Source organism: Delphinapterus leucas, chromosome 6 (assembly GCF_059928025.1).
Source record: "Delphinapterus leucas isolate spDelLeu-1000000601 "Yukka" chromosome 6, BTC_Dleu_Yukka2, whole genome shotgun sequence".
NCBI lineage: Eukaryota > Metazoa > Chordata > Mammalia > Artiodactyla > Monodontidae > Delphinapterus > Delphinapterus leucas.
In genome coordinates this window covers 14,488,079-14,560,167 of record NC_143134.1, presented here as the reverse complement: position 1 = coordinate 14,560,167, position 72,089 = coordinate 14,488,079, and the positions used below count along the sequence as shown (strand labels likewise).

Genomic DNA, 72,089 nt, shown 5'->3' with positions numbered 1-72,089 from the left:
AGAGACTTGAAACCTCATGATGAACAAGCTATAAACATCTGTGATGAAAACAAGAATATCTGGGCAAAATATCATGGTTGCTTCCAAGTATTTGAAAGAACAACAGGAGGAAAGGGGGAGCTGAGTGGGTCTCTGTCATCCCGGGGGATAGAATGAGAATAGACCTTTCTCTAGCTAGGAAATATTTTGCTGTTCAACGTAACAAACAACTTCATAACTGCGCTCTTCAACAAAAACGCAGACGCCTGGGGTAGGGAGTGAGTTTTTCATCGTTGAAAGTGTGAGAGGAAGCCTGGGCGATAGTAATGAGGGTTGCAGCCCAAGGCATGCCAATATTGGATGAGGAATCTTACAAGATGATCGCATTAGGATGGTGATGGTTTATCACTGATTACTGCAGCACTGAGACTGATTAAATCCTGAAAGTAGAGAAATGAGCTGGTTTGATGCCACAGCTGGGTGACTAGCTGTGAGGTGCACCTCTCCTAATGAAGGCTTCTTACAATATTCAGGGCCGCTTCTGAGAACCAGCGGGGCCAGCTAATTCTTTTCTCTGCCTACCTGTTTAGTCAGTAGCTACACCCATGAAACCATTTCTGAGCATCTTGCAGAGCCTGTTTGAGTTATTGCTAAACAAGAAACAAAGACTTCATAATAAAACAGACAACACAAGAGGTTCGTCACAATTAGTCCTGATTCAGAAATAGGTTCTTACGTAGTAACCTACTTATACATTCCTCAGGAATCATCTTGGTAGATCGTAGAAGAAAAGACAGCATATTATTTTAGGAGTTTTTTATTTTAAAGTTTTGAGGCAGCTTAACTCTCAAGTTCTCTCAAGTCAATTTTCGGTGGTAAATAAATGTTTGTTGCAGAAAACTTAGAAAACATTAAAGCATAAAGAAAATAAAAGTCACTTCAAGCCAAAAAACATGTCATCCATCAACTGCTCTCACAGCACTTCGCCCAATTTGCTATTATAGGAATTTTCATTTTACCTACAACAGTTGTAAATGATCTGTTTCCTCAACTAGATTCTAACCTTTTTAAGGACAGGAAGTCTCTCTTCTTGGTATCTCTGGATGTTGCCTTCTCAGATTTGCTGAATGAGTAGCACAGTTGTAAATGTAACTCCACTTTTCAAAACAAGTCAGGCAAAAAACATATTAAGTGTTACATGTTGTATTCTGTTTCTGCCCACCCCCTGCCTCCAGAAAGATATGTTGAGGTTCTGATTCTCAGTACCTCCAAATGTGACCTTATTTAGAAATAGGGTCATTGCAGATGAAATTAGTTATGTTTGGATGAGGGCCTACTGAACTAGGGGTGAGCTCCTAACCCAACATGACTGATGTCCTTTTAAGAAGATGGCCACGTGAAGACAGAGACACACAGGAATAATGCCATGTGACCCCGAAGGCAGAGAGATTGGACTCATGCATCTGTCAACCAAGGAACACCAACAGTTGGCAGCAATTCACCAGAAGCTAGAAAGAGGCGAGGGAAGCTTCACCTCCGGGTTTCAGTGTGAGCATGGCCCTGCTGACCACCTGATTTCAGATTTCTAAACTGCAGAACTGTGAGACCATACATTTTGGCTGTTTTGTTTTTTAAAATTTATTTATTTTTGCTACTTCTTTTTTACAATTTTTTATCTTATATTGGAGTATAGTTGATTAACAATGTTGTGTTAGTTTCAGGTGTACAGCAAAGTGATTCAGTTGTACATATACATGTATCTATTCCTTTTTCAAATTCATTTCCCATTTAGGTTATTACATAATACTGAGCAGAGTTCTCTGTGCTATACAGTAGGTCCTTGTTGGTTATCTGTTTTAAATACAGCAGTGTGTACATGTCAATCCCAAACTCCCAATCTATCCCTCCCCTGGTGGTCCAGTGGTTAAGACTCCTTGCTTTCACTGCTGGGGCCTGGGTTCAGTCCCTGGTAGGGGAACTAAGATCCCACAAGCCTAGCAAAGAAATACAATAAGCTGTTTTTTATTAAACTCTCTTCCTTATAGCTTAGTTCCTTGGTCCAGCTGTTGCTGTATTTTATTGGTTTATTGGCATCAGAATAAGGGAAGAAATCAATTAGATGTGCGTTTTGTTTTTTTTGTTTTTTCCTTTATTTCTATGGTTGGTTGAGCTTGAGAAACATAGCTGTTACTAATTGGGAGCTGCACAATGTTAGAGGGAGCTCCCGTCTCTGAGTTAGACAATACTTTCATTCTTTTAATCTCTGTAAGATAGTACTTTCATGATGTTGAAAGAAAGTGGTCTATGGGTTTCACGTGCTCACTCGTTTCTTACTACACATTTATAAATGCAATGCTCTGTGAATATTTATGTTTTATCCACAATGCTTCCAGCCTTCTGTTTGAAGGTGAAAAATTCAAGTGTCTGAAGAGTCCTATACCCCAAACTGGCATTTCTTGCTCAGGTTAGAGAATAGATAATTTGGAGGGCTTTGGTGGAACATCCCACAGTGAAACTACTTTGAAGAACTTCCAGACTCTCCACTCCAGAAAAATAGATATTCTGAACTTTTACTACTTTCTTAGGAGGCAGAGGGGCAAATGTGTAATTGATAAAAAGAAAATTACAGTCTCCTTAGGGCTTAATCCAATCTGCTCTTGTATGGAGCAAAGTCCTAGGTGAAACCTTAAAAAGAGGGACAAATTTCTCCCTAAATATATGAGGAAGAGTTAGAATGACCTAGCATGGTCCCTGAACAAAAGAAATTTAATCGCAGGAATCTACAAATATACATATCCTTCTTTAATGTGTAAATGCAGATATCTTATAATAAAAGATGGTAAATGCTTTAGGGAAACATACTAAGAGCTGAGCACATAAATGCATCAATATTCCCATTAGAAGGAAAAATATCATGTGAATGGTGGACAGAAGACTGGAGCTTTCCCTTTCCATACACCCAATTCCAAAGAATGATTAATTTGTGACCTTATATTTAAGTGCCTAACCGATTAATGATTATTTTGTATCTCTACAGACACACTACAAAATAAGCAGGATTTAATTTGATTCATGCTACAAATGATGCCACAATGTTTCTAACTTAGAAAAACAAAAGACAAAACTGTTGGGCTGTTGCAGAAATTACTGATTTTTAATTTTTAAATATTTCCAAAGTCATGAGCTAATGTCTGCTTTATTTTATGTTGATATTGTAGATTTAAGTTATATTATTTCCAAGGCACTTGCAAACAACTGGCCTTGGAGCATATGGTAGTTTTTGAAGTTACAAAAAAAAACACAAAAAATGGGAAATTTTCCTCTTTGCTTTCCATTCACTCAAGATACTCTCTTAATGAGTATGATATTTTGTAAGATGTTTTCAATATTTCTAATGTTAGACTGCAGTAATTTACTTTCATATCTATCAAAAGGCTTGATAAAAAGTGAATAAATGTGGGCTTCCCTGGTGGCACAGTGGTTGAGAATCCGTCTGCCAATGCAGGGGACACACGTTCGAGCCCTGGTCTGGGAGGATCCCACATGCCGCGGAACAACTAGGCCCGTGAGCCACAACTACTGAGCCTGCGCGTCTGGAGCCTGTGCTCCGCAACAAGAGAGGCCGCGATAGTGAGAGGCCCGCACACCGCGATGACGAGTGGACCCCGCTTGCCACAACTAGAGAAAGCCCCCGCACAGAAACAAAGACCCAACACAGCCATAAATAAATAAATTAATTAATAAACTCCTACCCCCAACATCTTAAAAAAAAGAAAAAAGAGGGCCCCAACAAATGCGAGGATATTGTTTCATACAGCAGGAATTCTGGAATAATGTCTAGTCTTTTATACCAAAGAGGCTTCTTGCAAATGAGATCTGGCCATGGGGACATTCATCCCTTAACTTACACAAAGGGAAATTTACCCACTGGCCACGGCCAAAGTAATTTTTTAAGAGAGTGATTAATGAAAAAAAATATGCAAAAAAACCCTGACCAGTATTCCTCAAGACTCCCAAGGTCATCAAAAACAAGGAAAGTCTGAGAAACTTAACACCCAAGAGGAGGCTAAAGAGACATTGACAACCAAATGTAATGGAGTATCTTGGAAAGGATCCTGGAAACAAAACAAAAAAAAAGGACATCAGGCTAAAAACTAAGACAATCTACATAACATACAGGCTTTATTAATAATAATAGGTAATATTGGTACATTAACTGTAACAAATGTACCCTACTAATGTAAGACGTTAATAATAGGGGAAACTGGGTGCAAGGTATAGGGAAACTCTCTGTATTGTCACAATCTTTCTTTAAATCTAAAACTGTTTTCAAAAATGAAATTTGTTTTAAAAACAACTGTTTAATATATATATGCATATATGACACTCTAGCAAACGATGCACCTGAAATCTTTACTCATATGAAGTTTTACTCACATGAAGAATCTTACTCATATGAAATCTTACTCATAGGAAGAAATCCTACTCATATGAATTCATATAACACACACACATCAATGTGTATATGACAATAAAATTTCTTTTCTTTTCCATGCAAAGACCCTAATAAAATGAAGAAATACATTTCCTGAACTGCATTATTGAAGACAGTTTGTGATGACCTTGAAGGGTAGCAGAATACGCTACCCCAAAATATATCCCTTTGGCATAAGGATTGTTTTGATCTGAAGGCAACAGAAGAAGAAAAGCTCTCTCCTCTCCCATTATTTGCCCAAGAGCAGTACACAAATTTTTAAAGGTGCCTCCTCTCCCCTTTCTACCAGGAAGAACAGGAAATGATCATCGGAGACAACCCTAGACCCATATCAGCCCAGAGGCAGTACCAGAGGAATCTATATAACAAACTTTGCTAAAACTAGCTCTTATCTACCATCATCTTCCCATATATTTGCCTTCCCAGAATTTGCTGCCCTAAGAAGCTCAAAGTCTTTTTCTTCTGGTTTGCCATTTCTCTATAATATTATCGTTCTTTTGTTAAGATGCTACATAAACCCAAGTTCTAACCACCCCTTTGAGTTACTCATCACTGGGTGCGTCCGTGTATATGTGCAATAAAAATGTTCACAAACTTCTGCTGGCTTTTTTCTTGTCAATTAGTCTTTTGTCAGTCTAATTGACAGAGCCCTAGCCAGTGAACCTAAAATGGGTAGAGGGAAAAGATATTTTTTCTTCCCCTACAACCTTAACTCCCACTGATATACCTAGAGTACCAGTTCTTAAGAAATTTCTTCCCAGACCTGGACACTTCTTGCATCTCTAGCTAGGAAAGATAAGCCCGTGAGGCAGAGGAGCCCTTGTGCAGCTGTTTCTGTGATTATAAAACAAACAGCTATTCTACTGTCAATGAGCTATATGTTGAAGAGAAATTACAAGTGACTCACTTGCTAACAAAAAGTCTTGGGTTTTAAAAAGCAGCTTCCCTCATGGTCTAGGGAACAAGGAGACGTTCTTTAACCCAAGCGTCCTACAGCCCTGGTGTGTGCATATACGTAGGTGTTCAATTCATATGTTTAGAATTTAAATGAAGAGAAAAAAATGTGTTTTTTCCCAAACTTGGCTGCAAACAGATAATTCTACCGTATCATTCACCCTAAAAGGTTGATGTGAGTTTTATTTTTCCTATATAAAGATTGAAAAAAAGCCACAATAATAAGACAAGGCCTCTCGTGATTAGCATACGCACTGCAGAATAGCAGATGTTACAGCGTATCCTAAGGACAAAAGAAGCTGCACAAATTGAATACGCCAGCTATAACCACCCTGGAACTCAGTTTTGCCAAATGTTTGAAGCACAGGAAATGACTTGAGCCACTCTGTATTTCTTTTTTTTTAAAGCATGACTAAAGTTTGAGTCTTTCAGATTGGAGGCAAATAGCCCGTTAAAGCTATGCCCATTATCTGCAAATTTCTCCATGAGATTGCTGTGCACATTAACCCAAAGAGTTATCACTTCAATTACCTAAAGTAATAGGTTGATGATAAGACCCCTATCTTATCATCAACTTATGACTGAGTTATTTGCAGTCGTCCAGACTGTATGGTCTAAATCAGAGGGGCTGAATAAGGAATTAGAGGAAATATCAAAAATTTTAAAAAATCTCAGTGTGATATTGTTTCACATTTTTTATTCTCTGGATTATAAACCTTGTACTCCTGCTTTCATCCTACAAATATTTATGAGTGTTTTCATCCAATTCTCATTCGTAATTACAGACACCCCAAACATACTAAGGGGGCATGGAAAATTTTTTTTAAAAAATTCAAGTAATCTATAATCATTTAGTGGATTAATTTTGTCAGAAATTGTAGAATTTTGTAATTCTGTAGAAATTTGCCTAAAGGAAAAATCAGGAATATTTTTGGACAGATATTGTACCTATATGTGCATATATTTATTTCTGAACAAACAACCATTAAATCATTTGACAGTTTATTCTGGCATAGGACTGAAGGTCATATGTTTAGCCTCAGTGTGTGACAGATGACTTTCTTTTACAATCTCTGACAACACCATTAAAGGATTCCAGCTGTGTTGGTCACAAATTTATCATCAGTGACAGAAAAACAAGTCAAAGTACAAGCAGATTGGGCCAATAACATCATGATTTGCATATGCATGGCAAGTCTTTTAAATCCTGCTCCCTTGTTTCTATTTGTCATGTGCCCAGGTTACATTGCCACTATAATCCTAAATCATATCAAGGATATAACAGAAAGGGAGTGGCTTTCAAGTGGTTGTATATATGAAATACACTTCGTGTAAACGGCTCCTGGAATTATCAAAATAAAGAAACTAAAGATGGATGACTCTTTTGTTCTGGCCAAACTTCATCCTCTCAGAACCCAGCTTAGAAATCATTTCCTCTGGAAAACAAATAAACTATCCTCCACTTACCCACCTCCTCAGATAATCCGTTTCTATTGTGCTGCATAGGAACTCTGTACTTTCTGTTCAGTTTTTCTGTAAACCTGAAACTGCTCTAAAAATTAAATCTGCTTGGGACTTCCCTGGTGGTGCAGTGGTTGGGAATCTGCCTGCCAGTGCAGGGGACACGGGTTCGAGCCCTGGTCCGGGAGGATCTCACATGCCGTGGAGTAGCTAGGCCCATCCGCCACAACTACTGAGCCTGCGCTCTAGAGCCCGCGAGCCACAACTACTGAGGCCCGCGTGCCTAGAGCCCGTGCTCCGCAACAAGAGAAGCCACCGCAGTAAGACCCACACCACAATGAAGATTAGACCCTGCTCTTCAGAGCTGGAGAAAGCCCGCGCGCAGCAGCAAGGACCCAATGCAGCCAAAACAAGTAATTAATTAATTTAAAAAAATTAAATCTATTCACTTTAAAAATGTATTGCAAAATAAAATGTTTAGGGGGTCAAGATTTTGTTTCATGTGACCGAGCCATATCAAATTTTTTCTCAAACGTTACAACTGCCATTAGCGTTATTTAAAAACTCTAATGTCAGCATATTAAGATTAATTTGGCCAAGCTGTAGTTTGAATGTCTCAGATTCTTTACATTTCTGACACGCTGCCAGTAATCATTACTTGGCAAAGCAAGTCTCTCCTTAGGGAATCTTCCCTACTTCTTCTTCTTCTTTTTTTTTTTTATACAGCAGGTTCTTATTAGTCATCTATTTTATACATATTAATGTATATATGTCAACCCCAATCTCCCAATTCATCCCACCACCACTCCCTGCCACACTTTCCCCCCTTGGGGTCCATACGTTTGTTCTCTATATCTCTCTATTTCTGCCTTGCAAACTGGTCCGTCTGTACCATTTTTCTAGAAGGAATCGTCCCTACTTCTAAACATACTTTTCTATCTGTCAGCAGCCTGCTAATGTTTAAAGTATATTAGGTAGAGTTCCCTGTGCTATACAGTGCAGGCTAACACAATATTATAAAGCAACCACACTCCAATAAAAGTTAATAAAAAAATAAAAATACAAAGTATATGTGCACACAAGGGAAGAGTTTCATGTTTAGTTATAGTAGTATTTATTTGAGGGTTCTATGTGAAGTTTTTATAACTTGTATAATAAACTTATTACACTAATAGATTATATTCAAATAGTATATTTTTGACTCAAATCTATAGTGCCGAGATTATTTCCTCGATCAAGATAAATCTTTAAAAGACTGCCCCAATATATACTTTCAGCTATTGTGTACTCAATACTATTAAACTCAAAAATACTGAAATAATTAAATTAATTATAATTTATCTAGAATCGCTTATCCTTCCAAAAATATTTTAAATTACACAGGTTCCAGACCAGGTGTGAGAAGCTGAGAAGATAACAGAGAACATTCCTACCATTAAGGAATTTACACTTTCTTGAGTGAAAGGGACCAATGAACAGACAATTATAATACAGTACAATTATTTCTACAGTAATGGATAAGTTTAAGATTTTTAGTGAGTAAAAATTGTTCACATACCTATTGCTTTTATGCCAGTCTGAAAGATATTGCAGAGTTAAAATAGACAGGATAAGAAAAATGATTAGGAAAGGAAAGAAAAGGTGGAGAAATAGTAAGGATATGATGATGGTCTCTGACTTGGGGAAGTGGGGAGATGAAGACATGGTGCATGGGAGCAGGACCTGATTCTGGGGCCTGTTGGAGGTGAGAAGGGGAGAGTGATCAATGCAGATGGAATTGCAGATGCAAGAACTGGGCTTTAGATTTGAGAATGGTTTGCATTTAGATAAAACTGACGCCAGGAAACGAATGTGCATAACCAGCGAGTCTGTGTAACGTGTGAAAACAAGAGAAGGCGTTAGCATTTAGAAGTTGACATCAACAGGTTAACAGAAGAAGACCTTGCAAAGAATCCTGAAAAGACTCAAAAATTAGAGAGAAAAAAGCATAGAGTGCAAGGTCAGGAAACTCAAGGCAAGAAAATGTTTCAAGAGGTAAGTGATAAAGAGGGTTAAGTGGGGAAGAGAAGTAAATGTGATCAAGACTGAAATGTGCTCGGGCCTTGCGGTGTGGGTACTATTATCATCTTAACGGAAATTTAAGATGGTTCTGTTTCATCTGCCCACTCTCAGTGCCCAGCTCACTAAGCACCATCCATTCACTGATTCAGAAAATATTTATTAAGGGCCTATTATGTCCCAAGAAATGCAGTTCTTTCAAAAGAAAAGGTGAGCTTTTTCAGGTTTGGAATATATCAAAGACAAAACACACCCAACTCTTTGCCCTTGTGGTGTACCCATTCCAGAGGTAGGGAAGACAGACAATAAAACATATATATATTTTTTAATGGATTGAAAAATGAACAGAAAGTGATGGATTTAAGATAATGAATACATACCAATATGAAAATACGTTAACTAAATATGACAGCAAGAGATTTTTTTCTAATTCAACAGAAAAGAAACTGGAAAATTTTCACATAGCACTGATGCTAGCAGAGAAAGAAGAACTGAAAATAAGGGGGAAAGGAAGCAGATAAATGGTGAATTAGCATTGCCATGAAGAGGGAAAGGACTAGATTTCAAAGTACAGATGGAGAGATTAGACTTACACCAAAGTGACTTTGCTAGCATGATTTGGATACAAGGAGAAAGGAAGTAAAGTCACAGGTAGGTTGATAATAATAGAGGAAATTCCATTTTATACTTTCAGGGAAAGTAAAAGGCTTCCTCCTGACAGTGAAAGGAAAAGAATAGCGATAAAGGGGTTAGAAGAGAATTCGAATGCTTGAATTATATAATTACCATCGGGCATGAGAGAGAGGACAGCATTGTTAGAGTTTATGATTTGCCCTCATAGCACCCTAGCTGCCTGAATTTGAAAATAGAGAAGCTGGATAGTTGTGTCGTTATAGGTCCAGTAGACGGACAATGGCACAAAGGTTACTGGCAAGAAGGTAATGCACTAGTGGGTTGTGGGTTCTAGAAAAGACGAGGAACGGGGAAAAGCAAGACAGGCCGGATAGGCAAGAAGGAGAATGCCCAAAGATCTAGAGGTGCAAGTTTGAAAGCCTCGTGAAGTCCAGCTTATCGATTCTTTCTTTCATGGATCATGCCTTTGGTGTTGGATGTACAAAGTCACTGCCAAACCCAAGGTCAACCTAGATGTGCACCTATGTCATCTTCCAGGAATTTTATATGTTTGCATTTTATATTTAGGTCTGTGGTCCATTTTGAGTTCATTTTTGTGAAGGGGTACTGTGAAGGTCTGTGACCGTTCATTATTTTTGCATGTGGATGTTTGGCTGTTCCAGCACTATTTGGTGAAAAGACTATCTTTGCACCATTATATTGCCTTTGTTCCTTTGTCAAAGACTGGCTAAATATAAATATCTTCCTCGACCTATGATGTTGTTACATCCTGATAAACCCATCATAAGTGGAAAATATCATAAGTCAATAATGCATTTAATACACCTAACCTACACCTTAGCGGGACATTGTTCCCTCCTCTCTGACCCCATTTTGGCCAAGAAGACCCAGTCTGAACCTGCTGTATAAAAAAATAAATAAAATAAAATTTTAAAATTAAAAAAAAAAAAGACCCAGTCTGGATATTGCTGGCAACTTGCAAAGAATTTTTTCTTCTCCCAGTTTTGATCTACTTTGCATTGCTGACAAATGCCACCTAGGAAAGACTACAGCACTTTGTGGTTCTCTTCTGTGGCCTGGATGCCAGGGGTTTTTGAGGATCCAGAAGTCACCCTGAGGGGGGGGAAGTGGTCATGACAACCTCTAGTGGTTTGGGGAGGATGAATTGACTCCCTTTTTCCCAAGAGATGTCACATAACACCCAGCATATAGAGGGGGAGCTGTTCCCAGGTACTACAAAGGAACATGCACCCTGATGTCCAGAATTTGGTTTGCTGGAGTCACTTGTGGTAAGACTACAGGGGCCAAGCTGAAACCATAATTGGTACAGAGACAGTGTGTGGTATGAATCACACAGGGTCTGGAGGAGACTGTACCAAACTAGAGAGACAGTGCCTTTTCTGAAGGTGCATCCCCAGATGTCTTGATGACTATGGTTATAAGAGATGAGTGTGTACATATCACACTGGGGCATTTCCTGGAGTTGAGGTCATTGTCAGAGCAAATAAGGGTTTGTTTACTCCTGTAGCCTATGAACTGTTCACCTCAAGGCTATTACTGCACAGACAAGAAAAAGAAAATAGAAGAAAGGGAAATCCTATAGTCTTTTATCATCCAGCCAGAGTTTTGTCGACTCAGATAGAAATGATCTTTACTGCTTACCAATGTTGCCGGCCCCTAAGGAGGGCTACCCTTCCCAAGGCATGGAGAGACAGAAGGTCAAGTCAATATAAGCGTGAGAAATCTTCCAGTTTCTGGAAAAAAAAAAAGAAGTAGATCCAAACTTTTACTGAACCATTTTTTAAAAAGTTCTACTGACATCTGACAAACTATAGACTGCACATAATTAAAGTTTACAATTGGATCTGTATGATGTACATATAAACCCATGAAACCATTGTTAACCATTCTAATGAACACTTCCATCACCCCTATATTCACCCTGTGCCCTTTAGTAATCTCTCCCTGCCCTCACTGACCCTCAGGGAAACCACTGATTTACTTTCTTTGACAGTAAATTAGTTTGTATTTTCTAGAATTTCACATGACTAGAATCAGGTTTACTTTAAAATAAAAGTCCTGGTTTCCTTCATGCTTCATAATTATTTTAAGATTCATAAACACTATTTTTGTGAATAGTTCCTTATCTTCATTGCTGAGTAGTATTCCACTGTATGGATACACCAGTACTTGTTTATCTATTCAGCTGTTAATGGACACTGGGGCTGTTTCCATTTGGGGGTTATTACAAATAAAGCCGCATTTTTTTTTTTTTTCGGTACGCGGGCCTCTCACTGTTGTGGCCTCTCCCGTTGCGGAGCGCAGGCTCCGGACTCTCAGGCTCAGTGGCCATGGCTCACGCGCCCAGCAGCTCCGCGGCATGTGGGACCTTCCCGGACCGGGGCACGAACCCGTGTCCCCTGCATCGGCAGGCAGACTCTCAACCACTGCGCCACCAGGGAAGCCCTAAAGCTGCAAATTTTAAACGTACAATTTGATGTTCTGATACATGCTTAAACCCTTGACACAAAAGGTGTCCTCTGGCCTTTTTAATCCATCCTTAGTGACTAATAAAATTATTGGTACAAGGACATATCCTAGCTTTTGGAGGATATTCACATGGAGTGGATAGTCACACATCCATACAAATAGCCAGGAATGTGCTATGAAGGCTTAGTCCTCACTGTATCTCACGGCCATTCTTGCTTCACTGGTGTCCACCACGTTACGGGGTTATTTTACTTACAATTCCAAACACCCTGTCACTTAATGCATAACCTCTTCAGAGTGCATCTCTAAAATATAATTTCATAATCTTTGTAACTATCACACAAAATAAAAATATTTAAACTATGATCAGAAATGGATACGGTGAAGGAGCTGACAATTCATAGAATAAAAAAAAGTGACCAGTAAACATATGAAAAATATCCAACCACACTAGCAATAAAGATATACAAACTCAAATACAGCCACCGATTTAAATTTTTTGCCCACATTTGGCAAGCCAAGGAGAGAGGCCTCAGAAGAAACCAAACCTGCCAACGCCTTGATCTTAGACTTCCAGCTTCCAGAGCTGAGTGAAATAAATATCTGATGTTTAAGCCACAGAGTCTATGCTATTTTGTTATGGCAGCTGGAGCAGACTAGTACGCTATGAAAGGTTAGAAACATCTCACCTGTATTCTGGAGCCGAAAGTTTACCCTCATCAGCATTGTTTTTCCATTTTTACCTGTCTTTTATCTCTAAATCCAGAAATAAATATGAACATCAAGGAAGAACCTAATAACAAGGATTCATTGGCCAAAGTATGCATGGCAGGTCCTGTAATGGGTGCTTCACAGAATGCCAGTTTACTCTGCACCTAACAGTCCAGGGCACTTTGGGCCATAGACATTGAGTAACCAGCCCAAGATCATACCATCAGCACAAAGGTGGGGACGGCATTTGAACGCACATCTGTTGAAGAGCTGAGTTTGCTGGAAGGAGCAGAGGCTTGGGTTTGAACCCAGGTGTGTTGCTAAATCTCAAAGTCTGACCTTGGGAGAGATTACTTGTCTTCCATGAGCCTCAGTTTCTTCATCTGTAAAACGAGGGGAGTAATATTTACTTTGCAGGATTGGAAAAGGGATTCAGTGAGATAACATGCAGAAGAACGAGAACATAGTAGATATCCCAAAGTGGTCAGCTCCTCTGCTGTAGCTTGCAGAGGCAAAGCCGAGACAAGAATCCTTGACCCTGGTGTTAGCAGAAACTACCGTATTTCAACAGGGCTTTTTGGTTTCAATACGGAAAAAGTCTATTTCTGTGTTGCTTTATATGTGATTGTTTAAAAATTAAACAAGCTTTTATCTATCAGGTGACTGATCTGTCACAGGTAGATCAGTCACCTGATAGACTGGGGCCCTCACAAGCTGAGGCCTGTGACTAGGTACATTTTGGGATGTCTGTGCTCACCCCTGGGCACAGGACAAAGGAAAATCAAGTGGAGACTGGCCTGTCTTAACAAGTCAGGGCTGAGCTACAAGCACTAGTGTGTGTGTGTGAAAATATAATGTGATCAAGGAATTCTGATTTGAATTTTAACTTGAATTTAAGTCTGTTTTTAACTTGTGTTTCTTAAAGAAATCACTATTCAACCATGGTGAAAAGTACTGCTCCGCTACAATTATCTCAAAAAATAAAGAGTTTAAGAAAAAGAAGAAGAAGGAGTACCACTCAGGAGTCAGCCACACTTGGAGTCAAAGCCAGCTCCTTCTATTTTCTAGATAAGTGACCTTGGCCAAATCCCCTAACCTCCCCAAACCTGTTCTCCTCATCTGTAAAATGACCACAATAATAACCACCTCACAGTTTGGTAGTGAATAACAAATTCAATTACATATGTAGTATTTATTTAATTCGGTATAGTCTTTGCAACAACTTTATGAAATAGGTACTATCATCATCCTCATTTTCCTGATGAGGAAGCTGAGATTCAGAGAAGTTATGTCACTTGCCCAAGGTCACACAGCCAGTAGGCGGTAAAGCTGGATTCCAGAGGCTGTGCTTTTAGCCTTTATGGGATGACAGTCCCTGAGTAAATATCAAACACCTGCAATTGCATCAAAGGAAAAATAATCGCTTTTTTTTTTAGCATCTTTATTGGAGTATAATTGCTTTACAATGGTGTGTTAGTTTCTGCTGTATAACAAAGTGAATCAGTTATACATAAACATATATCCCCATATCTCCTCCCTCTTGCGTCTCCCTCTCACCCTCCCTATCCCGCCCCTCTAGGGGTGGGATAAAAATAATCCCTTTTAATTCGACTGTTAATTAATTTTTGTTTTTATTTTAAGAGAACTTTGTACAACAAACTAAATAAAACATAACCTATAAACAGGAATACTTTCACAAAATTATATGAATGATGGTTTGTTTCAGATTTAACCTAGTTTTAGCTAAGAATTATGTTTTTAATTACACAAATTACATTGACGATAGAATTATAGAGTTAATGTAAATGAAATTAAATAATGTTATGAGCACAGAAGATGAGAAATGTTTATCAAAAAACCACAGAGGAATGGGGAATTTGTTTACTGGGTAAAGAGTGCTTCTTTTGGTTTTCAAATATACTATACATAATATCCTTTAGATATTTTAAAATCAAAATATACATTTAATATAAAATATCAAAACATTCTTCTTCCAAACTGCCATACCCACGTATTTTTTCCAGTCTTACTTTTAAGTTATATAAAAAGGTAATCACAGTATATGGGAATTTTCACCATTTTCCATCTTCTCTCAAACACATATCTTATATTTATCTGTTCTTTTCTTTATTCAACATGTATTAAGCACAGACCCTGCCGTGGGTGCTCAGGACACAGCTTGAAGGCACTCAGGGACAGGAAGGTAATTACAATAATGTGAGTGAGAAGTGTTTCCACTGTAGAGTTCTCCAGCTCAGTGGGAAGACAGGTGAAGAAAGCAGGAGGGGACTATACTCAGGTGAGCAGATACTGTATGGCAGAGGCCTGAGCCTGGATAGTGGGATAGGTTTTAACTGATGTGGCTTCCCAGGCTGTAAAGAGGGGTTACAAGAAAGACATGGGGAGTGGCATGCCCCCTATGCCATGCCCTGGGGTTGAGATAGTTTAAGGGTTTTAAACATCAGAATGTCTAAACACGATCAGATCAGTGTTTTAGAACTTTTATTGGGAGGAGTGTGGAAACCGAATTGGATCTAAGAAATCTGGGGGCAAGGAAATCATTCAGGAGTCTAACTGCTGCTGCTGTCACAGGCAAAATTATAAGGGTCTGAACAAAGGCAGTGGCCATGGAAACCAACGGGAGGGAAAGGGGTTGGGGGTAGATCCCAGTCCTTCCTTTGTGCTAATAAACCTGTTTCTCACATTTTTCTCCATCTCATGTGTATTATTTGTTAAGGACCCAGCAGTAATTAGTTGAACTAATATTGTTATTATTTTGTGCCAGACGTAATTTCATTGTTGCAAGAAATCTGAGGCACAGAGCAGAAGCGACTTGCCCAAGATCCCACAGCTGGGCAGGAGCAGAGAGACAAGACCCGAACCAGCTTTGTGTGAATCCACAGCCAATGCTCTTCCAGTTCACCCACCCACCCCCGTACTGCTTCCTGTTTCCGGTTTTGCTCTCAGTGACTGGCAGCCTTTTAAGCTGAATCCATCCCCTTCCTTTCTTAAAAGAATAACTTATTGGCTTACTAATCTTTCCAACTACTGTCCAATCTACTGCTTTCCATATCATGTTGGTCTGGAGCCTCTGCAATATTCATTTTCTCATCAGACATTTTTTTCCTTAAATTTCAGCCATTTGGTTTCTGTGCCATCTAAATTTACTGACGTTGACTACTGTCTGGAAAAATTCAAAGTATTTCTTCATCCTTCCTTCCCTGCACTTATCAGAGTACTTTGTGTTAGTAACAACTCCTTTATTCTTGAAGCTCCTTTCCCCATATGTGCTGCAACACTTTGCTTTCCCAACATGTCCCTGGGTCACTCCAGAGGCTCCTTCTCTGGCTCTTAAGGTGTTCTTTCTTGATAAAGAAAAACAGTTCCTTTTCTCCTTCTATGTTCTGTGCGTGCCCCTAGAGGTGTTGGGTTTTCTTTGGTTTCCTATGTTTGTTTGAATCCTCTGCTGTTCTCTTTCAACGTGAAGACTTGTTTCAGTGATTTACTGACAACATACGTTTCACACAACCTCCCCAAACATTCCTGCCCTGTCAGTCACCTCGTCTGCCGGTGACGAAGAAGTACACAAAGGATTCATTCTGCTGTGTAAGCTTTCTGCCTGACCCCCACCTCCCCAGGTGCTTAAATTTCTTTGATCATGAAAATAAATGCCAAGCAGGTATTAAGCTTACAGAATTAGAATTGAAGCCTGCAGGTGAGAGAGAGAGAAAGACAGACAGACAGACTAGGTCAGCTGCATATTCCCGGCTGAATGCATCTCAGTTCACAGCTCAAGCTCAAGTTCCTGGAGGACCAGGAACCTCTGTCCCATACTTAACTCAGAGCCTCCAGAGCTAGTATGACTCAACCAGCAAGCATACCATTGAACCAGCACGCCACCAGGCTGACAGCGAGTCTGGGAGTCCCGTGCAGTCAGTGATGACAATTCTTGCTGGGCACTCTCAGGATGACCCAGGATTGATACTGATCTGAAACGTAAGTGCCAATAAGACTCCTATTTCCAAGATTCAAGAGTTCCAGCCTTGAAATGATAGGATCCAGGGGTTTCTGTTTCGAGCACAGTGCACCTTTCATCTCCAATATCTATACAGGTTTGTCCAAAACACAATTAAGAAAGAAAAACAAAAAACCCACAACGGTGTTCGTGACCTCTGCTCCCTCCATCCCCACCCCAATGTCCAGGAGATGGGAATTCAGACAAAAACTTAGACAAAAAAGCAACATCCCTAAAATTGTGCTTTACTGTTTGCTGGGTTTGTTTGTGGTTTTTTTTCCCGGTTTTATTTTTCTTTGGGGTGGGGGGGTGGGGGAGGAGAGGGGAGGACCTGGGCGCAGAGGAGGAATCCAGGCTCTCAAGCCTCTCCTCCACCCTTCTTTTGTGGGGTGGTCTTCAGCGCACTGAAGGGAACACTTCTTGGGGAGCACCCTTTCTGCTTGGTGCCTCCCACCGCCAGTCAGGCAGCCACAGGCAGAGGGGAGGCTCTGATCTGGGCTTGGCTGCGAGTCAGGAACACAAAGATCGCGGAGCCGGAGCGCTCAGGGCCAGGTGACACAATCGTGGGTGCCCGGCGCTGCTTGACAGCTTCATCCCCGCCCACTGGCAGGAGAACGCGGACGGGCAGCACGCGAGCGCGCAGGGTCCTTAAAAGCCGCAGCCGCGCGGAGACGCCGAGCTCGCCCACCGCGCGCAGGCGGCGACATGCACGTGAACGGCAAAGTGGCGCTGGTGACCGGCGCAGCCCAGGGCATCGGCCGAGCCTCCGCCGAGGCGCTGCTGCTCAAGGGCGCCAAGGTAAGCGAGGCAGGGCGCACGGCGCGAACCTCGTCGGCCCGGGGCCCCGGGGCATGGGGGCAGCGACCGAGGCTGAGCCCCCGGTGCCCGCCGTGCAGTCTCCAGAGCTGCCCAGGCTGGCGCGCTCGTGCGGACCTCGAACGCTCCGGGAGAGATCCCGAACTGTAAACTGCCCCATCTCAGATCCAAAAGAGGAGCGTCCAGGTCTCTTTATTGTTGGTCTATTTCAAGAGCCGCGCAGGATCTCGATTCCTCTCCTCTTGTCTGTAGGTAGCGCTTGTCGATTGGAATCGTGAAGCAGGTTTAAAGTGTAAAGCTGCCCTGGATGAGCAGTTTGAACCTCAGAAGACTCTCTTCATCCAGTGCGATGTGGCCGATCAGGAACAACTAAGAGGTAAGGGCGGGGAATCCATCCATCCACGCGGAGCGTACCTTGAGTAAGCAGCAACATGAAGGCAACCCCCGGCCAGAGATCCAGCCTGGGGCGGGCGGCCGGCTATCTCCTGGAGAGCAGCTACCTCTGAGCTGCAAGAGATAGCTGGGACTGTTACGTTTCCTCTGACGTCTCAGTAGCCCTAAAAGCTAAGGAGCAAGAAAAGCCAAGCATGCTTGAGAAATCCTTTTATTTTAGTCATCTGGCCGCACAGAATGTAATCAAGATTCCTTGGTGTATTCCAAGACGGTGCTGCTACAGTAATTATTAAATGATTGAACTTGCAGATGGAACTGGGAAAGACAAAGTAGGCTAGGCAAGTATGGCAAACAACTTCTCCCAGAAAGCTGGAAGACAGAGTCCAATGACAATCAAATGTGGCAGTGTTTCTCTTTGGAACGTACTAGAATGAAAGGTCAAGGGTTGTCATCACAGACGTACTGGATACTTTTAACCACATGCTCTCTCTGGTGTTTCCCCTATGAAATGATATTTTAAAAACAATAGTAGCTGTACTGTAGTCTTAGAATTGCAGAAGAAAAGTTTCTACCAGACTTTCCTCAATGCTTTCCTGTTTCCGTCTACTCACTTAAAATAGACCAATCTGGTTGTGAAATATCAGGGACCGAATTGGTGTAGACAATTAACAGATTTGGTCATATAGAAACCCAATAGATCTATATGAAAAACATACATATTTTTCTGGGGGAAAATGGGAAAATAAAATATTTGTATTTCACAAAGTGTTTTTGAAAGACTAAGTAAATTATTAGGCACGTCTTTAGTCAAGGGACCAAAAATATCTTCATAAAAGTCACTCTGGTACTTCTGTTCTTAACGTGGATGTGTGTTTTTTCGAAAATGTTGGGCTGTTCTGTGAGAGAGTGAAAGTGGAGCTATATGTTAGAAGGAAACCAACTGCTGTTCAGGGAAACTGTTTTAAAGGAAATTATATAATTAAAATCCGAAAATGTTATAAAGACCTATAACATGGATTACGAGCATGAGTAGAAGAGACCTGTAAACATAGTGCTAGTTGCTAGAGGATAAAGTTTTGCTGATTGCACAGGATAGTTTTCATCAGGGATAAAGTCATGTCCAACATGAATTAAAGTCCAACAGCCGTGCTGATGGAATAGGGAACAGATTCCCTATAGATCAGCTGAAAGCTATTTCTGTCTGAATTTATGTAGTTTCACACGTGACATTTAACCTTAATTGTTTTGCTTCCCAGTATTTAAAATTAGTACCTTGACTGTAAACACATTCCTTAAGGATAAGTGATTGTGAAGGAGGAAACCAGACACATAATGAGTGACCGGCAGAAGGCATGTTGGTCGTGAGAAATCCACATGTTGTCTGGACATCAGCGTTTATTTGCAGTTTAGGAAAACATGGCATTGGCTCTTCCAGTGTCAGGATTTAATGCTCCCTACAACTTTTAAAACTGCTTAGACATGTGGCCAAAGAGACTTCATTGAAATCATAAAAATACAGAGGTGAAAAAGTTCTTGGAGATGACTTACAGATGAAAAATGCAACCTGAAGAGTTTAGGCAAATTACAAAGAGTACCACAGCATATAAATGTCAGCAAGAGTTACTAATAGACTGTAAGTTGCTTGAGCCCAAAATTCAGTGGTGTGTTATAAAGAAGAATACACCGATGTATAATTTGGTGTGTTATACATCAGTAAGGGCAGACAGAGTATAAGGAATACAGCGGACACCGAAAGAGGAAAGAAAAGTAAAGAAGCAAGCAGACGTCCATATTTGACAACCTAATTTCCTGTAAGGTGGATGTGGAGTTCTGAAGAGTAGAATATATTTAAGATGAAATGCAAAATTTAACAATAATAATATTCCTTAGATCTTTTCTACTGGAGGACCCTTTCTGGAATCAATTTGAGATCTTAAGAAGCATTTTAAAGATTCTTTGAAAAAATGAACAGTTTTTATATATTTTGTTGTTTTCCATTCCAGTACAGTAAAAGGTACTGTAAAGGGTACATATTAGAAAGTCTTGGCAATATTTTTGGCAGCTAACTTGCATAGTAATTTATCCATTTGGCAAATTAGTCCATGCCGTCTTCAATATGTCTGGTGGTTGTTAATAATTCTTTAATTTTATTTCAATCAGTATAAAGTTTGTGCGGATCTATTTTTTTCAAGGAACTCATATGTTGGACCCAAGACCCGAGAACACATTTCTATCATTTGGAAGAATAACCACAATTGTTATCTATAGTTTTGAGTAATAGAACTAGAACCAGTGGTAAAAGGCCCAGGGAAACAATAGAACTATGTAAAAGGCTACTTTGAGAAATAATGTTTCTCAATACCAAGGGGTAAAGCCTAATTTTAACTGGTCAAGGAGGGTTGGCAAGGACTGGAAATGTGGTTGGACATTGTAATGAGGGACCTTCAAACCTCAGAATCTATGCAGACTTGACCTTAGTTGAACACAGTTGTTATACAAACTTGCAATACAAAGCTGTCAAAATAGAAAAAGAAAAGGCAAGCATCGAAGTTACAATAATCAAATAAAATCATCTGAATGAAAAATAGACTTACTAGGATATCCAGATGCACTGAAATGATCATAATGGATCTGGATACGTAACTGTTTAATATGACACTTTATGAAGAAAATATGGCTTATTTTTAAAGGGATGCTTGTCATAGTCTAAGCCACAGAGCTTCAGTAACTTCTTAGGGACAGAGATGCTGGCTGCCCAGACTGACTTCTAAGAGCTCTTAGCATAGGATGCTCAGTTCTCTAAAATTTACACCACTGATACTGCTTACAGAACTTTAATGTGCATACAAATCACCTGCGGATCTTACTACGGTTAAGATTCCGATTCCATAGGTCTGTGGTGGCCACAGATTCTGCACTTCTAGCAGGTTCCCAGGTAATACTGATTGATGCTGCTGGCTCACAAACCACACTTGAGAAGCAAGGCAGGAAGTCACCGTCTACGAGTATAACTTTCACGAGAAGCGTGGATGAATTAAAACCTCACTTCAGGGCACAGACTGTCATAAATGTGTCTGTGCAAAATAAGAACGTATCTATGATGTCTTTTTTCTTTTTTTCTTATTAGGTACTTTTAGGAAAGTTGTAGACCACTTTGGAAAACTGGACATTTTGGTGAATAATGCTGGAGTGAATAATGAGAAAAACTGGGAAAAAACTCTGCAAATTAATTTGGTAAGCCGTCTTAGCCATGTTCATGGTCTACAATTACTTAACAAAATGTTTTAAAAGGAAAAAAGGGTTTTTTTCATGGAAACAATACAATGACCTACAATGTAGAAAAAGGGAAGTTATAAAAAGCTGGGGAAAAAAGCATTTCCTTTTACAAATAGGAAGACATTTGAGGTTTTCAATTATGAAAATAAATCTGTCTTAAAATATTAAAAGGAGATATCAGAAAGACACATCGTTTACTGTATAACTTAGGAGTTGGCAAACTACGGCCCTCAGGCCAAATGAGCCTGCCACCTGTTTTTGTGACCTGCAAGCTAAAAATGGGCTTTACATGTTTTAACAGTTGAAAAAATAAGAAAAAGAAGAAAAAAAAAGAAATATATGAATATACAAAATTCAAATTTCAGTGTCTATAAAGTTTCATTGGAACTCAGCCAAGGTCGTTTATTTACATGTTATCTCTGGCTACTTTCATGCTACCGTGGTAGAATCGAATAATTGTGACAGAGGCCCTATGATGTGCAATGCCTGAAATGTTTACCATCTGACTCTTTATAGAAAAAAAAGTTTCTAACCCCTGGCTTAATTTATGTACTTAAAAAATAAATCTTAATTCCAGGACTATAACAGACAACAAGGCTAAAGTGACCGTTGGACTCTGTAATTATTAAGATTTTTATCCTGAATGCCGGTGTGTGTGTGTGTGTGTGCATGAGTGTGTGTAATTCCCACAATGTTTGATGATTATTTAGCTCTTCCTTGAATTGTAAACATGTAGAATAAGGAAATAAAATTTGTCTTATTCATTGTATCATAAGCTTGCTGATTATCTTATTTTATAAACAGACTTGACATAAGATATTGGGGTTTAGTAACAAACTTTAGCTGAAGCCAAATATCAGAGCTGGGCGGGGCCTGGGGTCACCCTGTTTTTGGTAAGGTCTTTCTTACTAGTCTCGCAAAGCAGGCACATGTAAAGTACAGAGGGGCAGCTGTGTGTGTATAAATGCACAGGGAGTGGTCCCTACTTCACCACATCCAACTCCTTAAAAACAGGAACCATGTGATGTTTTTCTTTGTTCTTCTCTCAGTAATCAACACAGTATCTTGAAGATAGTGCTTAGTCAATAAATGTTTGACTTGAATTGACATTCTCATGAGTAATGACTTAACTGTAATAACTTGATAGGAGTAATGAGAATTACCCTAACTCACAAGAAAGCTGAATCTGTGAGTACCACTTTGATAAGGTACAAGCTTGACAGATGCCTAAAGTCCTTTGACCCAGAACAAAAGGTACTATTTTAAAGTACAAACACTCTCCTTCTAGTTCTTTCTAAAATTTGTCTCAAGTGTTCCTGGATATCATTATAGTTCAAAATAACTTTAAAACCTATTTGTCAAGTGTCCCTCAAAATCTTTCTGGTGTTGTGTGTGTGTATATGTGTGTGTGTGTGTGTGTGTGTGTTTAGAGACATGACAACTGCTGTTCCTGAGTTAATTCTATGATTTTCTTCTACTTTAGACTAATAATGTAGTGAAATAAAATGAAACATTTTCATACTGTGAACCATACTTACATCTCTTGGCTAAATCTTACTTTGTCATGGTATATCCATGTCTAAGATACCATTGAATTTGCTTAGTTAATACCTAATTTAATTTTATATTTGTGTCTCTCTGTTATAAATGATAAGAGCTTATAATTTTCTTTCTTTTTTTTTTTAAAGAAGATGTTGGGGGTAGGAGTTTATTAATTAATTAATTTTTGCTGTGTTGGGTCTTCGTCTCTGCGCGAGGGCCCTCTCCAGTTGTGGCAAGCGGGGGCCACTCTTCATCGCGGTGTGCGGGCCTCTCACCGCTGCGGCCTCTCTCGCTGCGGAGCACAGGCTCCAGACACGCAGGCTCAGTAGTTGTGGCCCACGGGCCCAGCTGCTCCACGGCACGTGGGATCCCCCCAGACCAGGGCTCGAACCCGTGTCCCCTGCATTGGCAGGCAGACGCTCAACCGCTGCGCCACCAGGGAAGCCCTAATTTTCTTTTCTTAAAATATTTCTATTTGGTTTGGCTGTCAGCTATTCCTTTGCTTACTTCTATCTCCTTGATCTGTCCGTTTCTGAATAGCATAATAGTAGTCATATCTCAAATGACAAATGTCAACTTGCCTACCTCTTTCAGTCATTCTGTCAGTGTGAATTCTACATAAATGGCTGGTGATTATAATTTACTGATCTTTGATTTTTTTAAGTTGTAGCCCCACTTGCAAACTGTGATTTTTGATTTGTTTTATATTTCCAGAAATAATATTGGTACCTTATGTTTTCTTTTGATTCACATTTACCTAGGCGTATCTTTCTCTATTTCTTTATTTTGAAAATGAAAGTAACCTTTTATGTGAATTTTGTGTCTTGCTAACAGTATAATGTGAGATCTTAGTTTTCAAATCACATCTAGAAACAAATGCTTTTTATATTTGTGAATTTAGGTCACTCATATTTATTTTTACTCTTCTATTAGGACTTATTCCTTCCACTTTAGTTCATACTTTATGTTCACTAAATTTTCTTTCTGTTTATGTTCTTTTTCCATTCTTGTCTTAAATTCCATTGGATCACTTTAATTTTCTTCAGCTGGTAAGAAAACCATACGTTTTATACGCAATCTTTGGTGGTTATCCCTGACTTATTATGAACCATACTTCATTACATCCTTTGGTTGCCAGATTTAAAATAATTTTTTTTGGAATATGCAACCAATTGGAAACTGCAGGAATTTTTAAAAACATGTTTTTATAAACTTATGCCCCTCTCCAAAACCACATAAAGTGACAAGACTTCTTTTTTAATCAAGCTATGCTAATGAAAAAGCACAAATCACACAGCAGCTCTCTCCCTAGAACATCACTACTATTTGTAGTTTCATCAGTAAAACTACAGATATTTTATAGATAGAGGTCCCTAGGGTATAAAGTTCCTATATTCAGTGCATTCATAATGGGCACCTACTGTGCCTTTCTTCTGAGAAATCAGCTGTCAGAAAACATGTGCAGTGATTAGAGTTAATATAATGAAACATGAAAATAGTGAAGAGATTGTCTCAGAGGTAATAGGATTCGAATTATCTATCTTCATCCAGCAGACAGGGCATGTTTGCTTTAATATAATAAATATACAGGTGAATAAACACCTGCTCCAATGTGGAAAGTTCCTGCATTATCTGCAAATAGAAAATTCTGCAAGACGGGAATTTTATTCGCCCTGTTTGGTTACAACTCACTCTCCTGGAGCTGGCCTTTATTTTTCTTTGAACTCTGCTGACAAAGGCCACTCCTTAGCTTAACTCCGGGGACTGATGACATTTATTTAATATTACATAAAAAGAACAAGCTATAACCTTTGTTACCCATATATAACTTAAAAACAAATTACTTCCCCTCCTACTTACAACACCCATTGCAAAAGTAGATTAGAGTCTGACCAATCATTATCCTTATAACTTGATTATCTCTGTTAGTATAATGCAAATATTTGTGTGTGGTTTGTATAATATTTTTTTTCAACTCTGCTCTGGATGTAATTTACCTCCTTGTACAATTCCCTGTGTGGTCTTTTGCATATTTTTCCATGTTCTTGTCCATGTCAGAGAGTAACGGCTTAAAGGACCTCACCATGTATCTTTCCCTCTTCTGAAATTTTATACAACATAGTTTATACCATCCTTATAAGGCATGTCAGTTTTTAAATTTTATTAGAATTATTTCTATACATGTATAACTTATGCTACTCTACTGTAAGTTCTCTGAAGGCAGAAAATTGTTGTTTTGCATACACAGATGTTCAATTAAAGTGTATTAGAAAAATAAACTGCTATTCTATGATATTTTGCATACGTGGATATTCATTTTTGTGTTTCAGTACAATGTTTGGATGGTTTCCTAACACATCAGTGTTGCAAACAGTGTACGACAAACAGTATATATGTCCTTCCACTTTTACTCCTTAGCAAATTTGCCCTTTCTTTATTCTTCAGCCAGCAGCTCCCACCGCTCTTCCCACCCAAGAGATACAGTAAACCTCTTCCCAGTCTTTTGTTTCCACTAGGCTCCTCTGTGTGTCAGCCACAGCTGCCTTATTTATAGCTGCTCAGGCTCACAGGGAATGTTCAGGAAAGAATGAGTCTTTGTATAACTCTCAAAGGTTGGTCTGGCCATTGGGCAGAGGTAGACTTAACTCAATATTGATAAGGCCATTTGGTAATGTATTTATTTTACTTTTTGAAGCTTTAATAAACCTAAATAATTCATTCCCACTCAGATGGGACTTCCAACCTAATTTGGACATATGACTAACTTATATTGACGCCTTTAGTATATTCAAATAAAAATTAAACAAAATAGATGGCTATTGTTGGGGATTTTAAAAAAGATTTGTTTCAGACCTGAATTTAAAATTCATGAACTTTTATTTCATGTCTCTGATCTTGAATTTCCCAGTTTGTGAAAGGATGAAGGTAATCCTCTTACCTCTAAGGTTGGTTAAGCGTCAATAAACCATAATTTGTATGAAGCATCCAGTACGGTGCTACTACATAGCAGTCACTCAAAAAATTGCGTTTCTCGTCCAGAGACTAAAAACCTACATTTTCTTCATTCGCACTATCTCATTGCTAAACGAGGTGGGTCCCTCTGCTCTATACTGTCTCTAATGAAGAGTTGAGGAAATGGACAGAAACAGTGTTGTCAAGTGTACTCCTTTTTCTTGGCTCCCAGGGGTGTTGACTACACCTTAAATTAGTAACTACTTTCTGTTACTGCTACTCTGCCATATCTAAAGATCCCATTGAAATGTTATAGTTAGGGAAAGCTTGCTAAATTTTCTAAGTAGCTTCTGCGAGGGGGAAGACAATCATATCTACCCCCTAAATACGCAGAAATTTTAAAAGATTGAACATGGAAGAATAAAAGATGAGAAAAGGTTTCAGGAAAAAAATGATCATCTATATTAGTATCCCTTGAGAACTGGCTGGAGAAAAAAACAAGAAACCTGAAAGGCAGAGTTTCATGATTTAGATGACAGAATCTTTTAAAAAATTGCTTTAATTACAGTGTAGCACAAGAACCATAAATAAACTGAAAGCAACTGCAGACTGGAGGGAAATTAAATAAAGGAAATGACAGATTAGGAAAATTCCGTAGTGGATACACACACACACGCACACGCATACACACAAATGTTATAGAAGCATATATACATATATGTGTGTATAATAGGAAGACATTATGCCTAATAAGAGGAGTTAAACAAGTTCATTTATCCATTTATCTGTATTACCAGAGAATTATTTCCAGGATAGAGGAATTTATGAGAGTGGTTTTAAGTTATAGAATGCTTTAACTTGTTAAAAAAAAAAAAGTATGTTAACATTTGGAATACTATACAATTTCAGTATTACATATAAACATTGTCTCTTCGTAACTAAAAATGTTGAGTAAGCATGTGTTAATTATATCACTTTGTCAATAACTGAATTTTCATTTATCCTGACTAAGTAAAAGTAGACTTTGGATTTTCCTCTTTTTTTGTTTGAGAGTCAAATACAAAATTTTAATACCTTTACAAAATGGACTAAAATAATGCTATAGGTTCCAGGTTTTTTTTGTATCTGTAGCGAGAACATATCTGTAATTTTTGTTTTCTTTTTTTCCCTGGATATTACAATGGCCCAATCTATACAATGTATAAACATTGCCAAAAGGCCACAAATATATTTAGGAAACATTTTTATTCTGTGTTTTTCTAACAATTCCATTAATATATGATCTGGGATATGGAAGAGGTTGTCAAAGTAAAGGAAAAGAGGTGAAAATTTCTTATATGTACAGCTAAAACCTTAGGCTTTGTCTTGCAGGTTTATCCTAAGAAGCCTTTTATTTGAAAAGTTACTCAGTTCTTAACCTGATAATGGATGGCAAGATAATCCTTCGCCTTCTCCATCAAAAACCAGGAAATAAATCTGGCTTTTAAAAAAAATTAAAAACATTCCCAAATTTTCTATCTGGCTGCATCTTGTAGATGTTTTCAAAAGCAGGTGTCAGCAAAGCTGTAAATACCTGAGAATAAAAGCGTAGCGCCAATACACATAAACAGAAATTCTGTTCAGACATGCTGGAGACTTGGGCAGAAACACACAGAATCTAACTGACTTCAGTAATTTCAGCCATCTACATTCTTTTCCTTCTTATATAAGCCATTAATGTTTTGTTTTCCCTTTTTGAAGGGAATCATGTGCAGGTTTTACTCATTCTCCCTAAGCCTACTTAATATCAAACTGATGCATGGCTTAAGTGAATAGAATCTTCAGCTTACTTTTTTTTGTGCTAGAACTACTGTTAGGTAGAGAGGCAACTCTGGATCCTTGTCAAAAAAACTCCAAAAGGACGTTTTAAACTAAAAAGAAGGTAACCACCAATATATACCCTCAGGTTCAGACTCGTTATCTCATTATCTGTTGTATCATTTTCTTTGCAGTGCTATAAAGAATGAGAGACATAGGAATTAAGATGTCAAAAGCAAATTTTCACCTTTCAAAAGTCTGAGTTGGAAGGGAGAGGAGTTCTTAAATCTAAAAGGGAATGCAAGGTTTCAAATACGTTTCATGTCGCAAGTTGATTTTGACAGTGGTTAATTCTTAAATGTTAGGATAAAACCGAAAAGGTGCCTATACCTGGATGTGAGTAGCAAAGCAGAGTAAGCTTTCGAAAGGACAGCTGCAGGAGTGATGAACAAAATTAAGTGATTTCATTACTGAAGACCATATGTCCAAGGAACAGAAATCCCTTTTGCTCAAACTGGGTACAACGGCTATGTGATCTCATACGACACAGAGTTCAGGATGGCTTGACGCTGCAGCTCCCGGATCTCATTCCCGTCTGCCAGCCATCATGGTGGTTTCCTCTTAAAGATGCTATCAATATAACTTCATTGCAGCCATCGCCCCCATATGAAGCAATGAGAAAGGAGTAACGCAATCATTTCTTCCTGGTTTTCTTAAGAGCGATGACAATTTTCTCCGCAGAGTCCTCTTCCATCACCCTCCCCAGCCCAGACTCCACCTCCAGCGGACTGCTTCTCAGGTCTCGCCAGAAATGGTCACATTTGGCTCCTAAACCAGTCACGGGCAAGGGGAATGGGATTTCTGTGATTGAAATAGATTAATCATTGTCTGCACTAAAACAGGGGAGATCACCTTCCTCTGTACTACATGCAGAAGAAGTAGACACGAATGCAAAATAGAAGAAGGAAATCAAAACCGTGTAGGAAATCGAGGGTATCCACTATTACATATTCCAAGATCCAAGAGAGTGAAACAGAGCAGATGGATGTAGAATAGTTGGACAAGAGAACCATGTGCTAATAAGGGTGAATACATTTTGTATCCAGTATTTAGAAAAGAAAAAGAATGTACAGAATTCTTGAAGATGCTGAGGATTAGTGAAAGTAACAAGACACTTGGAATATAACCTTTATCATAAAATCTCAGATCAGGCAACTAAGTGAAGTTTTGCAGAGATGTGATGAGCTCTACAAGTTTAGGCAAATAAAAGAGAATCCAGTCAGTGCGTTTGAAAAAAACACAGCCACTTCAAAACCTTTCATTGATAACATGTGCAGGAGTCTCCCTCGGTGTCTGGGATAGCAATAAAAACTGGGGTGTGTGACCATATGATAAAGTATAATAGCTCTTTATCAGAGCTATACTCTTTAACAGAGTATAATAGCTCTGTTGCTTTTCCCATTTCTGCCCCTGGACTAGGTTTCTGTCATCAGTGGAACCTACCTGGGTTTGGATTACATGAGCAAGCAAAATGGAGGTGAAGGTGGCGTCATTATTAATATGTCCTCTTTAGCAGGTAAGGACAATTATCATGCTAATAATGATTTCTTACTGGTAATTGGGACCACAAAAGTAACTCTTCGAAGTGTATTTATTATCAACTCAGGTTTGAAATTGAAACTTGGTTTCCTTTTTTTTTTTTACTGGTTCTATGGAATTTTCTGTTATATGATATCAGAAGTTCAAACTCTAAGTTTATTCCTATTATCTTAAATTGTGACTTTATCTTTCTGCAGTACTATTTAAAAAAAATGTATAGATATTTTCCTAGAGTTGCTACTTGTCAAAGGTTACTGTGAGATTCCTAAGCAGTAAAACATGTAAAAGCACCTTTGATAGACTAAAAAGGACTAAAACGAAGTTAAGGTATCTCTAGTCCTGTGTGATTTTAGTAAGCGTGCCTAATTTTAAAATATGGCATATATAGTTAGTTGGGATATACTGTAGGGGAAGCCAGACTTGATCTCTACTTTCTCAGCCTCTCTGGCCCAGCCTGAGAATGAAATTGACATAAGATGGATCAACAAGGGCAAAGCGTACAGGTTTTCACACGTCCATGAGAGTCCCCACAGGAAAATGAAGACCCAAAGAAATGGCAAGGCCTCGCTGTTTATAAACTAGGTTGAACAAAGCAAGGCAACTGTGGGAAAGTAACTAAAATATATGGGGAGACTAAAGAAAGATAAAAGTTATTTTAACAACGTCTGTACAGATGTCTCTTGGCCTTGACTCCTATCTCCAGCGATAGATAAGGTTTCTTTTCTCCTGGTGCCGGGACAGCATCTTTTACATGGGATTCTGTGTCCTGCTTTCAGGAAGAAAAGGGAGATTAAAGTGCTCCTTTGCATCTGCTGTTTTACAAGTGCCTTTAGCTCAAATTCACCCTTACGCCCATGTGACATACTTTGGGGTGGCATATTCCACCTCCCTTCAGTGCTAAACTGCAATAATAAATAGACCCAAAGGTGTAATGGTTTAAACATAGCGTAAGCTTATTCCTCACTCATATATCAGCCCAGGGCAAGGGAACCTCTTCTGTACGCAGTCTTTTGGGAAACCAGGCTGGCAGAAGCTCTTCAGCGTGGAGCTTCCAGGGTTACGCTGGCACTGGGGGACTCCTTTCTCTCCTACAGAAAGAGCAAGAGAACCCTGAGGAGGTGTGGTTCCTCTTCTAAATCCCAGCCCTGCAATGGCAAACCTCACTCTGTTCACATTCCTATAGGCTTTGACCTCATGGCTCACCTGACAACAGGGAGTCTGGGAAACGTAGTCTAGCTGTGTGTCTAAAGGTGGATGTCAGAGGAGAGCTGATCATCCTTGCCACAAAGGGCAATCCAAAATGTGTTTTATTCAGGGCAGTGTGATTTACGATCAGCTGATGTCGTCTTACTCTGTATTAGCTATAAACCTTTGGCAGGAACTTTTGGAGCAGAAAGACTTTACTTTGAAAATTCTAGGAAAAAATCATTAATGGGTCTTGAATAGTTAAAGTGAAATCATGAAATTTTAGAACACTGACCAATATTGACAGCAAGTCTAAACTATTCGTGTCCAAAAAACAGTGAGACTTTCTTCAGTCATTGGGTTGGTTTCAGTTATTGTGGTAATTGCAGAATCGGTGTTCCTTGCCCCCCACCCCCCATCCTGTCCTCCACCTCCTGGCTGCAGTAGCACTGGGGGAGTCAGGTGACCACACTAGTGTCTGAGGCTCAGCGTTTTTCTCATTCCTCCAGGAATCATTGTCAGATGGTCTTTAAACCACTGTGAACTTAGCACGAGTGGAAACTTAGACATCTCCCTCTTCAGAAGTTCTCAAAAATAAACCCGCATCTCATTTTGAGTTGCTTCAAGACAAAAATGCCATCCCTAGAGTTATTATAGCCCTGGTTCTATAAATGGTGCAGGGTAATCTGGTTATTTTTCCTAACATGTCATCTACTTATAAATTGTAACATTTCAAGTCCAAGAGTACAATAAAAGATGAAAGCATGGGCAATACTTAAAAGAGATATTCAGCCCCAGAGAGGGCTGAAGTTTGGATTCTCAGAGGCTGGAACCCAAAAGGCAAATTGTCACGGCTAAATCTACACTATTTTGAAATGAAATCGTACGAAAAATATATAAATGATTGGAGAATTAAGAAGAAATGTTTAATAGTTTAATACAAATATAAATGTACAAAAGAACCTAGGGTGGTGATTAAGACATAATTCCATGAATTCTCTCTTAAAGTTAAGGGGGCTAGTGACACTGGAGAACCATGAACATCAGAGACTCTTGACCTTGTATCATTGGAGGCACTGGTTTCAACCTCAGGAAAGAGAGAAGGCCTCGGGGTTGAATCAATATAGGACTCTCTGGGACAGCCTCTGTACCGGAAGAGGCTTACTTGCCCCAAAGAGCATGAATAGAGAAATGCAGGGTAGTACTGCCTTTTATCCAATAAAAATATTTAAATATATAGTAACAATTAACTTTCACTGAGCGCTCACTGTTTGCATGATACTCTTTTAAACACTGCGTATGTGTTCTCTCATTTAATACTCTCAACAGCACAGTGAAGTAGATTCTATAACCTTCATCTTGCAGATAAGGGAACCTAGCCTGGGGAGTGTAGGTTTCTTGCACAAGCTTACATGCAGGGAAGCGGGGGAGCTGCAGTTCTCATGCTAGCAGCCTGATACGCGATCCCCTACTCTTAACCACTTGATTTTCTCTCTCTTCTATCTATGAGTCTGTCAGTCTCTGTCTCTTTCTGTGTCTATCTTAGCCTAATTATAAAGAAAGAGAAACTGAATTCCTGTAACTTGATTAAGCCAATGCGATGTGCTAGTATCTTCAGGCCTCCTGGGCACTACTTGAATCTCAGGACTATTTATTAAACCTTCAGCGAAAGCTTAAGCTATTGCCCCATTTGACACACACAGAGTAAAGCCCTGGAACCATTTGGGGAGCTTACCAACATCACAAGTCAAAACATGCCAGAGAGAAGAGTAATTTAGGGATTACAATTAGATGTCCACTTGGCTTTCTTGGCTAAGAGCTTGCTTTGTCACAGTACCCATCCTGGGTGTGAATTTTCCTCTTAGCCTATCTCAGAGCCAGTACTGGGAACCCTGTGTGGATCCTTCTCTAATCGTGCAGATAAAACAATGAATGGATATAAATTCAATGAGGAGACCACTTTGGCTTTGAATTACCTTTCTGACACTCTTACAGTCTAGTGAATAGCAGAACAGTCTAAAGTGGAGTAGTACTGACACATATACACTACCAAATGCAAAATGCACGGCTAGTGGGAAGCAGCCGCATAGCACAGGGAGATCAGCTCGGTGCTTCGTGACCACCTAGAGGGGTGGGATAGGGAGGGTGGGAGGGAGACGCAGGAGGGAGGGGATATGGGGATATATGTATACTTATAGCTGATTCACTTTGTTATACAGCAGAAACTAACACACCATTGTAAAGCAATTACACTCCAATAAAGTTACTTTTTAAAAAAACAAAGAAACAAACAAACAAAAAAAGCAAAGTGGTTCTCCCTCTGATATTTCTCCCAACAGGCAGGGTAACTCTGTTGATCATGGTTCAATAGTTCGTCTCTGTCCATTATACTTGATTGGGTACCTTCATAATGCCCGTCCTCCATACTTGTGGCATCTACACCATTTCCTTGTTGCCTCTGGCCAATCCAGACAGCCCCTGCTACCCCTCCTCTGACCCTGGGCTTTGTCACTGAGGTGTCCTCATCTCAGAAAGAGAATTAAAATGTATTGTCTTGAATTTTATCCACTCACCAAGAGCTTCTGTTCTTCCCATAATGAGATCAGTTTGATAAAAATACAGGATTTTGTAATAGTAGCAGAAGATAAATGTAGACGTCTCACATCCTCATACTTTCCTCAGAAATAATATCAACAATTTTGTTCCCCTGAAGTTGGAGCATGTCGGCAGAGGTCAGATGACCAAAAACATCTTTGAGGGGTTACTGGAGTCAAAGTAATTCTTTTTTTTTTTTTTTTTTTTGAGTCCTCAGCTTATATGAGGTATAATTGACAAATTTGTAGGAAGAGAGTTCTCATGCTTGCTTCCTCTGTGTTTTCCAAATATTCCTTCCTTACAGACTTTCCCTCTTTCCCCCCTACTGCTCACTCTGTTGAGGGAATGGTGGGTAATATTCAACCCAACCAGAGTCCATCCCATGATCTCTTGCACAGATCCAGTGGAATCATTCAGTGTCATAGTAAAACCTCAAGTTGACACACTGGTTTCGGCAGAGAAGTTAATGAGTAACGACCGCTGACGCAGACCGAGTATCAGATGCAATTAATAAGTTTAACAAACAGAGGAGTAGTTACAGGGGAGAGTGATTCCTCGGTGTATTGAGGGAAGGGTGTGCTTGTCCCTGGAAGCCCTGGAAGTTGTTCCAACCTCTGTTAACCACATAGATTCTTCTGTACAAGTTTTTGTCTATAAATATAATATATAAACCTGCACTCAGTTTACCACATCCATCCTTAACTGTCAAACAAGAAAAAGTTGAACAAGAGAGAAGAGTGAAGTCTGGTTTAAAGCAGATAAACAGCTCTGCTCCCATGAGGCATCCCATAGGAGTCGAGTATGCTGCTTCTATACTTAGTGGGAAAGGAAGAGTAGTCATCACAGAAAGAGTCTGCCCACCAACCCTGCTCCCACCTGCTCAGCTACTGAGGTCTTGGTGTTTGCTATGCCTCAAAAATAAGTCACTCGGTAGCATTTGGTGAGTGACACCACGAAGGTTGTATCTGCTCTGAACTGAAAACATTAGAGTCTCAAGAAAATACCTGAAAATCTTAGAACTTGTTTAGCATGTCTTAAACCCAGCCCAGTGACATACTCACTTGAGCTCTAAGTTGTGTCGACAACTATGTAATTACTTTGTGTTACGGTAGAAGAGCTCAAGTTACCACTTTAAATAACACATTCAAGTTAACCAAACGTGTCAAACGTGGACAGAAGGGAAATGGGGCTATGAAAGTAACTGGCAAAGTTTCTACCCCAAGAGCTATACGTCAGTGTTTCGTCAACATGGCAGTACCAGTTAGCGTGGCATAGGTGAAACAGAAGCACGATGAGAGGTACAAGGCTTTAGAACTCACATGGCCTGAAGAGCAGCTGGACTGGAATGTCACAGCAGGCCAGAAATTTCAGGTAATCACGTGGTACAACCCTCTGCAACTATTTTTGCTTTAAAGAAGAGGGAGTAACATATTTAGCAAGTGCCAAGTTCCAGGCACTGTGATAAACTATTGGCTCTGTGATATCACATTGAACTTTTACAAATCCCTACAGTAGAAGTCTGTTTAATTATCTCCAATTTATAGTGGAACCACTCTTCTCAAACAAGCTGCGTACATGGGAAAGGTGGTGACGATTAGCAGTAGCAATAAAAGCAATGGTATGTTGCTCTATTTTAGTGTATATCGTACAATGGCTGAGTCTGCATTATTTGGATCTTAACTGGTCAGATGTCAACGGCTCTGAGTACGTGGGCCACCTCCCTCGCTTAGTGCCAGCGAAAGTCTTCGTGGTGTCCGTTTTGCTGTCTTATGGCTTAAAATTATTAAGAAGACACATACTAAAAGGAGTCAGTAGGAAAGGCTAAATATTTATAAATTGGCCTTTTGAGGAATGGATAAAAGATGTAGGGTTTCCTAGCCATAAAGACTATTAAGAAAATGAATATTCTTCTAGAATTCAACATGAGAGACATTACCTACGGGCTCTGTTTAGAGGCAGATTCTTCTGACTCAGTAAGTCTGGGGTGGGTCCCGCAATTCTGATGCTGATCCTCCACCCACACTTTGAGGAACCAGCCTCTAGTTTGCACAGGGACATTCTCTGAGTGGCTGAGAAAGCTCATCTTGGTTTCCTCTGATCACAGCCTAGGGGATAACTGAACTTTTAGGAAGGGGGATTGTGATGGGACCTTAGGGACAACTTTCTGAGAATTAACAATCCCTGGAAAGTGCTGCTGGGGGTTACCTTTCTGGAAGGTAGAAAGATGTAGTCGTTCTGTGGAAGTTTATCCCACTTTTTATGTCAGGTCATACTTTAAGACATAATTTGTTAACGGCAAGCATGTGACCGGGGAGAAAAGGCAGCATCAGATAAGGTGCTCTGTTGTGTGGAAAAGCATCTAATAAGGAAGTCCACCAGTTACTTTGGTCCACTTTCTGCACAAACATAGATAAACGGATTCTCACCAGTTCTTTTTTTTCCTTATTAGAGAAGTGCTGGTTAACCACAGAAAGATGGGTAGACCGTTTCTTTTTTGATTTTAAAGAAAATGTGAGGAATTTCGACCCCTGCTTTTTAGCACAGCTGCTGAACTCAAGTTTTTATCATGCAAAGATCAGTATCCTTAGATTCTCAATTTCCTTTCCTAAGTTGAATTTCTTTAGCACTTCTGTATAGTCTATCTTACCTCGTTTCTATCCATTTAAAAGAAAATATGTTTAAGGATTCAGTACAACTGCCGTCTGAGCAGATTTCAGTTTTTTGCACAAAAACTTTTTGAGCGATTTACCTCCTGTGAAATGTAGATATTAAAGTTATCTTTTGTAAATACAGGTAGAAAGAATATTAAAGATAGAGGAACTAATGTGGAAAGGGAAATGATATTTTACTTTTCCAAATGCCTTCTTTATTTGTTCTATAATTACATGTGTCATTTTCAAGTATTTAAAACTTTTTTCATAATTATCCCATCAGTCGGTGCCATTTGGTGTTATTATCCTGAGCGGCTGTAGAAAATATTTCTCTGTTTCGTGGGTAGAATTTCTCCCTCTGTTGATATTATTTTTCTTAATCTACAGTTAGGACGGACATAAACTTGCAACTAAATTACACGTGTTGTATTTTGGAGAGAGAGCCATTTCACAATTCTTTAAGTAAACTTGCAGAGTGCTGGGCCCAGAATAAATAAGTATTGAAAATCTATTCTTAACTTTTTAAATATAAGGCATCCATTTTTAAGCACAATTAAGGATTCCCCACATCAAACAAAACGACATTTTTTTAGAGACTGTTCTCTCATGGTCTCAGTCCTTTGTTGTGTTATTCTTAAATCCTTTAACATGAAGACAAAATAATTTTGCTGTGCATATGGGAATTAATTTGCAAGATTTTAAAAAATCCAAATTAATTCCAGCAACTGGGCCTGTAGTCACTATCCTGGCAGAACTCCCTGTGAAGTCAGATGGGGTGATCTGGATGGTCAGATATCAAAGCTCTACCCTAGCCCTGTGCCAGGGGCTCTCAATAGAGCAGATTTAAAATACTACGTCAATATCCTTTGTATTTAAAGTAACTAAATACATAGTTCTTAAATGGATGCACTTCTGTAATACTTTTGAATTAGGATTAGCGAGAGTCCACAGTTTGCCAAGGTTCAGAAACCAAACCCAGTTAGGATGCTGTACCAGATTTGTGGCATTTTAGTGCAAAAGACACATTTTCATAAAAAGGTACGATGTGGATAAACAGGTAAATAAAACAATAAATAAGACTTGAGATGTTTCATCTTTAGGAAAAATGATTACATTTATATAAAGATAATGGCAAATAGTAATGCTTTTTATGTGTCAGGCACAGTTTTAAGTATTTTATGTAAATTAGCTCATTCAGGACTCAGAATAGCTACTATTACTACTCTATTTCACAGAGGAAAAACACCATGGTAGGCAGCAGTAACCCCTCCAAAGGTAACAGAGCTCATTGTGGTGGATTCAAGATTTGAGATCAGCCAGTCTGGCACCCAAAATCCAAACTACTGTGCTATAATCTGTCTCGACCAATTCAATTAAAAGGACATTTTTAAATGGTTAAGTAGTATAAGAAATAACATTCTGGCCAAATGGTGATCCTCCCCTTGGTTTTATACATTTCAACTAACTATTTAAAACATGTTTTCATTATATTTGGCACTTATTTGGTACCAAACACATATTTCTAAAATGAATTCACTCCTATAAAACCTTTTGAATTAGCACACACTGTATTTTAAGGGAAGAAAACTAAATTTCCCATCTCAAGACAGAGTAAAAGATCTTGGCTGGACATCTGGAATTTAAATTTGAAAATTATGTGTGTGTGTGTGTGTGTGTGTGTGAGAGAGAGAGAGAGAGAGAGAGAGCGCGAGAGAGAGAGAGAGGGAGAGAGAGAGAGAGAGAGAGAGAATGAGAATGAAGGAGACATGGAGAGAATGAATTTCATCCATAGGAGTGGATAAGGTCACCTAAGGAAAGAGTGCACATAGAAAAGCAGAGAGGACCAGGACCGGCTCTTGGGCCCCCAGCCTCTTTGTGGGTCTGGTCGAGGAGTAGGAGATGCTAGTGAGGGTGAGGTGGCAGGACACCAGCGTAAGGAGGGAGGTGTTTCAAGGAGAGCATCATGAACTGTGCTGGTTGCTACTGAGCAAAGTATCAAGCAAGATGAAGACCTAGCCTTAGCAGACGCCCGTCACTGGCAACCGCCACAAGATCTGTTGCACTGGACTGGTCAGAGGAAAGCCTGGTTAGGGGGAGCTGTGGAGCAGTGGAGAGGTAGCTGGAGAAGGAAGTGAAACCAAGAAGGCTACTATTTTTAGCTGAGTGATTTTGAGATGTTAATATCTCAAAGAAAAGCCGTTCTCTTTTGATTCTGCACATGATAAAAGTAACCACTCTAGGCTTCCTAAAATAGTCCCATCTTTAATTTCTGCAACATGATGCTTAGCTTGTTTTCTTCCTACCTCCACTGGTTCATCCTTCTCAGTCTCTTGCCCCGACATCCTCCTCTACCATGGAGGGCTGCCATGTATAGTTGTGCAGGTTGTAAACTGCAGGAACTCTGTGGGGCACAATCTCCACAAACTACCACGTGAGTGGTGTCCCCAGAGTCATATCAGACACACCCTGAACAATTCTCTGAGCTGACCCTTATTAGTAGCCTCAGAACAGGTTTTTATTTGAAGCACATGGAAACATTATATGTTGGTGCTGCAGGTCTAAGGTTGGTAACAGAGGTATGGCTAAACAATACGATACTGAAGTTGACCACAACAGCAGTAACGTTATACTTGGAAGGGAGAAATGGATCGTGAGACCCAACAGAAAATGTTGGATTTCTGAAAAATTTCCACCCCAACTAAAATCACTGTCAAAAAGAAAAACCTTTAAAAAAGCCTTAAAAAAAAAAAAAACAAAAAAAACCTTTTCTCTCTCCCTTTAGCCTCCCTTTTCAAAGCAGCAAACTGAGGGAGAGAGAGCAAACTTCTACACTGAAAGTCAGTTGGCAAGTTGGGGACAAAATCCCACACATCTTTACCTGTCTGAAACATAAGGAGCCACAGTTAAAATCTACATGTACTGGGGAGATAAAGAAAAACTCTCTACTTAACTAAATTAACTACAACTTGCCTAAATAAAATAATTGAAAAACAGAATTCTCTTTTTTTATAAGACCCCCAAACTGAATATATCTATCAAAAGAGCAATGCATATGCAATTGATAGGTATATCCTTACAGTGTAATACCATTCAGAAAAAAAAAAGGAAAAAAGAGGAAAAAAAAAAGGAAGAAAGAGAAATGAGCTATTGATACACATTACAACATGGATGAATCCCGTAAGAATTATCCCGAGTGAAAGAAGTCAGACAGAAAAGTTTACACTGTATGATTACATTTATATAAACTTCTAGAAGAGGCAAACTAATCTATAGTGACACAAAACAGATCAGTGGTTGCTTAGGGGGAGGGGAAACGCAGAAGGACAGGATGATGGGGCACAAGGAAACTTTTAGGGGATGGCTGTGTTCATATCTTGATTGTGGTCGTGGTTTTGTGGGTGTAGACCTATGTCAAAACGTATCAAACCACACACTTTAAATATATACAGTTTATTGTATGCCAGTTATACCAAAAAGCTGGAAAAATATCTTAAAAGGATGCTTGATTTCTGAATGTCTGAAATGGATTTATGTAGCCTTTGATCTAATGCCAGAGAGTGAAAGCAATGCAAGAGGAAACATTCTGCAGGACTGCAGTGAAAAATGTCATTGGAATGCCACGACAGTCATAAAGCTAAGTGCCACTCTAAAAATGCAAACAAATTCTGATTGCATCTGCAATTCTCCCTTTAAAGGAAAGTATGTGTTTTGCAGCTGGCTTCTTAGACAGAACCAACACAACAGTATTTGCTCTCTTTTGCTGCTGTGACACTTTGAACCAGTTTGGGTTCAGAAGTTCAGTGCCTCCACATGCATAACAGAAATTCATTCCCATTCATCTTTGACATCCTTGTGTTTTTTGTGGCTGTCAACAGCTCATCTCTGACTCAGGTTCACTCTGCATTTCCTGCTGTCCGTGAATGCCACCTACAACCACTACCTTGGTCTCATAAACATTGAAGAAGCGGGTAGAACAGTGACTAACTTACAAGAACAAGAAGCAGCAACGCCTGGCTGCACCTGTTTATTGTCTTTATCTCGATCTGCTAATACACCTGTTCACCCTGTGGAGGCATCATGAATTCTTGTTGACTGACACTGACAAACTTAATTAACTTACACACGCTACTGAACAGAAAAAAACAAAACAAAAGGAGAACCACATTAGGTACTTTGAGATCATTGGGAGGATGCACTGTGTGATCTACCATCCCCAGGGATTTAAACTGCTCTTGAGCAAACGTACTTCATAAATTGAGACCTGGCAGGCACCCAGGGAGTGGTTAAGGTCCACCATTATTACTGCACTTTGGTACAACACGCTCACCATCGGTGGGGTTCTGGGACTAGTTAGCTGGGTGGAGATGACCACGTCTCAGCAGAATCATTTAGTAGTATCATGACATTTGACATTAATAACATTAATCAGGGATCGCTCTTCCTTGGAGAAATCACAAATTTTAAAAATGGTAGAACGTGTTAACTCAAGAAATTAGTTAAAAGCCAAGATGTACAAATGGCTCTAGTTAAAAGTTTCACTGTTGATTGAGACAGAGAATTGACCATTATGAGAAATAAGCTTGATAGTGATAATAACTACAGAAAAATCAGTTTTTCTTGTTTTGTTTCTTCTGGTAGCGGGGAGCGGGTAACGTCGGGCTGGGAGATGGGGGGAAAAGATGCCATACCTGCTGCAGTACCACTTTTTCTCCACACCATGGATTTAATCATAATTTTGAGCAGTTACTATTGTGTGTAAATGGAAAATTAAGCCAATTCTAAAGCTGCTTGAATTCTGTTGCTGAGTACATAATTATGAAAGGAAATAAAATAGGATCAAACATTTTTATTTCTGACTTTCTTTTCCTAAGTCATGGGATGAGAAGATCTAGGCATCTACTACAGATCAGAATCAAAAGAAGTTAATTAACTTTTAATTTTCTGAAACACTTAGCGGCATTGTTCAGTGCAATTCGTGACAGGGAAATGCTTACCAACTTATAACGAAGACGAATAATACTCTCCAGATCCCGCTTAAGCAGTTTAAAGTCCTTCAGCCATTTGGAAGCCTTAAAAAATAAAGAATATACACTTTTTAAAAATCCAGACATAAAAACTGAAAATTAGATAGTAACTTACTGGATTTCAAGATGATTCTTTCGGTGTTTTAGATAACACTGACTTCTCTTGTCTTCATCAGGGAAGCAGAAAAACTTATGTATCACTCTTGGCTACATCCCTAGGCGGTAGCTTACTGACCATAAGTTTTGGACAGTATAGTAGAGGTTATAGGAGGAATAAACTATGCCTGGACTAGTGAGTTTTACAAAACTGTCCAGTGATTACCTTAGTGTATTTTCCAGATTAATCTTAAAATGGAACAGGCACAAATTATTCATTTTCATAGCAAGTATTGGGGTTTGTCTGCTCATTTTTTTAATAAAAGTGTTTTTGTTTTTTATTTGTTTGTCTCAGGGCTGATGCCTGTTGCACAACAGCCTGTTTATTGTGCTTCCAAACATGGCATAATTGGATTCACACGCTCGGCAGCGGTGAGGATACAACGACCGCAGTGTCTCTTTTTCTCTTTTCTGTGCATATGTGACGCATGAGTTCTATGAAGTAGAGGGGAACAGGGTCAGAATTCAATACATCTGGATTAAAGATAGAAGAATAAGTTCTACTTCAATATTTATTATTAAAAAATAGTTTTCAGATCATGTAAAGGACTAAATATAGAATAGCTAATTTTATTTTACTTTAACATGAAATTGGCCATCTTATTTATTTACTTTATTTATTTATTTATTGGCCCCACCACACGGCATGTGGGATCCTAGTTCCCGACCAGGGATCAAACCTGTGCCTCCTGCACTGGAAGCACGGAGTCCTAACCACTGGACTGCCAGGGAAGTCCCTAGAATAGATAATTTTAAAATGAAGTAGATTCTAAACATAGGTTACTGAAAAATATCCTTAAGGGTAAAAAATGGGAAGATATTCCTTATTTTTTTTGAAATTGACTCCAAATTTAAACATCATTAACTTAAGACTTCCTTAAATGGAATATACAGTATGCTCCAGGTGTTACTTGTCCCTGAAGATATGGTAAAAATGAGGGAGAGCGTGGAGAATGGAAGGAGGGGTGCGGCCAGAGTTTACCTGATGGGGTTGTCAAGGATGCTGTCTCCATGGAGACCTAGGGTGAAAGTGTACAGAGCTTAGGAAACTATTTTAGAACTTACTGACCACATGCATTGATAGCATGAAGTGCCTTTTTATAATAACTGAAAAAAAAAAAAGGGCAAGCTTGAATGGAGCCTGATGAGCAAGGGGAAAGAAGCATGTGATTGACTGGAGATGTAAGCAGAAGCCAGACGAAAGGCGGCTTACGAGTCAGGGTCATGAGCTTGGGTTTTATTCTAAATACAGCCGTCAATGGGTTTTTTCTGCACAGGAGTGACAAGATTATATTTCCATTTGAAGAAGACCATTCTATCTGCTCTTTAGAGAATGTATGGGAATTCCCTGGCAGTCCGGTGGTTAGGACTCTCACTGTCAAGGGCCTGGGTTCAATCTCTGGTCGGGGAACTAAGATCCTGCAAGCTGCATGGCATGGCCAAAAAAACCAAAATAAGACATGAAAAGAGAGATTCAGAAAGACTGTATGAGAGAGGACAAGTGCAGAAAAGGAAAGAGCAGTTGGGAGACCTCTACAGTGGTTAGTCTAGGTGAAATGGAGAGAGGGGCCAGACGAACAGGAAATCATTGATAACAAGAAACGCTAGGGATAGAGAAAGCAGATGGTGAACGGTAAATGTTCAGTCAAAAAGGAAGATTGGCAGCTCTCACACTCTTAATTGTAATTGCTTGGAAATTTTAATTTAATTTGCAAAGACTTAATCTTTAATTCAACTTTTAATGAACACATAACACTACTACAAAGCAAAGTAAATCAAAGCGAAGACCAGAACTGTTGCATTTACAGTTATAAGACTGGACACCTGTACAGTTGATGCTCATTATTTGTTAGTTATGTTCTATAAATTCACTTGCAAACACTGAATTAGAGGGTACTAAACTGTTGCTCATAGGGGAAATTCAGGGTTAAGTTCCTTTGAACCTCTGGCTACAACATTTTGAATAACCAATCAACACATAGCCTAGTTTTATGTATATTTCTACTTAAAGACACCTTATTTAATATGCATTGTGTTTAATATGTATTGTATTAGCATGGCCAACAGCATTTATACCTCATGCCTGAAGGAAGCTCCTCTAACATGTGTATTTTATCCATAGGCACATTGCAGCCTTCTTGCACTTAGAAATACTAGACAGCACTTCAGCACTATGCCTTGAAGACGTTTCAGATAGCAAAATCACCAACACAAGCACAAAGATGAGAAAAACATGGGCAAGTACCGCGAAAAGGACACTTGTTCATGGTGTAAGAGCTGAAACAAGGAAGCAGAGCATCATTTTATTTGACCTTGGTCCATATCGGGCAACTCAAATTTCTTATTACTCTGTCCTTGTCCACAGAAAACCTTGAAAGCACCACAAGTATTGATTAGGGGGGTTATGAATAAATGTTAGCAAGAAAGCAAATGGAATCCACAAATAACTGACTTACATTTTGTTTTATAAATAGTTCAAATAAAAGCCAAAGAAGGTTAGTCTAAAAATAATTAAAATTGTCTTCCAGATAGTGCAAATTACTAAGAGTGTCTTTAGAATCAATCAAAGTCCTAAAATTTTCCACTAACAGTATTTTTTAAGTAAGTATTCTCTTTAAAATACAACCCCAATTTCAAAGAAAACTTGGGGTATCAATTCTAAGCCTCAGCTTCTTACCTTCAGCTGCCTGCAGTGTTCAGTAGATAAGAGCACTTTAGATAATCAAGTATTTTCAGGAGTCGCCCAGTAATACTGATATTTTAAAAAAAGTAGTTAGGTGAGGCTTGCAAGAATTAGTTCAGCACTTTAGTTATGTATTCTTTTACTTTCTGCCACCAGTCAGCCTTACCATTGTCATCATTATATAGCTAGAAGGACAGCTGTCTAGTACTTTTCACATCAGCGTCTTTTAACTAGCTTTAATTATCAGTTTATCCTATGTTATACATTTACAAAACTCCTGAAATCTGCAACCTTCTACTTCCAATTGGCAGATGGCTGCTAATCTCATGAACAGTGGTGTGAGACTGAATGCCATTTGCCCAGGCTTTGTTAATACACCCATCCTCAAATCCATTGAAAATGAAGAAAACATGGGACAATATATAGAATACACGGATCATATCAAGGATATGATGAAATACTATGGAATTTTGGAGTAAGTAAAACTATACCTATCTTCCTTTATACAATGGAGCAAAGTGCTATCTAGACATAAGCAATCGAAAGGAAAAAGAATTAGCTTTTAAATTTGAGAAACTCATGCAAGCTTCAAAGTTTTGGTTTGACAAAATCTCTGAAAAAAAGTACTTTTTCTGGGTTTCCGAATAGAATATGTTGACACATCATGAATTTTGCTTTTAGGTATAAAGAATGCATCATTAATACCTTCAACCATAATCAGATACTTTTTTTTAAAGGTGATGTTTAGTTGTCTTTGGAAGCAATGATACCTTATCTGCCTAAATTCCAAGCAATATTCATATATACCCTTTGTGAAATTAAATATGCCCCCCTAACTTCAACCACTTTCCTAAGAAACAACTGATCAACACACGTTTGGGGAACCATGTCTGAGTTAGAGCAGTTGGCGTCTCACAGGACGGAGTCATCTGGATCTAATCCTGACTCCACCACACTCACCATGAACTTATCCATCAACCTCTACTTACCTTGATTTTCTTGCATGTAAAATGGGGATAATACTAAAACAAACTTAGGGGACTTTGGAAAGTCCACAAATAAGTTGATATATGTAAGGTACTTAAAACAATAGCAGATAAATAATAGACGCTCAATAAATGTTAGTTACAATTCTTCAAATTTCTACTCTAATAAACATTTCTATCTGATAAGTCTAAATTCTACTGATAGGTTAAAGATGGAAAAATAATCATTTACTCAATGTAAATAATAAATATAAATTTATGAATCCTTCCTATAAAATAACAGAAGGGTGGGTGTGGAAATCTACCACTAAATTTATAATTTAGTCATCTAATTGAATAAAAAATGAAAGTAGCAATAGCTTCATGATATACATTTCCCTATTACATGTTAAAGGTGATAGATACTTCAAAAATAACTCAAGACGATGTGATAATTATGCCTCATTCTTTAATGTTAAAACCCTGATGTTTCCTTTATTTTTAGCCCATCAATGATTGCCAGTGGATTAATAACACTCATTGAAGATGACACTTTGAATGGGGCTATAATGAAGATCACAACTGCTAAGGGAATTCATTTTCAAGATTATGATACAACCCCATTTCACACGAAAGCTCAGTGAACATCTTATGTGTCAGCTTTAACCGAAAATAAGCACGAATGACTTAGACCACATCTTCATTTGAATACAGCTTTTTCAATGAAATGTTATCGTTTGAAGCTTTCCTTTCATGCACGTGATGTTCATTTTTTCTAAATGATTAGTTAAGTATATAGATTTAAAAAATGAGGAACTATCAAAAATATGACGCGGACCAAAGCTAGGTTTTGACCTTTATAGCCTCAGTAATGATTAAAACAAAGGATATTCCAGGAATATTCTGCCTTGCAGAAAATATATTTAAATTTGTGATTCATAAATGTTAATGTTTTTCAGAACATCATTTTAAAGGAGATACTTGAATTGTTATTTATATCAAACCAGATGTGAAAAACTCATTTTGTTTCTATGTTCGCACTTTAAAAGAAGGAAGCTACCTACAATGGCAAATATTTAGTAACAATAACTTTTACTTATATACCATCTTTCAGCCGAATATTTCAGCTCTTTGAGGATGTGCCACCTTTGGGGGCCTGTAGGTAACGAATAAATTACAGTGTGAATATATCCTAAATGAAAAATCTAATGTATGGAAAAGTGACAGGAATGAACTGGCTGAGATGTTAATCCACAGTTCAGCCTCCCATCTGGGGAAAACATTTCTTTCCTCTCTGCTTACTTTAAGAATTTTGACTACAAAAATCTCAGGAATTAAACTCTTAATAGTTATAGCGAAAAGGATAGTTAGTGCTCCTAAAACAAGCTTGTTAAGAAAAAAATACAAATGTAATTTTTTTCAGATTACTTCTTTGTTTATTTGTACCAATTTCAAAAATGCCTACTTTTCAATAAAACTTTTTTTTTCTAATCTTCGGAAGTTACTTAGTGTTCTATGTATAGCTACTGAGAGAAGGAAACCAATTTTGTCAACACCTCAACTGAAGATGCTTTTGTGTTTTCAAAGCGGTAATAACAAGAGGTAAAAATAGGTGTGATGTTTTGCCATTTTCCCTGTCAGGTATTTTAAGATAGGATCATTCAATGCACCTGCTTTGGGTAACACGATTTGCAAGCAATAATTAATGCTAATAATAGTGAAAGCACAAGATTTCCAAATCAATCATTTCTTCATAGAAATATTGTAGAAGTAACACATTCTGCCTGCTAACTCCAAAGCTCCCAGGTGGGAGCAAAATCCATCCACGTGAGATTAATAAGGATTTCCTAGAGATATTGGCAGGTTGTCAGATCTTGCTCTGTTTTAATTCTGCCACAGAGAACTGTTGCCTTCACTTCTAAGGAGTGCATTGAATATGAGTGACTGTTGTCTAGATGTCCACATAACGTCTTTGAAAAACACCAAGTAGTGAACATCTAAGAGAAGTTGTAAAATTAGGCACAAACTTGTTCATACCTTGTGGCAGTAACTAACCAGTCGATGATATAGGTATGAGGAATATCATTTATCTCAACTCTTTTTTCCACGGTAATGTTCAAAGCTATAGCTTAAACTTTTCATTTGCGGATAAGTCTTTGCACTGCCGGCCTTCAATATACTTTGTGCTTTGAATTATTGTTTTTAAATCAATAAACTATGCAGACATTTAAAACCACATACTGAGTAGAACTGGGAAAAAAATGCCTTATATTTTTAAAAGTTATTTTTACATTAAAATGTATCTTATATAAATAGCTTTAAATAAATCTATAATGTTTTAGGTGTAGAGCCCTATATCAAGGGCACAGGATAAAAATCTCCGGAATTAACTGAGCCCGCATAGTGACTGTTGCCATGGGCTCTCCTGACCTAAACCGGACAGCCCTCGAGTCCATATTAGGTAAAATATTCACGATGTAGCAACCATGTAGCATCCTGACCAATCACCTAATGCCATCCCGCCAGCAGGAATTTTCTTTGTCTTGAGGCTATAGAAGTTGGCTACTAGCCCACAAAGGGGGTCGGGCTCTCCCTGGCCCATCAGGAAGTCGACCCCTGTATTCGCAGCGCCCCTCACTAACTCTGCTCTTTGTTCTCAATAAACTCACTCTCATCTAAAATACTTTGTGTCTGGAAACTCTTCTTCCAACCCACGCACGGACCACAACAATAGGGTACCTCTATTTACTGGTTGAGAAAAAAATAAATATTAAATTTGCAGCGGGGGGAGTCTTAATTTCCTTAATTGAATTTTTCAGGGAAAACCCTAATGTAAACAATTTTTTTCAAACCTATTTTTCTTAATAAATGAAGCAGGGCTCCCAGTGCAGCAAAACTAAAAATATGTTGGCACTGAAAAAAGATTAAGAGACTGGATAATGCCATTGAAATATTCAACACAATTGTATAAAATTATAAACATAATTTAAAATATTTGCAGTACCATTTAAAATACAAGTGATTATGTGATGATTTCAGTCTAATTTTGCCCTATCTGTTTATAAATTTGGGATACTGAAGAGGTCTGAAAGTATACATTTCTAATTTAAGTCATTTCACAAATTAAGTATCATTTGTAAATAGCTTTTTACCTACATTAGAATTTCAGAACTTAGTTTACCGGTGCTCAGGAAAAATGAGCGGATCCAGGATCACAAATGTCATCGTCCCTCCATGCCTTCCCTCTTGGTAGCTTCTCTATTAGGCAGCTCTCTCCATCTGATGGCTCCCAGGATCCATCCCTGATTCTCACCAGCTTCCAGTCTGGCCAAACAAGAAAGTGTTTTTGGTGAGAGAGTTCATTGGCCTATCTTAGCTTATGTGCCAACTATTGAGACATTCCTTGTGGTCACAGAGATGGCTTCTCTGCTTGACCAAAACTAGATGACATGCTTCCCCCAGAGCTGGTCAAGTTGGAGAGTCGGGGGGACAGGAGAGGTGGGCAGGAAGTTGACCTGAACCCTATGGACTAAGAAAAGGAGAGGGATAGTTTCCAAGAGGAAAGCAGGTGAACACACGCTGAGATAACCAAAACAATAGGTGGCCACTATGCAGGAAGACAAAGAAAGAGTGAGCAGAGGATGAGTTATGCCTTAATCCTTTGGATACATTTTCAAAGATGATCACGGTTCCTGTAATATGCTGAGACCCATGTTTTCAAACTGTGTCACACTGGGTAGGATATGCTAGAAGAAAATGAATAGGAAATATAGCAGGAATCTCATGCATATATGATTGCACTCATTCTCAATATAAAATATATTTCCTATTATGAATCAAAGTGGAAAAGGGTTGAAAAGATACTTGCTTTAATAAAGGCTGTAATCTTTGCCTCTAGATTTCCTTCTCTTTTGAATTTATGACTGCATTACCATTTTAATTCTAGGGCTCCATTCAAATTTATTAGCACGATTTCTAATACCTCTTACTAAAATTTCCTCCTTAGCATATAGTTATGTAACAGAGAAGAGCAAAGCTGACTCCTTATTAAGCCTTTCCGTTTAGCTCTAACATTTGTGTTCTATTGCCTGTGCTTAGTCATGCTGGCTCTGCACCTTTTAGTAAAGAATATACAGGATAGCCCATTCTCAAGGCTCCGACCTTTGAAGGTGTAACACTTTTCCATTCATTTAGAGATAAAAAGTTGCAGAACAGAGAATAACATTTGTCTTGTTGGAGGCTTATAGGAACATCGTGACCTGACCTCCGCGGACAGCTGCAAGAACAAAGGATTCCAGCACCAAGAAGTCTGCAACAACCAACCACACCCCCTCCCCTTTTAGTACAAAAGATGCCTGAAATCTAAGTGGGGTAAGATGGTTCTTTGGGACACTAGTCCAGCATCATCACGGTCTGCTGGCTTTCCAAATAAAGTCGCTATTCCTTGCCCCAACAAGTCGTCTCTCGATTTATTGGCCTGTCCTGCGGTGAGCAGTACAAGCTTGGACTTGGTAACAGTTACACAAAATATTAATAGGGATTTCTAGGTTTAACTTTGAAACATTAAAATATCTCCCCCTACCCCCAGTTTTCAAGTAACCCTTCCATACATATATTCACTCATTCAACAAATAATCACTGAAAAGTTATTTTGTTGGTAAGTTTATATATGCAAGTTGTGTTACATATTGTGTTCTATGTAGCCATTAGTGCACACATATATTGATTAGGGTCCTCTCTGGAGAACAGCATTCAAGTCTGAAGGACTCTAATATGAGGAACCAGTTACAACGGTACTGGAAGAACTGAGGAGACAAACATGGGATGATGAAGTAATCCGGCAGCAGCAGGAAGGCACCACCACCTCCAGAACTGGTGGGATGCAGGGTATCAGTACCACCAGGAACCACCAGGGAGGCTGCCATGCAAAGTTGTGACTACAGAGCAGGGGCTGTCCCGTGGGTGTTAGGGATGCCACCTGCCCTGCCAGGGATGCCACCTTAAATGAAAGTAAGAGGAAATCTCCCATCTGCCTGCCCTTCAGTATTCCTGTCAGTGTCTCCCAGCTGAGAAGGGGGTCAGGAAAATGTAGTTTGCAGGGTCAGCCCCTTGTGATACAGAGCCAAGCAGTGGAGTGGAAAGGAATGGATTTGAGAATAAACAGGCAAATGACAGGCATGACATACATTGGATATGTTCCCTGCTACAGTCATAGATTTGAGCTTTAGCGCCAACTTGCTTTTAAAAGTCATGAGTAAAGATATCACTCTAACTCCATAATAATATAATGGTGCAATATTCTGGGGTCTAATTCCACAATAGCTAGTGACCTTACAGTCATCTTGCATGTATGTAACAGCCTATGCATTTAGGCATAATGATGCATGAATTTATTATTAATTTCTATCACTAATCCTTAAGATCATTTGTCTTCTTTGTCTTATATTCAAGAAATACTGTCTCTCCATCACTGTATAGATGCTGTGAAGGATACAATGATATTAAAACACGTTGACTGTCTTATTAAATCCTATCACATTTTTGGGTTCAACCTCCTGAGTTTAAGTTGTAAGAGGATAAACTGGTAAATTCCTAGATTTAGGTTGCCCTAAAGCAATTGCATGCTAATCAGACACCATTATCTAAAATCTAAATGTATAAGCTTAAGTAAATTTTTATTTCTTTGCCCTTAAATTTATATATGTGTGATATGTAGAGAGAAACATATAGATATAGATATAGATTTGTTCCTGGACCCACAAAGTAATTTATAGAGCTTTGTGTACTTTGTAATCATTGAGTATGAGTAGCAGAGGATTCAGATAAACCTTGAAATTCATGACTTAACACAACAGAGTTGTTTTTCTTTGCTCACAGAGTCCAATGCTGGTATACAGTGAGCATATTTCCACGAGGTGGTTTAGGCTGCTTTGCCTTGTAGCTCCACCGTCTAGACCTTTGCAGTCATTCAATTCCAGCCAGTGGACTGGAGAAGAAAAAATGGAGAACGTATACCTGCTTCTTAAACATTTCAGCCGGAAAATAACATTCATTATTTTACTCATAGCCCACTGGTGAGAGCTAGCCTAAAAGTCCTATCTAGATGCTGAGAAATGCAGACACATACATGCCTCCCAGAAACAACTCTACACAACAGAAAGGGCGCATGAATTTTCAAGGGACAAACACATCTTTTGTCTTTGCCGCATCTACTGTCTCTATAAATCCCGTGTTCCTCACACTGAATACATTCGCTCCCACTCCAGGGAAACATCCTAAAATCCCATGCAGTTACTATACCCAACTCAAATCCAGATCTCCAATAACGGCACTGCCCTCTCCTTTAGGACACTGTGGCTTCTCATGATCAAGGGATGATTTATCTGGCCTGAGCACACACTCTATAGTCATAAGCAGAGAGAAAATCTACAATCAAATCTCTCATTTAGAAAAGGGAAGAATGGGATCACTGGTCAATAGCCATGGTACAACCCTACAAGTAGGCATTGTGAGGTCTCTGCCCTGAAGTGGGGACTTTCTTGACTTTCCTACAGTCTTCAATTTGGAATTAATGATTTCACCATTGTGCCGGAAAGGGGAGGGGGAGGGGGACTCTGGCTTTGCCCTAAGCGGGAGGGGGCTTTTTTGCTGTATTATCCTCTGTGGTTTGTTTGTTTTTGGGGGTTTGGGGGGTTTTTTTTGGTACCAGATCTTCTGGGAAGTGATGTAGTTTTCACACACGCTATCCTGTCAATGCAAGTTTCAAAACCCAAGGTTTACTTTAAGTCTTAAACAGTTAAAGGCTTTTTCAGTCTGGCGTGTGATTTCTTTAGCTGAGCAATTCAAAAAAACGAGTAGGCTTCTGCTCTGTTTGCTTCCAGTTGATTTCATTTGCCTGAAAAACACCCAGATATCTTGAATAGTCATAATTACTAGTCATAATCCTTCAGGCTGATATATTTCTTTGAACCTCCTCCCCCCATTCCTTCTCTTCTTTCAACATAAGGGTAGTTACATTGAGGTAAGCCAGCTTGGAGGGAACTCTACACTAGTAGTTTGTGGCAGAACTCTGCTTTAATGGATCTTTAATGCAGAAAACATTTCTGAATCTTACCTTTTCATATTTGGAGACTAAAACCATTTGAGTTTTCAATCCAAAAGGCTACAAATTTCTGGATTCTCTCTTCTCCTTTTCTTTCCATTTTTACTGCCAACTAACCTATATCAGCCTGAGCTTAACTGCTAGTTCTATTCCTTGCTAAATGTAACCAGAAGACACCAAAAGATACCACTAGCATTCTGTCTTCCAACCTCTTCATCTAGAAATCAGCCTGAGTAGGCAGGGGAGACAATATACTTGTCAAATGTTTCATCTTTGCTTAATAAGTTCCTCCAGTTTTGTAGCCTCACTGAGTACTGACCTGCTAAGCCAATGACACTGCTGAGAAGTATAACAAAATGGCTATCCAAAATGCGTTGAATATCTTGTGTTTGCCCTCCCAGGCTGCTGATATATAAAGACTAACTACTCCTTTGCCTGTCAGCACCTGATTTGGTTCAGTCAACAGGAGGCTCTCAAAAGAGGTTGGAGGACCAGAGGAAAGTGAGGTCAGGGTATTTTTCCTTGGCTTCATTCCTGAGTTGTTGGTATCAGCATCTGTCTGGGAGTCCTTCCCCTATAGCTACTCACAATACAGCCTGGTAACCATTCTCTTCTCCAGGTCCTTGGGTGGTAATAATCTCCTGCAGTTACTACCCCAGGGTCCTACACTCCCCCTTGTTATTTCCCTGAACACCACAGGTAACTTTATAAATAAATGTTTTACTCAGCTCTCTTCAAATTGCCCAGTTTGAGAGTGCCATTTCTCTCCTGCCAGAACTATAACTAATAAACTCAAACTTATCAAATGACTATTAGCTAGAGCTGTTACTCTTTCACTCAGTAGCACCCTGTCGATGGAGTTTAAATTAGGTGAAACTGGGGTAAAACACCTCATACTATTGGTAGTAAAAGGAGAATTCACAAATAACAACTTCAGGAATAAAAACAGGTTCTGTAGAAAATGAAAAGATAGTACAACAAATTGCAATAGTAAATACATTAAATGGGAAAATACCTAGAAATATACAACTTATTAAAATGGACACAAGTAGAGAAAGAAAATTGGATTAGTCAAATGACTACTAAAGAGATTGCAAACTAGCCAATTTATTTGATCTATAATTGGATACTTCCCATAAAGAAAGTCTTTACCCAGATGGCTTCACTGGTTAATTCTCTCAAATATTTAAGGAGGAAGCAATTCCAATGTTACGCTGACTCTCCCAGAATACAGAAGAAGCCAATTCCCAATTTATAACCTTGATTTCAAATACGGACCTTAAAAATAAAACAGTTATTTTACCAGCAAAAATGGGTTTATTCGGGAATAGCAGAGGAATAGCAATTCAGGAAAAGCAAGCTATGGCAAAAGCCATAGGCAAGTCCAACACACAACAAAGAGGAATGTTATTTTCTAGAGAGAAAAGGAGCAAAATGGAAGGGGTTATTTTGAAAAAAGTCCATCGGAGAAAAGTGAGAGTTCAGGGTGATGACGGTTTCTCACTGGCTGAGTTGCTGGGGTAGTCAATTTCTTGTAGGAGACACCATGTACATCTTTTCCTGTTGGGACCTGTGATGGATGATTCTTTCCTGTTGATGATTCTTCTGTTGGGGTCTGCAATTGACAATGCTTCCTGTAATTGACATCAGGTGGTACTGCCTGAGAGCTCCCCCTTCTGGCTTCCTGACTCCATCTTAGTGAGGTTTTCCTTTATTAATTCTCACCAAAACCTTCCAAAGACATTTTTTTTTTTTTTTTTTTTTTTTGTGGTACGCGGGCCTCTCTCCCGTTGCGGAGCACAGGCTCCGGACGCGCAGGCTCAGCGTCCATGGCTCATGGGCCCAGCCGCTCCGCAGCATGTGGGATCTTCCAGGACTGGGGCACGAACCCGTGTCCCCTGCATCGGCAGGCACACTCTCAACCACTGCACCACCAGGGAAGCCCCAAAGACATTATTTTAAAAAGTGTAGCTCAATAACACTTGTGCCACAATAAACACAAAAATTCTAAATAAGTTAGCAAAAAACTCTTCCACATCAAAAAATAACAGAAATCAACAAACTGGTTAATATAGTAATTAAATTTGGTCTAATATTCAAATTGAATCAGTGAAATTATCATATTAACAAAAAACTTTAAAAATCATTTTAATATATGCAGAAAAAATACAAGTATCCACACAGTACAGCATATTAATATTGAAGTTTTTCAAAATCTTTTCTTCTGCAATTGGGAACAAATCAAGGATGTCCACTCTCTCTCCTTTTATTTTAAATTGTACTGAATGGTCAATCCAGTGCAATCAGGCAATGAAGGGAAATGGCATTGTAAAACATTGGAAAGGAAAAGATAAAACTATCATTGTTTGCAATGGATGTGACTATCCATGAGCAAAAGTCTAAGAAATTTAAATTATTAGAATTAACGATGACTTTAGCGTTGTAGACTACCAAAAAGTGGCCACAATTCTTTGCAGCTTCTCCCAATGAGAGGTGGAGTCTATTTCTCCAACCCTGAATGTGGGTTGGCCTTGTGACCTCCTTTGTCACAACAGTGCAGGAGAATCGATATTGTGATTTCGGGAGAGGCCTTCGCATGTTTCTGCTCTTGTGCATGGAATCCCGCCACCTCATGAACAAGCCTGAAGCTAACCTGCTGGTGGATGAGACATCACATAGGGAAGAACCAAAACCCTCCTATTAGCCAGTTCCCAGTCATCCCCCCAGCCGGCAGCAGATACATGAGTGAGCCCCACTGAAAGATTAGCCAAGCCTGACTCAAAGCAGCTGAGCCCAGCCCAAATCACCAACCTCCAGAATTGCAAGATAAATAAATTGTTGTTTTAATCCACGAATGTATGGGTTCTTTGTTATGCAACAAATGCTAACTAATGCAGGAAGTCTCTGAAAACAAAGAGAGTATAGAAAAATATGAGAAATTCCTAAAACCAGAAAAAATATATATATAGTATGTTCAACAGCATAAAAATTACCAAGTAGCCTCTGGCTTTGATGGGCTTCAAGAAAGAAAGAAAGAAGGAGAAGAAGAAGAAAAGAGGAGAGGGGGAAATGGAAGGAAGAAAGAAAGAAAACTAAAAAAAGCTTGACTGAACGCAAAAAAAAAAAAAATCGTCTCACTAATGGCATAGGAAAGCTATCCAGGCAATCAGAATTTAAGGGACCAAGATGCTGGAGAGAAGATAAACCCACTGAAATGAGCATGGTGTTTCCGCTATTTTCTGTTGAGACACCACCAATTTGTAAAAGCACAGAGATGCTTTTACTGAGCAGAGCATGGTTGCTAAACTGCAGAGAAGTAGAATAGAACAGACTTAAAAGAGTTACTTGGCGCGGAGAAATGGAGCTTAGGACTATCAAACAGCCAGGACTTAAGAGGAAAAGATTGTGGAAAGAAAGGATATACAGAAAAGAAAGCCCAACGATCTGAGCCAGTTTCCCCCCCAAGCCATTCGCAGCTTGGTTTGAGAGACAGGCAAACTTGGTGAAAAGCTAAGCATAGCTCTCATCAGTATCACTACGTGAGGGAGAAAACAGTAAACGCCAGTTCCCATTAGGGTGGTGAGGTAATAAAAAATAGCCCAGGCTTTCATCTGAGGCCCCCAAAAGGTTATACTTTATAAGTAAGGGCAAACCAGAAATAGAGACCAGGCCTTATGAAGACTAAAACCCAGACTCAAATCAGCTTAATATCGTATTAGATTTAACTGATATAATATTATTCTCCTGGTCTGCCATACGCTATTAAAAACCTTCTCTGGAGAAAAATTATCAGCCAAAGCTTCCATAACTTTTCATACACAATTTCTAGCATTCCAATACAAATTAATATACATAAAAACAGATAGTGATAAAATAATAATGTATTTTAAAAGACAGTCCCTAAGGGCTGTCATCAGAAACGGACTTTAAAATAATTATGATTAGTATATTTAAAAATTAGATGACAAGATTGGGAATTTTCCTAAAGAACTAGAAATAATAAGAGTCCTAGAACTGAAAATACAATAACGGAAATTTAGAAAACAATAGATGAAATTAAAGATTAGACATATCTGAAGAGAGGATTTGTGAGTCTGATCTGTGAATAAGAAAATAGGTCAGCAGAAAATGTCTAGACTGAAACAAAAAGAGGAAGGGGGATGAGAAATACGGAAAACAGTGTAAAGGAAATATAGACCTTCAAACAGTCTAACATGGGTGCAGTTAGAGTCCTAGAAAAGGAAACAGAAATTGAGGTAGGAGCAACATTTGAAGCCAATGTTCAAGAATTTTCCAAAAGTAATTCAAGCTTCTGATTCAAGAATCAATACAAATGACAAGAAGAAAAGCATGCCTTGCCAAATAGATAGTAAAACCCACTGAAAACCAATGACCGAATGAAATCTTAAAACCAGCCAGAGGGAAGCAAAGGAGCAAAAATAAAATTGGCAACTGACTTCTTACCAGTAACTGCCTAAGTCAGAAGACAATGAAATAATGTTTCAAAGTTTCAAAACAAACAAAAAACCTAGAGTTCTACATGCAGAAAAAAAAAATCTTTCAAAATTGAAGGTGCAATAAAGATCTTTCCAGAAAAAACAAACAAACAAACAAACAACTGGGAGAACTTATCACAACAGATCCACATTCAAAGAAATACAATCAAGGAGTTTTTCAGGCAGCAGAAAGGATCCCCAGATGGAGAAAGAGAAATGCAGGGAGATATGAAGGATATTGGAAAAGGAAAGGGAAGTGAGGAAACAGAAATAAGTATTTATTTTATTAAGCAATGAAACTACTGACTTTCAGGATTTAACATATATGAAAGCACAGAAGTTAAGAGTAAATAGAGTTAAGGTGCTCTAAGGTATCTGTATTTTCTACAATTTGGTTAAAAACCACTAATTAATATTAGATATCAATAAATCGAGCATGCCTATGGTAATATATAAGATAAATCATGTATAACCAGTAAGCTAATTGAGAAGAGATCTTACTAATAATGATTAGCTGATGAGTCCAAAGGAAAGAAGAAAAAACAGTACATATAATGGTGGACCCAACAGAACACAAATAGGTCTTTGAGTGAGCAAATCGTAATTTGTCATCCCACACTTCTCTTTACAACCCCCTTGGCTTCCCCCTGCAGTTAGGACAAAAATTCTCATTTGAGTTATTGTAAGGAAGACAGAATAGACATAGTTTTCTCCAAGGAACAGAACTGTGAATAAGTGGAGGTCCAAGTGACGTGGTATAAGGTACCATCAGAATTAGGATACTCCAAATGAAATACATTTGTCCTGGAAGCAGACAATTCACTGCTCATTGAGATGATGGAGGCTGATACCAGTTAGCCACCTATTAGGGATATTGTGCACAGCATTTCTACCTAAGTGGGAAATTGGACCAAAAGAGCTTTAAATCTCTTTTAACTTTTGTTTCTATTCTATGCACTATATAATGGTCTGTGCAGTTTAGTTTATACAAAGTAAATACCATCCATGATAATGTTGATACTTTTCCTTAGTCACAAAAGGTCATTATGGTACTCCTGCACTATTTTGCTTCCTTTCTAACTTTTTAAATGTCTGGTTTCCCCTATCTATTTAATAGATGAAGTATTTGGTAGGAGGCTTTCCAGAACTGTGTACCTACTTTGCTGCTTCCCCATCGTATAGTCAGGTGCCTACTTCCAGCCTACAGCAGGGACCTTTTCAAATGAATCACGGCGGCTGCCTAATTTTGGATAAATCCAAAGACTACTTTATTCAGATGGCGTGGCAAAAGGCTCACAAAATGTTAGTTGATTAATGGCCTGCTCCATTCTTCCTGCCCATGGGGATGGGGGGGGGGAGGTTTTCTTGGCAAGGAGGATGTTTTGAGCACTGTTTTCTTAAGTAAACTTTTTCACCCTTATCTAATGGCTGCTCAAGTATTATGGTGAAAATGATTTTTTTGGTCACTTCCTATGTCTTACCAGTGAGGGGATGTTGAAAGTTTACAGGAACAACACAAGCAGACACCTAGGGTTTTATGGGGATGAACGTGCTGCCTTATATGAAACTGAGTCAGAAAGTTGCATCTTTCTGGTCTTTGATCTTTTGTTTTCCTCATCCCTCTGACCCACTTCTACTGCCCCAAATCAAGTTCTCATAACATCTTACATGTGCTAAAGTAATTTTACTTTTCTCATTAACTGCTCTTAAGTCCCCAGTGTCTGTCTTAGTCTATTAACCCGAAATACTGATGTGGTGTAACCTAACACATGCTCTAACTGGGTCACTCCCCGGCTCAGAACCTCTGCCTTCTGTTTCCAGAGGCATGAAGTCCAGACCTCCAGCCGAACATTCCAGACCTTTCCCAATCTGACCACCACTCACCAGTCCTGCCTTATCTGAGCTCATCCTTATCAAATTATAGGCTTCCCCAAATCCAGCCCCACCCCACCCCAGCTTTTGCTTATTCTCTTCCCTTTTTATCCTCATCTATAAATCTTCTCTATATTGAAAGGAGAAGGAGAATGTGCCAGGGGATGTTTTGGATAGAATTCCTGCAAGTGGAAGAAAATTAAAATTGGGGGTGGGGGAGGCGATGATGGAAGTTTTAGGGTAAAGATGCTAGGAAAAAAATTTGGATAAATTTCAGAGAAACATGGTTTTCATATTTAGCCTAGTATAAAAGCATAAGGAATAGATTTCTGAATTATCTGCATACAGATGTTTGTAATCATTGTTGATTCAGATGCAACTGAACAATGAATAAGCTTTTCTTATTATAATCACAGCACCTAAGACAGAAAAGCAGGCCTTTCCATGGTGCCCAATACCTCGCTGGTTAAGTACTTATCACATAGTTAAGTGCTTTTTTACATGTTGGTTCACCTGAACTGTTTAGTGGTGAGGGGTGATCAGTCATAACCCGAAACGGCCCATCCACCATAGGGCTTTATCCCTGCCAATTCTTTCTTTGTGTTCTAAAATGTCTAAAACAAGTCAGGCACCAGGGTTGCTGGGTTGCTCGGTCTCTCAGCATCATTTCACACACAGGATGACAGAGTCCTGCTTAGTCCCTGCTTCCCATTATCTTTTTCATCTAATTACCAGTTGTGGTGAGTGACTAATGAGGATTGCTGAACTCCGAGCAATCCTATTTTTCTTGTCATTGCTGTAAAATATTCAAAACTTAAAAAAAACACAACAACAACAAAAAACTAAGCAGAATAACACTATTTGGAGAGCTCTACACACACAGACACACAAACGCACAACTTGATTGGGTAGAAAACCAGAAACATGAGAAATGGCAGATTTCCAATACAACTTTCTCATTTTTAAAATAATTCTTATTGGAGTCTAGTTGATTTACAATGTTGTATTAGTTTCTGCTGTACAGCAAAGTGAATTAGTTATACGTATACATATATCCACTCTTTTTTAGATTCTTTTCCCATATAGGTTATCCCAGAGCATCGAGTAGAGTTCCCTGTGCTCTACAGAAGGTCCTTATTAGTTATCTATTTTATATATAGTCGTGTGTATGTGTCAGTCCCAGTTCTCCCATTTTATCCTTGCCTCCCCCTTTCCCCGCCTGGGAACCGTAAGTTTGTTTTCTATACCTGTGACTCTATTTCTAAGACTGTCTCCTTTAATAGGCTCCTCACTTTTAGATGTTTCTAAGGCAAATGCTAGTATCTTGTTTCATTCACCTCTTCATGGCTCCTTAAGCATTTTATAGAAAAGAGAAGAGGCTGAGTCAGCCCAAGTAATTCTCAGTCATAAGCTTCCCTGAGTCCATCCCTGCTTGTGTTCTCCCCCTTTACACCGAAACAAAATGTAAATAAAGGGGAAAACTAGCCCTTCTTTAAACTCCCCCTTGTTTAACTTACATATAGTCAATCAACCCTGTTGTGTTTCAGCTTATTTGTGACAAATCTTACTTTAATGACGTTTTGACCTGCATGTAAAAAACTAAAGCAATAAAGTACTTTTCTATTCTTCCCTGTCCCTCTATCTCAAGAAAGAGACAATCTTGCTTTACTTTAATTTAGTGCTCTGTTACAGTCTAAACCAGTCCTTTCTACCCATAGAAGAGAAATTTGTAAGGAAAGTTAAATAATTTTCTTAGGGCTCTGAAGTAGGGTATTTCCTGAGTGAATTTTTAAATTTAAACTACATTTAATGTTGTAAATTCCAAGAATAGTAATAGATCTACCTTCAGTTCACATACGTTTACTGAATAACCTCCTTGTTTCAAGCACAGCCCTAGAAACCAAGCAGCCAAGGATGAATAAGTTATGTGTCTGCTTTCAAGGAGCTCACAATCATGTTTGGGAAGCAAACATGTAGAGGAAAAAATTACAATTCCACGCTATAAAGATTGTAACAGATTTCTGTACAAGGTGGATGGGAAAATTGTAATGGAAACTCTGCTTGGGCGGGTCAGGGAAGGAGAGACTTCATAAGAAGGAGACACTTGAGCCCAGCCTTGACAGATTTTTAAGAATTTGGAGGAAGATGTTCCAAGGAGAGGGAAAGTGCATAATTGGTTCAACAAACTAAAATCAGTTCCTTATGATTTCAGCATACAACTTAGGGTTGAAAGCTGGTGTAAAGCATCCTGTGAGTCATTCTAAGAGGTCTGCACTTTATTTTGGCAGTTGGGGACCTTTCCTGGACGTTGAGAAGAAGTAATATGGACTTATTTGTGTTTGAGAAGATGAGCTTGGGGCGGTTTCAGAATGGAATAGATAAAAGCTGACCTGAAAATCTGGGTAGCTTAGTGGGAAAACATCACAAAATTCCATAGGAGAGATGATAGAGGCTTCAGTACCTGCAGTAACCATGGAGATGAAGAGGTAAGCACAGACAGGGGCACAGTTAGGAATCAGAATCAGCAGTGCCACATGAGAAATGAGCAGTGACAAGGAAGACAACTCAAAGTTTCAAAAAACCACAGAGTTTATAAGAGCATCATCAGCATCACTGAAATGCAGCAGTAGCGTCAGCAACCTTGAACCAGAATCGTTCTTTTCAGCACACTGTGAAATGGATTACTTCCTCCACAGCCACATGAGGCAGGGCTCAACTATCAAATCTACTTATTTTTAATGAATAGGGAAATGGACAGATCTGGGAAGAAAGGATGGCAGGTCAAGAGTGAAACAGTGTCTCATCATTCCCATCCTGGAGAGGTTTTCTGACTCTCATAGTTACTATTATCAGAGATGAGAGTGTCTCCAGTGTGTGTTTCACAAATTACATTTCTGCAGAAGAGATTATAGGGAAAGACATGAGTTTGGGCTCTTGGTTTCAAGAGAAAACAATTATAAGGACATCAAGGTGTCTTCCAGAGCTCGAGGGCAGGAATGCAGCTGATGGCAGGCAGGAACACCTGGGACCAAGATGTCCAAAATATCGGCACTGCCCATTTCTTCTCATCTATTTGAATCTTCTCTCTGTTTCTCTCTCTGAAGACTTGCTTTTATCAATGTCAGATTTCATTTTCTCTGAGGGCATTAATTTTTTTTCAAAGAAAGGACAAATTACAGCTACTGGGATTCTCTTCAATTGATATTCAATTTACTAAAGTAAAAAATTCTAAAACTTAGTTTCCCTTAAGCCCTTAATCATATATATATATGTATATACATCATATACTTTTATTTATAAATTTAGTAAAATTTAACAATAACTTTCAAATTGGTCTTTGACTGCCCTTTGAGTCACTCAAGTTACAGAACTCAGTAAACACACAGGCTTCTCACAAATTAGTTAATTTAATTGCCTTCAACATTTTAGATGCATCCGTAAGATTAATACATTTGTTGCCTGATCTGACCTGACAAGTGAAGTTTCCCCCAAGTACTTTCTCAAGTATTTACACTACTGTAGTAAACCTAATATATTAAATTCATAAATATGATAAATCTGAAGTCCCCTCAAGCATCTCAGTAGTCTTTACAATCTTAGAAAAAAAGTCTCTCGTTTTGCAACATACATCCCAAGTTCAAATCAATTCTTTAATTATGATTTTAAATTAGAATTTAAAAACCTCAACTGTCAGATTCTCTAACAAGCTAAATGTGGTAGCAACCTTTAAGCTGGCCCCCCATGACCCTCCCCTCCTGGTATTCACATTCTTGTGCAATACCCTCCCCTTGGAGGGCTGGAATTTAGTGACTTCTAGTGGGTAGAATGCAAGAGAAGAGATGCTATGTTACTTCCAAAATGAGGTTATGAAAAAACTGCCTTCTGTCTTTGGTGACCTCCTACCTCTCTTGATTGCTCACTCTGAGGTAGCCAGCTGCTGTGTTGTGAGCTTCCCTATGGAAGACCCATGTGGCAGGGAACAGAGGGAAGCCTTCAGGCAACAGCCAGTGAGGAGCTGGGACAATCAGATCAACAAACCATGAGGAACTGAATCTCGTGAGCAACCAGGTGAATGAACTTCGAAGCAGAACCACCCTCTCCCTGCCCTCAGTTGAGCCTTCAAATGAGACTGCAGCCCCAGCTGACACCTCGATTGCAGCCTTGAAGAGACTTTGAGGCAGAGGTATTCAGCAGAGCTGCACCTTGATTCCTGATCTACAGAAACTGTGAGATAATAAATATTTGTGCCTTTAAGCCACAAAGTTTTGGAGTTATTTGTTATAAATATGTACTAGTCAGGGTTCTCCAGAAAAGCAGAACCAATAGCTTGTGTGCGTGCGTGTGTGTGTGTGTGCAGTGTGTACACAGAGAGAAAGAGAGACAGAGAGAACTGGCTAGTCCAAAGGGCAGACTGACCAGATGGTAGTTCCAAAAAGAGTTCACGCTGCAGCCTTGAGTCCAAAAGCAGTCTGGCAGGGAGCACGTTGAGGGTGGGGCAGTTGGCAGAATTCCACCCTCTTTGGAGGACCTCAGTCTTTTCTCCTAAGGCCTTCAACTGAGGCCCATCCACTCTATGGAGGGTCCTCTGCTTCGCTCAAAGTCTACTGATTTAAATGTTAATCATATCTAAGAAATGCCTTCACAGCAACATCTAGACTGGTGTTTGACCAGACAGCTGGGCACCTGAGCCAAGTCTCAAGCTGACATATGAAATCAACCATCATAGCATCAATAAATAATTTACACATATTAAAACTATAAATAATTTATTACCAAATATGAGCATATTTTTCCTACATTAATACCAAAGTATGTACTTAACCATGTCTATATTTAACTTTAAACCTCTTCAAGGAGATTGTTTTGTGATTCAGAGAAGAACTGGTATTGTCATCTCAGTGTGTCAACGTTGCTACTGACCTGTGTGATTTGGGGTCAGGATGAAAGGTCTGGGACAGCAGACGTACAGACTGATACCGTTCCTGCCTCTGAAAGCAGGCTTCAGGCATTCCTTTAGCATATATTTCCATCTGATTTGGATAAATGGAATTTTACCACCTGAGGCTTTAGCTACATTTTTTTCACCATTTAATTGGATTTTGTATTGTTTTGTTTGTTTCCTTTTAGATTTAGGTATATCTGTTGGAGCTTGCATATCCTTCATGCTTTTGTTTGACTCAAATACCACAGTAGTAACTGCATCCTGGCTTGTCCTGTCCACAGAGTAGAAAATATGGCCACTAATAGCTCCCATGCTTCTACCTTTATACCTACATGTCTGGCATCCTGAAAGATATTAACTTCATTTCTATTTCTAAAACTGTTGTAAGGATTCCAGTTGATCTGGTCCAGGTATGTCCTGTCCAATGAAAAAAGACACACAGCCAGGGCCAGATAGGCAAGGGCCAACCATATTACATTCTAAGCTTGGCACGTGATTTAAGTTGCATATGAACAGCATGTTTTACTCTGTAGTCTGTATTAAGAATTCTGAAAAGTAACTTGCTGGGATAAGGTCTAAAAGCAAACAAGGAATGATCCTACAGGTAAGAATTCTAGGCACTAGAGGAAGCTAAAGAGGTACTTTTAGATGTAGAGACTCTGGTAGCCATAAAGTTGGGGACTGGAGCATGGCTGCTCTAGGCCTACCTGTCAATACCAAGCAGAAAAATACTTATTTGCTGCTTTCTGCTACCTGGATTGTCTTAAATATTTGAACATGATGATCTGAAAGTTGAAGACAGGTTTTCTTCTGCCTTTTCCCTTCACTATAGTAAAGTAAGAGCTATCGTAAGGACATCAAATTAAAATTTCTAATGATTGATTTTTAGAAGACATAGTAGCAATAGAATCAAGAAGAGAAATGAGAATAAAGGAAATCGATTCCTAGGTAACTCTTTAAGCACTGAATGGGTTCTTTCCTCAGAATTACCCTTTTATAAATAGGAGACACATACATGACCTGCATTCAGTCTCAGGATGGGCACGTAAATCTCACACCAGTTATGTGGAATTCATAACTTTGGCTGGCTACCATCTTTTCCTCTTAAATTAATCATATGCGGCATCTCAGAACTTACCCCCACGGCTGGGGACTAGAAGTGTCATTTAACCATGTGCTCCTTGGAATCTCTCACATGATTAAGTATGTATATCCAGTTCTAAGAAAGAGTAAAGATTTGGTTACTATAGCAGAATGGAGCTTTCATCAATCTTGAGAAATAAAAATGAAGCTGGAGGAATCAGGCTCCCTGACTTCAGACTATACTACGAAGCTGCAGTAATCAAGACAGTATGGTACTGGCACAAAAATAGAAATATAGATCAATGGGACAGGATAGAAATCCGAGAGATAAACCCATGCACGTATGGTCACCTTGTCTTTGATAAAGGAGGCAAGAATATACAATGGAGAAAAGACAGCCTCTTCAATAAGTGGTGCTGGGAAAACTGGACAGCTACATGTAAAAGAATGATATTAGAACACTCCCTAACACCATACACAAAAATAAACTCAAAATGGATTAAAGACCTAAATGTAAGGCTGGACACTATAAAACTCTTAGAGGAAAACATAGGCAGAACACTCTATGACATAAATCACAGCAAGATCCTTTTTGACCCACCTCCTAGAGAAATGGAAATAAAAACAAAAATAAACAAATGGGACCTAATGAAACTTAAAGGCTTTTGCACAACAAAAGAAACCATAAACAAGACAAAAAGACAACCCTCAGAGTGGGAGAAAATGTTTGCAAACAAAGCAACTGACAAACGAAGCAACTCCAAAATACACAAGCAGCTCATGCAGCTCAATATCAAAAAACAAACGACCCAATCCAAAAATGGGCAGAAGACCTAAATAGACATTTCTCCAAAGAAGATATACAGGTTGCCAACAAACACATGAAAGGATGCTCGGCATCACTAATCATTAGAGAAATGCAAATCAAAATTACAATGAGGTATCACCTCACACTGGTCAGAATGGCCATCATCCAAAAATCTACAAACAATAAATGCTAAAGAGGATGTGGGGAAAAAGGAACCCTCTTGCAGTGTTGGTGGGAATGTAAATTGATATAGCCACTATGGAAAACAGTAGAGAGGTTCCTTAAAAAATGAAAAATAGAACTACCATATGACCCAGAATTCCCACTACTGGGCATATACCCTGAGAAAACCATAATTCAAAAAGAGTCATGTACCACAATGTTCACTGCAGCACTATTTACAATAGCCAGGACATGGAAGCAATCTAAGTGTCCATCAACAGATGAATGGATAAAGAAGATGTGGCACAGATATACAATGGAATATTACTCAGCCATAAAAAGAAACGAAATTGAGTTATTTGTAGTGAGGTGGATGGGCCCAGAGTCTGTCATACAGAGTGAAGTAAGTCAGAAAGAGAAAAACAAATACTGTATGTTAACACATACATATGGAATCTAAAAAAAAAAAAAAAAGGTTCTGAAGAACCTAGGGGCAGGACAGGAATAAAGATGCAGACGTAGAGAATGGACTTGATGACACAGGGACAGGGAAGGGTAAGCTGGGATGAAGTGAGAGAGTGGCATGGACATATATAGACTACCAAATGTAAAACAGATAGCTAGTGGGAAGCAGCCGCATAGCACAGGGAGATCAGCTCGGGGCTTTGTGACCACCTAGAGGGGTGGGATAGGGAGGGTGGGACGGAGATGCAAGAGGGAGGAGATATGGGGATATATGTATATGTATAGTTGATTCACTTTGTTATACAGCAGAAACTAACACAACATTGTAAAGCAATTATACTCCAATAAAGATGTTAAAAAAAAAAAAGAAAGGAAGCTTTCTTTGCTGAACTAGATATGAGTCACATACAATTTTCCTGTTTGACAAGAGATTAACTCTATACCTCTGTTTTCCTGTGCATTTGTCAAAAAGTTGAAAGAATGCACTGCACATAAAGGAACTTGGTGAATAATATTTGGTTACATACTTAGAATTTATTCCACTTTGGCAAATTGCCCTCAGATTCTCTTTGGAAATGTCCCTCACTCAGTATGCCATATGCCATGATCTTTGGAATGGATTGACTCCATCCCAGCTCCAAGGTATATTATTTTTTCCCCACTTAAAACAAAGGTTGGTTCAATAGAGGCTTTCATCCAAACCTAGATCAATCAGCATTTGGTTTCTTCCTGGCCACAGTGATTGGCCCAATCAGAGTAAATATCAAGACTTTTATTAAATGGTTATAGGAAGTGACCATCTCTGTCCCCTTGGATGTGAATCAAGTTAACATGTTGCCCTGGTTGCTACTGGCAGCCATTCTGAGAATGTGATGGGAACCAGAGTGAGAATGGGATGAAGCCAGCATGCAGAGGAGGGCATAGCCAAGGGAATCACAGAAAACTGGGAAACCGCCTTAATCAAAACACGCCCGGACTTTTCAGACATGGGAGCCAGTAAATCTGGTTTGTTATTTATGCTAATTTGTGTTGGAGGTCTGTTACTTACAACCAAAAACATCCCAACTAATACATAAATCATCTGGGAAGGTGGACTTATCCAGAGAGCAAATACTAGAATATAGTAAAGGTTAAATTAATCACTACTGTTTATTTTCAGTCACTGCAGCATTTCATGAATTCAAGAATATCAGATAGAAAGAAACTAAGTTTATCAGGACCAAGCACTCCTTTGATAGTATATATATGTGGTCATCAATTCAGGTGCTTTTTAATAAATGTTGGATGCCAACTTTGAAAGTCTTGTTTGAAAAATATGCCCAGAAAGGGGAGTGCGCCATTGGGAGGTTGCTTAATCTAATATGTTCTCTCTACTAACCAGCTTCTCTATTCTATAAAATACCCAACATTAGTCATGCTTTCAAAGATAAAGCTTTGAAAGATCTTCCTATTCAAAATTATGATCTTAGATGGGCAAAGTAGGGGCAATTATTTATTACTTAACAACTCAGCAGGCATTACCTTATCAGATTAGGTCCAGCAGAGAAATAACCCTCAGGAAATGGAATACAAACATTATTAGGTGGAAGAGAGTTTTGGATCTCGCGAGCCTACAGGGGAAGGCAGGTCTCAGGGGAGACCAGATCATAAGGTAGGGGTGAGGAAAGAGTAGTAAAGTGACAAAGAGTATTCAAAACCCTAACCTCACTTTCCGTAATTTTCTCCAGAGCCCAGTCTATGTATGTAGAGAACGTTGATAAATGATATCTTAATATTTGGACTATGTATGTCTACATTTGAGTATGAACCCCGACACCAACAATTGGCAAAGTCCTAAGAACATGTCCTTGAACTAGAAGAGGGTTCAAGCCAAAAACCTGCTACAAACAAACTGAATCAATGCCACGTTTTAAACCTTAGGCTTTGCCTTCCTACTCCCTTTCCCCACCCCCTCGCTTCACCTAATCCTGCCAGTCAATGATTTTCTTGGCAATCTGTCCTTACAAGATATTTACATGATTTCTCTGCTGCCCTTTCCATCCAAACTGGAAAGGCACCAGCTTTGCGAAAAACTTCTACTTGTCTCACTGGACAAAAAGCAATAATTAACTACTAGAATTGCAACCAGACATAGTTAAAAGCTGGTTCAGCTTTCATTTAATAAACTTTGCTTTTCCAAAAGAAATGGGGTCCTTCTTTTACCTTCCATTCTGTTATCTGTCCACTACATCTTTAGCTGCCTTTTTTTTGTAACATATCAAATAAAAGGTCATTTGATTTAAGGGAGGTTTCCAAATATTTATGGAGTAGCTTGAAAGAAGAATGTCTATAACATCAGTTTGGGAAAAACATTTTTTTCCCTACAGATAAAAGACCTTAAAAAATATGCTCTAATTTCTTTCTAACCAAAAGAGAGAGACAGATTATATTAAGGTATAAAACTACAACCTGACCACTTGGTATTGAGTTAATATTTTATATAGAAAAATGATAATACTAACAAAACTCTCTGGTGTGTAAAATTAGACTATTAAGAAAAACTAATGCCATGTACAATTTTTGGAAGTGAAAACTCCTGTCCTATATATCTGGTTTATGGTTTGCTTTCAGGAAGAAAGGTGTACCATTCAAGCCTCACTTGAACCATGGTAACAATTTACCAGTAGATTAATGTCATATTGTCCTATTTTTGAGATTCTGACCTTTTATTTTGTTTAATCAGGAAATATTTTAAATTACACTGTTTAGGCTTCTAGGTTTCACATCAGCTGGTTTGCCAGCAGGCTGTTCTCCATAGTTCTGGTAGAAGCCTGGTAGAATATCAAAGTTTATCAAGCCACAGGATCCACAGAGTCTTAATTTTCCCTCATTTCTCCCCAATCCACCCACCCACCCACTCCCACCCTAGAAATTAGTAATGCATTCCAGAAGGGAACCTTGAAGTTACTAAATCAGATAGAGGGTAGCAGAGAATCCTAGACTCAGCAGAAATATCTATTTAAATTGGTTTATAAATCTCTAAAAAAAATTTCTAAGAATGATGCTGAAAAATTAATATTTAGAAAGTTCGTTAGTACACCATTCTCGCAATGGCCCCTGTGATCAGTTGATAATTATACTTTATTCTTATAGCCAAAGAATCTGAATCCAACTTCTAGAAAATACATGAAGTACTTATCAGAAAGAACTTGAAATAATGGTATAAGGCAAACTCAGGAACTTATTTTTTATTTCCCTCTGAAAATGTCTACCTCAAAGATAGAAGCTTTGACTGTGTAAATGATAGCCTTAAAATATGACATTTGCTAAAATCTTAGAGAAGTAATTCCTCAGTATGACTTCTAACCTTCAGTATACTGTCATATTTCCAAGAGGAAGAAAACAAAAACAAAATACAACTACAGAAGTCATGAGATTTTATACGGAAAAAATACTGAATATATTTAAAATCTAAAAAACAATTTATTATTCTTACCTTTCTAGCTACCCAAACATCGGTAGACAACTTCTAAATACTAAAAAACAGATAAATAATAAATGTAACTCAACAGCAACCTTTAGGTTTTGAATATCTAAATGCTCCTGTATTTTCCTAACGTGCTGTTCTTGGATAACCCAGGTACCTACCTTCTTGTACTTCTCCTCTGGCTTTCTCACACATTTGCAAGGAAATGGACCAAAACATTCATTAAACACTGGGAAAATTAAGCTCCAGAGGAAATATTTTAGGACTATAGCAATGGGTTTTATTTTCTTATTCTAAAAACAATAATGATAACATCTTGTGTTTAAAATGTCTTTCTTTGAAAGCATTTGAGCATGTTGTTTTTGTTTGTCCTGTTAATAGATTACCCACTGTTCCCATGACATACTTCAAGCTACTTGACTCACCGGTAGAGCTAAGTCTCGAACCTCAGCCTCCCACATGGAGTTTTAAGGTTCATTCCACTAGGTTATATATTGGCCAATTCATAAGGTAGCCACCTGAGAGACAGAGTCCAAAGGCCTCTGAATAACAGCAGAAGGTCATAGCAATTAAGGTTACTTTCCTTCCCTCTGGGTATGAGCTCTGTTCCTTCATGATAGAGCTAATTTTGATTTTTAAAATCAGCTCCTTGCTTTTCCCTGCATAATTATTATCTAAAGAAAGAACTGTCTGAGCTGTTGCCTTGGGGTCTAACTTCAAGTCCATCACTTGCCTAATATGGCCTTGAGTCTGCCAAATACGTTTTAGTACATTTCTTCCTACACAGATAAGCAAAAGGACCTTAGCACAATCCAGGCCAGGAAGCCAGGTCTCGGTAGTAATGAATGGGAGAATTTCCATTTACTATAAGTAACTAATTTCTTTCTACCTTAATTTTTTTTAATATAGAAAACTGGGTTAATCAAATTAATAATAACTATCTCACAGGATTCCTGTGAATTTTAAAGAGAAATTATATATATGCCATATAGCATATATATAAAACATAGTATATGTAGTATATTACCTATATGTATGTGTAAGTTTCATGAGTGCTCAAGTAATTTTATTTTATTCTTATTTTTTAATTTGTATCATTTATTTTTATCTTGATTAGGATTTATCCCGACAGGTCCAATACTGAGCTCAGAAACACCAGCTGGCCAGGTCAGGGACTGTCAGGGCCCCACTGCAGCCTACATAGACCTTTACTCCTACCCTACCCTGCCCCTCCAAAAAAATGATTAGGAAATTTCGGCAGAATGACTGCGGTCATCCTAGCACATTTACTCAAAGCTGAAATTATTTGTGAATAGCCTGGCTGTTCCTGAATCTAAATATATATATATAAACTGTGGTAAAACTCATTCATGAATTTTTCTATTGAATTCTCAGAATATTCAGAATATTTTCAAAATATGGGTGTTTGAAGATTATGTGACTGTATATTCATATATTACATGTATATATGTATTATATATGTATATATGTGTGTAATATATATTCAATAAAAATGTGAAAGAAATCTCCATGTATTAAATTGTCAAGAATTAAGAATGTTCAGCAGGAATAAAATGAGTATGTTTAAATGCAGGCAGAAGATGATTATAAAAGAAAAGAAGCATTTGTTTTAAAGGTTAAATGGATTTCCTTTCAACATTTCAGTGTTAAATATGGCTTCGCATACTATGTATAGTGTATGATACTGAACTTTTTAGTTCTCCATTTTAAATACATATATCTAACATTTTCCATTCCATTTTATCTCTGGAAACACTAGTTTGTTATTTTTAAATTGTTGATATAGCCAAGATGGAATTGCAAAATCTTTAACTAAGGGCTTTTTCAGTCTTCCTTGTTTAAAGTGGATATTGTAAAACAGAAGAGCAAGTATGAAATTCATATACATGCTTTTGCTAAAAGATAAAGTCAAGAGGCTTTAAAAATACTAAACTTTATATTGAAAAGGAAAGTTTTAATTTTTAGGAGTTAGAAGTTTTATGTTTATAAATTTATTCCACATAGTATGTATCTGGATTGATGAATGTCTGCCTTAGGTAAGCCGTCATAGTCTTAACTTGCTTATTCATACTGTTTCTTTCCTCTTTTTTTTTTTTTTTAGTTTTAACTTTAAACATAGTTTTATTGAAGTGTATAGCAAAGACTCTAGGACACTAGCTGTTTGCAAATATACTGGATTTGAGATGACCTCAGAGGCTAGAGCTACATATAATTCAGACTGTGCTAAATCATATAAACATTTCAGTCTTTGTTTAAAAAAAGGTCATTTTTATTATATGCCTTTTTCTTTTCTGGGCAGAGTGCCTTCACCTGCCCTGTTTTCTCCTATCAGTCTTCTTTATTTACATAACAGTTTCCTTCAACTTATAACTTACAAGTTGACTTGACACAAAGCTGTTTCTTTCTGGATCAGAAAAAGAAAATATGTCATGTATTATTATTCCCTTTTTATTAAACCATCTGGACATCTGGAAGCAGAGTCCAAACCTGTCAGCCTCGCATGTTATAAAGCAAATATGCATTATTCTATGGAGGAAACAAAAACAGAGGTGTTCTTTCCTCATCTCCCCACCTCATGGAAAGAAGTTTAATTTCTGGGAGTTTCTGTGACAGACAGTCTGTACCAGAGAGGAATGGCATAGCAATTTACCTAAAGAAAACCAAAAAAACACAGAGTTTCATCAAACACCTCCCAGATCTTCGAGAGTTTGCTCAAACTCCACTTAATTTTTGACAGAGGGTTTAGATATATAGAAAGGGAAGGACAAGCAAGCTTCCAAGCCAAATGTTCTTAATGGATGCCAACTGAGGGAGAAACAATGGCGTGTTGTTTCCTCGGCCATTCGGTCAAGTTTGTACTATAAGACTTAATAAATAAGGTGTGTTTACAGCACACAGTGGCTGTGAGACGTGCCAGGTGGCGTGTTAAATACACTCATACTTAGCTAAGGTGTTCCATTTCCTAATCTACGTGTCTCAAAGTAACAGGGTCACACCCTGGCGTAGTGCTCTGAACAATTAAAAGCAACAGACAGACACTGGAGGTAACAGGAATCAACCTATTTCAGTGTTTTCAGACAGCTGCTATTACACAACTGAAAGAAAATGCGTTCTTGGGTCCTCTGAGACTTAAAGGGACATAATATACATGAATCGTTTAGCCCACTAAATCCACGGCTCAGTTATCAAGGTATCAAAGAATCAGTCATAGGAGCTGAAATAGCCAATCCCCTTCCTTCTCT

The 72,089-nt window shown here is 38.7% G+C and overlaps 1 protein-coding gene across 2 annotated transcripts; it reads left to right on the top strand.

The window, feature by feature from the left end:
- Positions 1–16,504: 16,504 nt before the first annotated feature.
- Positions 16,505–45,921, top strand: HPGD (15-hydroxyprostaglandin dehydrogenase). 2 transcript variants are annotated; one of them, XM_022594902.3, is made up of 8 exons: positions 16,505–16,777; positions 17,407–17,594; positions 17,865–17,988; positions 21,133–21,239; positions 29,052–29,148; positions 41,078–41,154; positions 43,777–43,940; positions 44,936–45,921. In XM_022594902.3, exons 2-8 carry the CDS (start codon positions 17,502–17,504, stop codon positions 45,072–45,074), a joined length of 801 nt encoding a protein of 266 aa, XP_022450610.2. In that variant the 5' UTR covers positions 16,505–16,777; positions 17,407–17,501; the 3' UTR covers positions 45,075–45,921. The 2 variants fall into 2 exon arrangements, with proteins under 2 accessions (XP_022450610.2, XP_089768858.1); XM_089912732.1 differs by having other exon boundaries at positions 16,505–16,893.
- Positions 45,922–72,089: the final 26,168 nt, after the last annotated feature.

What these genes read in the sequence shown, in the direction of transcription:
- HPGD (XM_089912732.1), top strand. Translation starts at nt 16,830, where the DNA reads ATGATAGGATCCAGGGGTTTCTGTTTCGAGCACAGTGCACCTTTCATC. An exon ending in CGATCAGGAACAACTAAGAG is followed by an intron (nt 17,989 to 21,132) that starts GTAAGGGCGGGG and finishes TTTTCTTATTAG; the next exon opens with GTACTTTTAGGAAAGTTGTA. An exon ending in AAATACTATGGAATTTTGGA is followed by an intron (nt 43,941 to 44,935) that starts GTAAGTAAAACT and finishes CTTTATTTTTAG; the next exon opens with CCCATCAATGATTGCCAGTG.